The 70,976-nt window shown below is 49.7% G+C and overlaps 2 protein-coding genes across 2 annotated transcripts; one reads left to right on the top strand and one right to left on the bottom strand.

The window, feature by feature from the left end:
* Positions 1-25,135: 25,135 nt before the first annotated feature.
* On the bottom strand, positions 25,136-34,373 carry TNFSF9 (TNF superfamily member 9). Its single transcript, XM_024237556.3, has 3 exons — positions 34,024-34,373; positions 32,472-32,502; positions 25,136-30,685 (listed from the first exon to the last, which is right to left on the bottom strand). The coding sequence occupies exons 1-3, from the start codon at positions 34,285-34,287 to the stop codon at positions 30,219-30,221; spliced, it is 762 nt and encodes a 253-aa protein (XP_024093324.2). The 5' UTR covers positions 34,288-34,373; the 3' UTR covers positions 25,136-30,218.
* A 28,214-nt stretch (positions 34,374-62,587) lies between these two features.
* On the top strand, positions 62,588-70,688 carry TUBB4A (tubulin beta 4A class IVa). The gene is made up of 4 exons (XM_009252673.4): positions 62,588-63,018; positions 63,550-63,658; positions 63,772-63,882; positions 68,782-70,688. Exons 1-4 carry the CDS (start codon positions 62,962-62,964, stop codon positions 69,837-69,839), a joined length of 1,335 nt encoding a protein of 444 aa, XP_009250948.2. The 5' UTR covers positions 62,588-62,961; the 3' UTR covers positions 69,840-70,688.
* Positions 70,689-70,976: the final 288 nt, after the last annotated feature.

Here is a 70,976-nt window from a genome sequence, read left to right as displayed (position 1 = left end):
CAGCATCTTGAAGAGTTCTGTGATCACGACTTCCTGTAAATTAGTTCAAGGCCAGGCGCGGTGGCTCACACCTGTAATCCCAGCCCTTTGGGAGGCCGAGATGGGTGGATCACTTGAGGCCAGGAGTTCAAGACCAGCCTGGCCAAAATGGTCAAACCCCATCTCTACAAAAAAATACAAAAATTAGCTGGATGTGGTGGCGTGCACCTGTGATCCCAGCTACTTGGGAGGCTGAGGCAGGAGGATCACTTGAACCTGGGAGGCAGAGTTTGCAGCGAGCTGAAATCATACTGCTACACTCCAGCCTGGGCAACAGAGAGAGATTATGTTCAAAAATAAATAAATAAATTAGTCCAGAAATTACAGTAAAAATACTGCCACTGAATCTGGAAACCTAAATATTATGAAGATAACTGGGTACCAGGGTATCGGGGTCTAGTGTCCCCACTTAATCACCAACGACAAGGTGGGTATAGTTACCATAATGAACAGAAAGTCAAAGCAGCCATCAGAACAGTCTAACTCACAGAGACTTACAGCACTGGCTGCTTCATGAAGGTGTTCCCAGCAGGGAAATCGATGGGCAGTTGTTTACTAAATTATTATTATTATTATTATTATTATTATTATTATTTGAGTCAGAGTCTTGCACTGTCGCCCAGGCTGGAGTGCAGTGGCACGATCTCGGCTCACTGCAACCTCCACCTCCCAGGTTCAATCGATTCTCCTGCCTCAGCCTCCCAAAGTGCTGGGATTACAGGCATGAGCCACCATGCCCGGCCTAAATTCTTAATTAATTCATATAAGCAGAAACATTCTAAGTCAAGTGAACAAAAATCTAACTGGAATCATAAAAACAGAGTCACAGGCCAGGTATAGTAGTTCCTGCCTGTAATCCCAGCATTTTGGAAGGCCGAGGCTGCAGGATCACTTGAGCCCAGGAGTTCAAGACCAGCCTGGACAACATAGTGAGACCCCGTCTCTACAAAAAAAAAATAATTTTTTTAAAAAAATTAGCCATGTGTGGTGGTACACATCTGTACTGTCAGCTACTCAGGAGGCTGAGGCAGGTGGATCACGTGAGCCTAGGAGGTGGAGGCTGCAGTGATCTATGGTCACGCCACTGCACTCTAGCGTGGGGGACAGAGCGAGACTCCGTCTCGAAAAACACAGAGTCGCAGCCTCTCAATCAGTTCCCAAGATTTGAGCTAATTTATAGACCCAGAACACCTTGAATAAAGGGGAGGCCAAGTCCTCTTGGGAACGGACCCCAGCACGCTGTCAAAATATTGTCTTGTTCATCTTTCTTTCAGTTGTGCCCTAAGGGACTTAAAACCTTTACCGGGTTGACTGTGCACTGTGCAAAAGGAAATCAAGTGGACTTTTCAGGGGCTACTGTACACTGGTTCTAAACACTAGTTTCAGGAGACCTGAAATGCCACTGTGGTCTAATGGTCAAAGAGTCAAGGTTTATGGAGGTCCGATGTCGGTGTATAATTTTAAGCTTAATGAAGCATTGACTGACTGCAGGTGCTGTACCAGTTGTGGTTCATTATCTGAATAATCAACACATCCCCTGGTGCCCACTGTGCAGCTATTGACCTGTTCAATACCTTTTTGTCTTTTTTTTTTTTTTAATGGGGTCTCACTCTGTCACCCAGGCCGGAGTGCAGTGATGCAATTTCAGCTCACTGCAACCTCTGCCCCCCAAGCTCAATTGATCCTCCCACCTCAGCCTCCCAAGTAGCTGGGACTACAGGCACACATCACCATGCCCAGCTAATTTTTTTTTTTTTTTTTTTGAGATGGAGTCTCACTCTGTTGCCCAGGCTGGAGTGCAGTGGTGTGATCTCGGCTCACTGCAACTTCCGCCTCCATGGTTCAAGAGATTTTTCTGCCTCAGCCTCCCGAGTAGCTGGGACTACAGGTGCACACCACCACACTCAGCTAATTTTTGTATTTTTAGTAGAGACGGAGTTTCACCGTATTAGCCAGGCTGGTCTTGAACTCCTGACCTCATGATCCACTCGCCTCGGCCTCCCAAAGTGCTGGGATTACAGGTATGAGCCACCGCACCCCGTCACGCAGGCTGATTTTTATATTTTTTGTAGAGACGAGGTTTCATCATGTTGTCCAGGCTGTTCTCAAACTCCTCAGCTCAAGCAGTCCTCCCGCCTTGGCCTCCCAAAGGGCTGGGATTACAGGCATGAGCCACTGCATCCAGTCCGGTCCATGGTTTTTTGCTCCATACGTTAGTAAAGACCACCAGAAGCAGTTGGCATTCATCCAGCAAGGCCAAAAATACACCTTCACGGTCTTGCCATAAGAGAATATCAACACTCCAGCCTTACGTCATAATTTACTTTGCAGTTTTTTTTTTATCATTTCAACTTTTATTTATTTATTTATTTAGAGGCAGAGTCTCCCTCTGTCACCCAGGCTGGAGCGCAGTGGTGCGATCTCAGCTCACTGCAACCTCCGCCTCCTGGGTTCAAAAGATTCTCCTGCCTCCGCCTCCTGAGTAGCTGGGATTACAGGCATGCGCCACTGCACCCAGCTAATTTTTGTGTTTTTAGTAGAGATGGGGTTTCACCATGTTGCCCAGGCTGGTCTAGAACTCCTGACCTCAGGGGATCCACCTGCCTCGGCCTCCCAAAGTGCTGGGATTACAGCCACAGCGCCTGGCTTAGGGACTAACATTTAAATCAGTAGACTTTGAGTAAAGTCCCTGGGAGACCCTCCATAATGTGGGTGGGCCTCAACCAATCAGTTAATGGCTTTAAGAGAAAAAGACTGAAATCCACCACAGAGAGAAGGAGTCCTGCCTCTAGTCTCTGACTTCAGATTCAACAACTCTCCTGGGGTCTGCAGCCTGCCCTGCAGATTTCAGACTTGCCAGCCCCATCAATCATGTGAGACAATTTTTTTTCTTTTTTCTTTTTTCTTTTTTTTTGTATTTTTAGTACAGATGGGGTTTCACTGTGTTAGCCAGGATGGTCTCGATCTCCTGACCTCATGATCTGCCTGTCTCAGCCTCCTAAAGTGCTGGGATTACAGGTGTGAGCCACCGGGCGCGGCCATGTGAGACAATTTCTTAAAATCTCCCTCTCTCTTCCCTTCTCTAACTCCCTATATGTGCATATCCAAAGGGGTTACATAGTCTCTGTTGCAGCTACTGAACTCTGCTATTGTAGCATGAAGGCAATTATAGACATTACATAAAGAAATGATCATGGCTGCATTCCAATCAAACTTCACCTACAAAAACAGGCAAGGAGGCTGGGCACAGTGGCCCATGCCTGTAATCCCAGCACCTTGGGAAACCAAGGCAGGTGGATCGCTTGAGCTCAGGAGTTTGAGACCAGCCTGGGCAACACGGCAAGATCCCATCTCCAAAAAAAAAAAAAAAATCAAAAACTAGCCGGGCGTGGTGACACATGACTGTAGTCCCAGCTACTTGGGGAGATCAGGCAGGAGGATCGCTTGAGTCTGGGAGGTCTAGGCTGCAGTGAGCCATGATGGTGCCACTGCACTCCAGCCTGGGTGACACAGTGAGAGCATGTCTCAGAAAAAAAACAGGCCGTGAACTAGATTTCACCTGCTAGATCTGACTCTAAAATATAAACTGCTTGAGAGCAGAAACTAGTCTCTCTTTCTTTTTATTCCATATCATTGCACCTAGAAAAATGTGGGCACGGCTGGCGCAGTGGCTCACACCTGTAATCCCAACATTTTGGGAGGCCGAGTGGGAGGATTGCTTGACCCCAGGAGTTTGAGACCAGGCTGGGCAACATGGAGAGACTCCTGTCTCTACCAAAAAGTTAAAAAACAAAATAATTAGCTGGGCATGGTGGTGTGTGCTTTTAGTCCCGCTATTTGGGAGGCTGAGGTGGGAGGATTGCTTGAGCCTAGGAAGGAGGTCGAGGCTGCAGTGAGCCATGATCACGCCACTGCACTCCAGCCTGAGTGACACAGTGAGACTCTGTGTTAAAAATAATAATAAAAATGTGGCTGGGCGCAGTGGCTCACGCTTGTAATCCCAGCACTTTGGGAGGCCGAGGCGGGCGGATCACAAGTTCAGGAGATCGAGACCACGGTGAAACCCCGTCTCTACTAAAAATACAAAAAATTAGCCGGGCACAGTGGCAGGCACCTACAATCCCAGCTACTCAGGAGGCTGAGGCAGGAGAATGGCATGAACCCAGGTGGCGGAGCCTGCAGTGAGCCGAGATTGCACCACTGCACTCCAGCCTGGGCGACAGAGCGAGACTCCATCTCAAAAAATAAATAAACAAATAAATAATAATAATAACAATAATGTTAAAAAAAAAAAGAGGACTGCTGATTAGTTGATATTTTATACCCCCAAGGGCTAATGATATCATCCGATCTGCTTAAAACATGGGCCAAAGGACGGAGCAAAGCTCACCCGACCAGTCGTGTGTTTCTTTCTAAGAAATAGCCTTCACAAATGCCCCAAGACTGTCTCCTGTTTCTCAAATCCTCTCACACTGCATGGGGAATTTCCCAGAACTTCCCTGGCCTCTGAGGCTGTGGTTTCCTCTGGCTTTGTTTCTTAACCCCGATCTTGTCAGATTCATCATAAATGAAACTTCCAAATCATACCTACAAGGGAGACGAGAGGGGAAATCGGGAGACAGAGGAAGAGATAGGGAGCGATTGAGAGACAGAGAGCTAGAGATAGAGAGGTAGAGAGAGAAAGAGAAATAGGGGATACAGAGATATAGAGAGATGAAGAGATAGATTGAGATAAAGAGACAGAGATAGAGACATAGAGAAAAAGGTAGATAGAGATGGAGATATAGAGATAGAGATACAGATGGACAGATAGACATAGAGAGAGAGAGAGACAGATAGATAGAGATGGTGATACAGAAATAGAGAGATAGAGACAGAGATTAAGATAGATTGAGATACAAAGGCAGAGAGATAGAAAGAGATAGAGATGGAGGGATAGAGATAGAAAGATAGGTAGAGATACAGAGAAAGAAATAGAGAGATAAGTAGAGATAGAGAGATAGGTTGAGAAAGAGATAGAGATAGAGAGAGACAGAGACAGAGATGAAGAGATCGAGAGACTGAAATAGAGAAATACATAGAGATAAAGAGATAGATAGAAAAAAGAAGAAAAAATAACAAAAATAGAGAAAATAAAAAACAAAATTTAAACATATTTTAAAGAGATAGAGATAGAAAGGTAGAGAGATACAGAAAGACAGAGAGAGATACAGAAAGACAGAGAGAGAGACAGAAAGGGAAAGAGACAGAGAAAGAGAGAGAGAGAGATGAGGAGAGCAAATGATAACACAAGCAGGCCCAAATATTAACTGGGGAATCTGGGTGAAAGACACAATGGGTATTCCTTGTACACTTTTCATTCATGTAACTTTCCTTTTTGTTTTGTTTTGTTTTGAGACAGAGTCTGTCTCTGTCGCCAGGCTGCAGTGCAGAGTCTCTATCCTGGGCTCACACGGTCCTCCCACCTCAGCCTTCCAAAGTGCTAGGACTACAGGAAAGCACCACTGTGTGTGGCTAATTTCTTCTAATTTTTGTAGAGGCAGAGTCTCACCATGTTGCCCAGGCTGATCTCAAACTCCCAGGCTCAAGCAATCATCCCACCTCAGCCTCCCAAAGTGCTGACATGACAGACATGCGCCGCCATGCCCGGCCTACTTTGCTTTACATTTGAAGTCATTTCCCAAAAACAGTCTTCTAAAAGGAGCTCATTCTATAGGCTATCTTAAATTCTTCCCTTGTCACTAATTTCTCCAGCCACTCACGCAGCTAGATTCATTCCCATTATTAAAAATAGCCCTTGTAAAATCACCTTGTGACTCCCGTGGTTCAAACTCCAGTAAATGTTTTCAGTTATCTTTTAATCTTTTTTTTTAAATGTGTAGGAATGTGTGGTTTCCACATAAGACCAAATTTTAAAGTAGAACAAAAACTGAGCCACAGAGTCAGCCCGGATTTACTGCGCTGGGTTTACTTTTGTTTTGTTTTGTTTAGTTTGGTTTTGTTTTGTTTGAGACAGAGTCTCACTCTGTCTCACTCACCCAGGCTGGAGTGGAGTGATGCAATCTCAGCTCACTGCAACCTCCACCTCCCAGGTTCAAGTGATTCTCGTGCCCCAGCCTCCCGAGTAGCTAGGATTACAGGCACCCGCCACCAAGCCTGGCTAATTTTTTGTATTTTTAGTAGAAATGAGGTTTCAGCATATTGGACAGGCTGGTCTCGAACTCCTGACCTCAAGTGATCTGCCCGCCTCAGCCTCCCAAAGTGCTGGGATTACAGGCACGAGCCACCTCGCCCAGGCTGGGTTTACTTTTAACTCGTAGCTAAGGTAGAAATGGCTGAGCAAAAGCAACTGAAGAGAGAATGAGCTTCTCCATGATTCTTTTTTACAAAAGTTTATTCTTGAGGGGGAGAATGAAGAGAAGCTGATTAATGGGTACAAATACACAGTTTGATAAAAGAAGTAAGACCTAGTGTTTGTTAGCTCAATTGGGTGTCTATAGTTTACAAGAATCTATTGTCTCGTTGGGTGTAGTGGCTCACACCTGTAATCCCAGCCCTTTGGGAGGCCCAGGTGGGCAGATTACTTGAGGCCAGGAGTTCAAGACCAACCTGGCCAACATGGTGAAACCCCATCTCTACTAAAAATACAAAAGTTAGCCAGGCATGATGGTGGACACCTGTAGACCCAGCTACTCGGGAGACTGAGGCAGGAGAATCACTTGAACCTGGGAGGCAGAGGTTGCAGTGAACTGAGATCATGTCACTGCACTCCAGCCTGGGCAACAGAGTGAGACTGCCTAAAAAAAAAAAATTGTTCAAGATAAAAAAAATAAATAAATAAACTGGGTCTGTGACCACAATATATTGCTGCAATCAGGACCATTGCAATAAAATAAAACACTCAACTACTATGAAGCCGTCATCTGGCCCAAGTCTCATAGAACTGGCAGCTGTCATTGCCTCCTCCGCATCTCACTCATGTTGATGATCTGTTTCTGCCACAACCGCACTGTCACTCACCATCAAGTGTCAAATAAAGAGGACCCTTCATTAGATTATCCTTTTATTTCAGAGGGCACTACGTTAAAAGATTTAATTTATGATATGACAATATCAGGCTCTGGATCAGGTCTACCATTGCTTGTTCAGAGAACAATTGTGAAAACTATTGTTGTTACAGGAAAGCACTGGCAAAGGTGGATGTGAAGAATTTTGGCGAGGAAAGTGGCGGGGAGAAGTTGCCATTAAGATATTCCCTTCTTGCCTGGGCACGGTGGCTCACGCCTGTAATCTCAACACTTTGGGAGGCTGAGGTGGGTGGATCGCTTGAGGTCAGGAGTTCGAGACCAGCGTGGCCAACATGGTGAAACCCCGTTTCTACTAAAAATACAAAAATTAGCTGGGCGCGGTGACACAAGCCTGTAATCCCAGCTGCTTGGGAGGCTGAGACAAGAGAATTGCTTGAACCCAGGAGATGGAGGTTACAGTGAGCTGGGATGACACCACTGCACTCCAGCCTGGGCAACAGAGGGAGACTCCGTCTCAAAAAAAAAAAAAAAAGATATTGTCTTCTAAGAAAAGGAACGCTTTTACACTGTTGGTGGGAATGTAAATTAGCTCCACTATTGTGGAAAACAGTGTGAGGATTCCTCAAAGACCTAAACACAGAACTACCATTCAGTCCAGCAATCCCACTGCTAGGTATATACCCAAAGGAATATAAATCATTCTATTATAAAGACACATGCACGTGTATATTCATTGGAGCATGTTCACAATAGCAAAGACGTGGAACCAACCTAAATGGCCATCAGTGGTAAAATGGATAAAGAAAATATGGTACATATACACCATGGAATACTATGCACCATAAAAAAGAATGAGATCATGTCATTTGCAGGAACATGGATGGAGCTAGAGGCCATTATCCCTAGAAAACGAACGCAAGATCAGAAAAACAAATACTGCATGTTCTCACTTATAAGTGGGAGCTAAATGATAAGAACACATGGACACATAGAGGAGAACAACACACACTGGGGCCTATCAGACAGTGGAGGGTTGGGGAAGGAAGAGGATCAGCAAAAATAGCTAATGGGTACTAGGCTTAGCACCTGGGTGAAATAACCTGTAAAACAAACCCCCATGACACAGGTTTACTCATATAACAAACCTGCACATGTACCCCTGAACTTAAAGTTAGTTTTTGTTTTTTGGTTTTTTCTTTTGAGACAGAGTCTTGCTCTGTCACCCAGACTGGAGTGCAGTGGCGCGATCTCGGCTCACTGCAACCTCCGCATCCCAGGTTCAAGCAATTCTCCTGCCTCAGCCTCCTGGGTAGCTGGAATTACAGGCACACATCACCACGCCCAGCTAATTTTTGTATTCTTAGTAGAGACAAGGGTTTCACCATGTTGGCCAGGCTGGTCTTGAACTCCTGACCTCAGGTGATCCACCCGCCTCCGCCTCCCAAAGTGCTGGGATTACAGGCGTGAGCCACCGTGCCCGGCCCCAGGTTAAATTTTTTTAAATTTATATTTATGGAATCATGGAGAACTTCTCCTCTAGAGAAGAACGTTTGTGACTATGAGGCAGTGATTTATCAAATTGGCAGGTTACATCATTAAAACCTCCTGGTGGGGGCCAGGCCGGGCCACACCCGGCCACAGACTAATTTTTTCCACCAGGGAAAGTTTGTCCAGTTTATTGTGAAAATTCGTGTGGTATTGATGGCTGTGGTGGGCTGTCTGGCTGCTGGCATCACATCAGCTGCTGCAGGGAGGGCCCGGAGAGGAGGCTGACTGCTGCCCCACCACGCAGCCCACAGCCCTCGGCACAGCCACAGCGCTGGAGCAGCGCGGTTGGGCAGAGAGGGGCCCCGATGTGGAGCTGGGGCCGTGCTTTGGGGGCGGCAGCAGGAAGAGGGAGCAGCGCCTTCTTTGGGGACTAGCCAGCAGCGCAGTCACTGCACCCACCCCGCAGAGGGTTCAGGGTTCCTAGGCATCAGGAGGAGGCTCTGTGCAGGGCTTGCCAGCCGTGTTCTTGGGGTCCACCCTGCATCAGAGCGACCACCAAGACTGCCACTCCCCGTGGCCAAGCTGGGGCCAGGATCAGCTCCCCACAGGCTGCCCCTGAGTGCCGGGCAACAGGGGCAGTTCCTGGTGATATTGCCCCTTCCCTGGACGCCAGCCCAGGCCCAGCAAGGATCAGGAATCCCTGCCCCAGCTTGCAAGGGGGCGCACCTGAAGCTGCATCCTGGACCTCTGCAGCCACCCAAGTTGTGGCCGCAGATTGTGCTCTTGGGGGACCTCCCTGTCCCCCAAGACCAGGGAGGCCCCCCTGCCCTTGCAGGCTCCAAAGCACCTGCTCCCGCTGCCTGGTTTCTCCCTGCTCTCAGCGCCTGCTCTGATCTTGGAGCAAAGTCAGGGCCCAACCTGGGGCCATGAACGGCAGCAGGAAGCAGACTGATTCCTGGCAGAAGGGAGCAAGTCCTCGCTAAGACCCCACCTTCAGGCCAGGGAGGGCGTGAAGGCTGAGGGCCGCCAGACCTGTGGACCAGAGTGGGGACTTGTGATGCCTTTCCAGGCCCATGCATGGCTGTTAATGGACCAATCGGCACACACTGCATCCCCTCTGAGGTCCATAAAAGCCCCAGGCTCAGCCAGAGAAGGGCAGAGAAAAAGAGAGACATCAAGGTGACCAGCTGCAGAGAGAAGCTACCCTCTGTGCTAATAGCTGGAGATGACCTGACGACCAGCTGCAGAAAGGAACTACACTCTCTGCTGAAAGCTGCAGTGAGGATGGGATGACCTGCTGGGCAGAGAGAAGCCACCCTCTCCAAGGCCTCCTCTCTGCTGAGACCTGCAGCCATCAGGAGGACCAGAGAGGAACTACCCTCTCTGGGGTCTCCTCTCTGCTGAGAGCTGAGCACTCAATGGTATGACCTGTCTACAGAGAGGAGCTGCCCACTTTGGTCTTCTCTGAGCTGTTCTAACACTCAATAAAGCTCCTCTTCATCTTGTTCACCCTCCACTTCCCTGTGTAACTCATTCTTCCTGGACACAGGACAAGAACTCTGGCAAAGGTGCCAGGGGACACAGATATTTCCGACCAGAAATGTGACACCCTAAAGATTCTGTAACAGTATTACGTAAGCCTTTTTTTTTTCTTTTTGAGAGGGAGTCTTGCTCTGTCGCCTGGGCTGGAGTGCAGTGGCACAATCTTGGCTCACTGCAACCTCCACCTCCCAGATTCAAGCGATTCTCCTGTCTCAGCCTTCCGAGTAGCTGAGATTACAGGCACATGCAGCCATGCCTGGCTTTTTGCATTTTAGTAGAGATGAGGTTTCACTGTGTTGCCCAGGCTGGTCTCGAACTCCTGAGCTCAGGCAATCCACCCACCTCGGCCTCCCAAAGTGCTGGGATTACAGGTGTGAGCCACTGCACCTGGCCTATGTAAGCCATTTTTATCTGTTCAAAGACAGTGGTTTTTTTTAAGAAATGAATTACATTTAAAATTAGAATATGGTTAATGTTCAATAATAGGCCTTTTTCTAGAAAGGCAAAGAAAGTTAATGATTTGGATAGATAACAGGTGTGCCAGAGCCACATTTGTTATGCAGAGATAAATGTTCAGTGTGTCCTCTGTCTTGGTGACTGAGGTTACAGTTAGAGTGGTTTTGAGGCCTCACTACACTTTGAGGAAGGCAGCTTTTAATTTAGTGTTTCCATGTATTTGTATAGCATTGGAACTAATTCACACGTGATTTATGCCATGAACTCAGTGCACCCTTGATATTTGAGAGAGAGGTAACGAAGGAACATTCCGAGTATAGCTTCTCTATTTACAGAGGTTTTCTATCAAATTAAATGCTTTGGGATTTTTTTTTTTTTTTTTTTTTTTTTTTTTTTTTTTTTTTTGAGACAGGGTCTCACTCTGTTGACCAGGCTGGAGTGCAGTGGCACGATCTTGGCTCACTGTAACCTCCGCCTCCTGGATTCAAGCAATTCTCCTGCCTCAGCCTCTGAGTAGCTGGGATTACATGTGTGCACCACCAATGCCTGGCTAATTTTTTTATTTTTTGTAGAGACAGGGTTTCACCATGGTGCCCAGGCTGGTCTCAAACTCCTGACCTCAGGTAATCCACCCACTTCAGCCTCCCAAAGTGTTGGGATAACAGGCATGAGCCACTGCACCCAGACTTGTACAATTATTTTGGCTTTATCAGTGTAATCTCTGCCCTTCAAGATATGTACAGAAAATGTCCATATAAATTTTCACTTAAATGGCATGATATTGAGAAGCTATAAAGAGGAAAAAAATATACAAAGCTTCATTTCCCCACTAGTTTGTTTTTTGGGGTTTTTTTTGTTTGGTTTTTTGTTTGTTTGTTTTTGGTTTTTGGTTTGTTTGTTTTGAGACAGGGTCTCGCTCTGTCACCCAGGCTGGAGTGCAGTGGCTCAATTTCAGCTCACTCCAACCTCTGCCTCTCAGGTTCAAGCAATTCTTGTGCCTTAGCTTCCCAAGTAGCTGGGACTACAGGTGCACACCACCATGCCCAGCTAAGTTTTGTACTTTTAGAGAAGAAGTTTCACCATGTTGGCCAGGCTAGTCTCCAACTCCTGACCTCAGGTGATCGCCCACCTCAGCCTCCAGAAGTGCTGGGATTACAGGTGTGAGCCACCACGCTGGGCCCCCCATTAGTTTTTTTCAATTGCATACTGTATTTGTAACAATAACCTACATGAATGTAAGTAGGAAATGGAAGAGTAGTGCCTATATGAAGTGCTAATACTGCAGTAGAAGAATGCTAGCAATGCAAATAAATTTTTTCCCAAGTGCCAGTGGCATATTTTTAAAAAGTGTATATATTGGAAAAATAAAAGTTAAAAATAAAATAAAATATATATAATAAAAATATAAATAATATGTTTATTTATAAATGTATATAATGTTAAATATTCTTTTTTATGCATTTATTCTTTCTTTTTGGAGACAGAATCTGGCTCCGTCACCCAGGCTGGAGTGCAGTGGTGCCATCTTGGCTCACTGCAATCTCCACCTCCTGGGTTCAAGCAATTCTCATGCCTCAACCTCCTGAGTAGCTGGGACTACAAGCACGTGCCACCATGCCCAGCTGACTTTTCATATTTTTTATAGAGACAAGATTTCACCATGTTGGCCAGGCTAGTCTCAAACTTCTGGCCTCAAGTGATCCACCACCTTGGCCTCCCAAAGTGCTGGATTACAGGCATGAGCCACCATGCCCCACCTTTATTATTTAAAATTATTTACTTTGCTTGTATTTCTATTCATCATATTCAACCTCAAATATTAAATAGAAATATAAAACAAAAATAAATTTAGGCTGGGTGCAGTGTCTCACAACTGTAATTCCAACACTTTGGGAGGCCAAAGTGGGCAGATCGCCTGAGCTCAGGAGTTCTAAACCAGCCTGGGCAGCATAGCAAGACCCTGTCTCTACAAAAAATATATACATAAATATAAATATATATAATATATAATTATATATAAATTATATTATATATATTATATTATATATAATATAATATTATATTATATATAATTATATATGTAATTATATATATTTATATATATAAATATATATAAATATATATTTTTTTATATATATATAAATATATATAAATATATATATTTTTTATATATATATAAATATATAAATATATATATTTATATATAGTAATTATATATATAATTTATATATATATTTATATATATTTTTATATATATAAATATAATAATATATATTATATTATTATATATTATAATATAATTATATAATATAATATAATTATATAAATATATTATAATATTATATAATTATATAATTATATAATATATGTTATAATATTATATAATTATATAATTATATAATATATTTATAATATAATATATTATGTTATATATTATATATTATACGTATTATATTATATATAATTATATAATAATATATTATAATATATATAATATAATATATAATATAATACGTATAATATATAATATATAATATAATATAATATATAATATATAGTATAATATATAATATATAATATAATATATAATATATAGTATAATATATAATATATAATATAATATATAATATAATATAATATATAATATATAATATAATATATAATATATAATATATAATATAATATAATATAATATAATATATAATATAATATATAATATAATATAATATATAATATATATAATATTATATATAATATATAATATAATATATAATATATATTATATTATATATAATATATAATATATATTATATTATATATAATATATAATATATATAATGTTATATATTATATATAATATATATAATGTTATATATTATATATAATATATATTATATAAGATTATATATATTATATTATAATATATATTATATAATATAATATATAATATATAATATAATATAATATATAATATATAATATATATAATATAATATATAATATATAATATAATATATAATCTATATTATATTATATAATATATAATCTATATAATATAATATAATATATAATATAATATAATATATAATATAATATAATAAAATATATAATATAATATAATATAATTATACATATATATACACACACACAAAAATTAGCTAGGCATGGTGGTGCACCCCTGTAGTACCAGCCACCTAGAAGGCTGAGGTGGGAGGATTCCTTGAGCCTAGAAGATTGAGGCTGCAGGGAGCTGTGATCACACCTCTGCACTCCAGCATGGGCAACACAGCAAGTTAAGTAATTAATTAATTTTAAAAATTAGCCAGCCCCAGTGGCTCGCTCCTGTAGCCCTAGCTACATAGGAGGCTGAGGCAGGAGGATCACTTGAGCCCAGGAGTTTGAGGCTGCAGTGAGCTATTACCACATCACTGCACTCCAGCCTGGGCAACAAAATGAGACTCTGTCTCAAAAAAAAAAAAAAAAAAGAAATTATGTCTTTTGCAGGAACATGGGTGAAGCTGGAGACCATTATCTTTTTTTTTTTTTTTTTGAGATGGAGTCTCGCTCTGTCGCCCAGGCTGGAGTGCAGTGGTGCAATCTCGGCTCACTGCAAGCTCCGCCTCCCGGGTTCACGGCATTCTCCCGCCTCAGCCTCCCAAGTAGCTGGGACCACAGGCGCCCACCACCACGCCCAGCTAATTTTTTTTTTTTTGTATTTTTAGTAGAGACGGGGTTTCACCATTCACAGGATGGTCTCAACCTCCTGACCTTGTGATCCGCCCGCCTCAGCCTCCCAAAGTGCTGGGATTACAGGCTGAGCCACCACGCCCAGCCACCATTATCTTTAAGTGAAGCAACTCATAAACAGAAAGTCAAATACTGCATGTTCTCACTTATAAATGTGTTGGGAACAGGCCCCTCCAAAATCTGGCCATAAACTGGCCCCAAAACTAGCCACAAACAGAATTTCTGCAGCACTGTGACATATTCATGATGCCCACGCTGGAAGGTTGTGGTTTTCCTGGAATGAGGGCAAGGAACGCCTGGCCCACCAGGGGTTCTTTAAGGGCAGAAAACTGCTTAAAGACGTTCTTAAACCACAAACAATAGCATGAGCGATCTGTGCCTTAAGGACATGCTCCTGCTGCAGATAACTAGCCAGATCCACCCCTTTATTTCAGCCCATCCCTTTGTTTCCCATAAGGAATACTTTAGTTAATCTATAATCTATAGAAACAATGCTTATCACTGGCTTGTTGTTAATAAATACGTGGATAAATCTCTGTTCAGGGCTCTCAGCTCTGAAGGCTGTCAGACCCCTGATTTCCCATGACACACCTCTATATTTCTGTGTGTGTGTCTTTAATTCCTCTAGTGCCGCTGGGTTAGGGTCTCCCCGACCAAGCTGGTCTTGGCATAAATGGGAGCTAAATACTGTGTAGATGTGGATATCGTTTTTGCCTCAAAGCCCTATCTTCTTCATTCATCTCCCTGGCCTGTTTCAGGGGATTCTTGTCAACCTCATGGCCAGACATGGTGTCTACCTCCCTTCCTGCCTCAGCTTCTCATCCTGACAGACTCTCAGAAGTTGAATCAGACACCACTGACCACCACTTCCTTCTTCAAACACAGTTCTCGAAACTTAATTTTTTTCTTTCCTGTCTGGTCACCCCTCCAAATCTCCAAATATGCTGAACACCTGACTTCCAGACACTGCACATATATATATATATATATATATATATATGTATATATACGTATATATGTATATATACGTATATATGTATATGTATATATGTATATATACATATATGTATATGTATATGTACATATATGTATATGTATGTGTATATGTATATATACACACGTGTGTATATGTATATATACATATACGTATATGTGTATATGTATATATACATATACGTATATGTGTATATGTATATATACATATACGTATATGTGTATATGTATATATACACATATACGTATATGTGTATATGTATATATGTATATATATACATATATATACATACACACACACACACACACACACACACTGAAACCCAACCTCATATACATATACATATACATATACATATATAGGCTTTCTGTTATATATCAGAGTTTCTTGGCACATGGTGAAACCCCATCTCTAATATATGTATATACATATATGCTTTCTGGTATGTATCAGAGTTTCTTGGCACTTGAGCTTAGACCCTCCTCTCTTCTACACCTTTATTTGTCTGCGTAAGAGATTCATCCTGCCCCCAAAACTTGCATTATATAAAATATACCAACAACTCTCAAATGTGCATTCCAGGCAAAGAGCTTGCATAGCTACAGAAAGGATTCGACACTCCCCCTTGGCCATCCCAGTCAAAGTCCCTCAGAGACACCTGGAAATCCCACACAATTCAAAGTGACCTATGATCCTCCAGGTTCCCCAAGTCCATAAATGCCTCCACCGTCTACCCTGTTTGCGGCATTATTATACATACAGGCTTTCGTCCACTGTTCTGGCTCAGAGCTACTAAAATCCTTGGGATCTTCAAAGTGCTGTCTTTTGTATCTTTTGTTGGATGGGTTCAAGGTGAGGCTGCTCACCAGAAAGACCAAGGCAGGATTAGAGGGTTGAGACTTTCAGCCCCAGCCCCCAACCTTCGAGAGGAGGAGAGAGGGGCTGAAGGTCAAGTTGATCACCAATGGCCAATGGTTTAATCAATCTTGCCTATGTAATGAAGTCTCCATGGAAACGCCAAAAGTTTGGGTTCAGGGAGCTTCCAGTTAACTGAACACAGGAGGATCCCAGAGGATGGTGCATCCAGGGAGGGCATGAAAGATCCACCCCACGTCCCCCATACCTCACCCTATGCATCTCTTCGTCTGTATCCCTAGTAACATCACTTATAATAAATCAGTGAACATAAATATTTCCCTGAGTTCTGTGAGCCGCTCCAATAAATTGATCCAACTCAAACAAGGGGTCATGGGAGCCCCAACTTGAAGCCAATCAGTCGAAGCTCCAGGCTGGGCGCGGTGGCTCAAGCCTGTCATCCCAGCACTTCAGGGGGCCAGGGCGGGTGGATCACGAGGTCAGAAGTTCAAGATCAGCCTGACTAATGTGATGAAACCCCATCTGTACTAAAAAATACAAAAATTAGCCGGGCGTGGTGGTGCACACCTGTAATCCCAGCACTTTGGGAGGCTGAGGCAGGTGGATCATGAGGTCAAGAGATCAAGATCATCCTGGCCAACATGGTGAAACCCCATCTGTACTAAAAATACAAAAATTAGCCGGGCGTGGTGGTGTGCACCTGTAATCCCAGCTACTCAGGAGGCTGAGGCAGGAGAATTGTTTGAACCTGGGAGGCAGAGGTTGCAGTGAGCTGAGATCGTGCCACTGCTCACCAGCCTGGTGACAGAGCAAGACTCCATCTAAAATATAAATAAATAAATAAATAAATAAATAAATAAATAAATAAATAACCTTCCAAAGGCCCAGACTTGCAACTGGTATCTAGGGGCGTGGGGGTCACTCCTGGGGACTAAGCCTCCAGCCTGTGCAATCTGACACCAACTCCAGGTAGATGATGTCGGGATTGAATTGGAAGACACCCCGAAACACCCAGCTGGTGCCCGCTGCTAGGTGTGCGGGGAAAAAAAACCCACACATTTGGTCACAGAAGTCTTCTGTATTGATGATTGCGGTGGTGGTGGTGGTGTTAGAGCAGAGGAAAAACAAAGTTTGAGGTGGGCTCAGTGACTCATGCCTGTCATCCCAGCACTTTGGGAGGCCCGGGAGGGTGGATCACTTGAGGTCAGGAGTTCAAAACCAACCTGGCCAACATGGTGAAATCCCATGTCTACTAAAAATACAAAAATTAGCCATGCGTGGTGGCAGGTGCCTGTAATCCCAGCTACTTGGGAGGCTGAGGCAGGAGAATTGCTTGAACCCGGGAGGCAGAGGTTGCAGTGAGCCGAGATGACACCACTGTACTACAACCTGGGCAACAGAGCGAGACTCCATCTCAAAATAAAAAAAATTAAAAAAAAAAAAAAACAGGCCGAGTACAGTGGCTCACGCCTGTTAATCCCAAAACTTTGGGAGGCCAAGATGGGCAGGTCACCTGAGGTCAGGAGTTCGAGACGAGCCTGGCCAACAGGGTGAAACCTGTCACTGCTAAAAATACAAAAATGAGCCAGGTGTGGTGGCTCACACCTGTAATCCCAGCTACCTGGGAGGGTGAGGCAGGAGAATTGCTTGAACCCGGGAGGCAGAGGTTGCAGTAAGCCAAGATCGCACCACCGCACTCTAGCCTGAGCAACAGCACAAGACTCTGTTTCAAAAAATAATAATAATAATAATAATGTTAATAACAGCAGATTTCACATATGAAATCCGATGTCAGCCACTGTGCAATTGAAACTGTTAGCTCATTTAAAACTCCCAAGAGCACCGGACGCGGTGGCTCATGCCTGTAATCCCAGCACTTTGGGAGGCCAAGGCAGGCAGATCACCTGAGGTCAGGAGTTCGAGACCAGCCTGGCCAACGTGGTGAAACACCACCTTTACTACAAACACAAAAATTAGCCAGCCGTGGTAGCAGGAGCCTGTAATCCCAGCTACTCGGGAGGCTGAGGCAAGAGAATCGCTTGAACCCAGGAGGCGGAAGTGGCAGTGAGCTGAGATCGCACCACTGCACTCCAGCCTCGGGGATAAGAGCGAGAATTCATCTCTAAATAAATAAATCTCCCAAGAGCCCATGAGAATTATTTTCCAGTTTTATAATTGAAGACACGAGCCCAGAGAGGTGAAGACCCTTGCCCAGGGGTGCACAGCCTAGCCAGCACTGGCAGAACCAGGGCTCAAACTCAGCTCTGTCAGCTCCAAAATGCATCCTCTGCAGACCACACTATCCATCTCCACTCCTGGCTAGCCACATAACCCCAACACGCACATATTCACAAGAGTTGCTGGTGGAAGGCGTCGGGTTTTCCACTCTGCCTTCCCCACCGAGGCATCTCACCCCCCTGAGATACCGCGACAGGCCGAACTAAGTCCCTCATCTTCATCTGGATCTCTGGCACCAGGGGTTTCCCGAGCAGACCAAGCCAGAGATTACAGGCAGCAAGACAAAGGTGAGATGCAACCTGCGACAAGATGCAACCGTCAGGAAGGTGGGCTGGAAAACTGTCCCCTTCTGGGAAACCTCAGAATGGGGATCCCCAGAATGGAAAGTCCCCCCTGAAAGGGGCACACCTACCTCAGTGGTGTAAGCATATGGCTGCTTCCTGACATCTTACCTCTTGTAAACAAACGGTCTTTGTTCCCACCCCATGCCCTCGGACAAATCCTCATTCCCTGATCCCAAACCCTAGACGCCAGATTTGGAGATCTAGAATTTAGAGGCCAGGCGCAGTGGCTCATGCCTGTAATCCCAGCACTTTGGGAGGCCGAGGCGGGCGGATCACGAGGTCAGGAGTTCGAGACCAGCCTGGCCAACATGGTGAAACTCTCTCTCTACTAAAGATTAAAAAAAAAAAAAATTAGCCAGGCGTGGTGGTGGACACCTATAATCCCAGCTACTCAGGAGGCTGAGGCAGGAGAATCTCTTGAACCCGGGAGGCAGAGGTTGCAGTGAGCTGAGATCAATCGCACCATTGCACTCCAGCCTGGGCAACAGAGCAAGACTCTGTCTCAAAACAAAAAAAAAAAATTAGAATTTAGAAAGGTAGTATGATGTGTGTAGCATGGATTACCCCTCTGGGGGCTCCTGGGACACCCCCTCATAATCAAGCACACTTGACTCATGTAAACATCCCTGTTTCATTGCAGGTTATGCAATGAATAAAGACCATCAATACAATTACCTGGGCACAGTCAAGTTCAGCTGCCAAAGGAGTTATGACAAAGTCAATTTTCTGCTTGCGAGATTAACATTTTTTCCAGCTTTAGATATATGAATATACTATGTATGTGAATTATATACAGATATAATTTTAAATTATATATGTAAAATGTGCATATATGATTTACCATTTTTTCCATTATTAAGGGTTCAGTTCAATGATAATAAATACATTTGTATTCTTTATTTGTCCTCATCCCTTCTCCCCTCTTCCTAGCCTCTGATATATATATCTGATGAGAAAAAGAGAGAGAGAGAAAGAGAGAGTCTCGTTCTGTCACCTAGAATGGAGTGCAGTCGTGCAATCATGGCTCACTGCAGCCTTGAACTCCTGGCCTCAAGCGATCCTCCCGCCTCAGCCTCCAAAGTAGCTGGGACTACAGGTGCACACCATTGCACCCAGCTAATTTTTTGCAGAGACAGGGTCTCCCTATGTAGCACAGGCCAGTCCTGAACTCCTGCGCTCAAGTGATCCTCCTGCCTTGGCCTCCCAACGTGCTGGAATTGCAGGCATGAGCCACCACACCCAATCATATTCATATATAAACATATATTTAGTCCCTGGACTAAAGATGTGAGTGAAGGCTCAAATCTAGCCCATAATCTGCTCCCAAGTCAGTGCACCTTGGCTTTTGTCTGGTAGAAGAAGGGGGTTCTTGGCTAGGCATGGTGGCTCATACCTGTAATCCCAGCACTATGGGAGGCCAAGGCGAGTGGATCACTTGAGGTCAGGAGTTCCAAACCAGCATGGCCAACATGGTGAAACCCCATCTCTACCAAAAACTACAAAAATTAGCCTGGCATGGTGGTGTGCACCTGTAGTCCCAGCTACTAGAGAGGCTGAGGTAAGAGAATCACTTGAACTCAGGAGGCAGCAGTGGGCCAAGATCACCCCACTGCACTCCAGCCTGAGTGACAGAGAGAGACCCTATCTCAAAATTTAAAAAAAAAAAAGAGGAAGAAGAAGAGGGTTCCTTATTAATCCAATAAAAACACCTTTTTTTTTTTTTTTGAGACAGAGTCACGTTCTGTCTCCCAGGCTGGAGTGCAGTGGTATAATCTCGACCCACTGCAACCTCCACCTCCAAGGTTCAAGCGACTCTCCTACCTCAGCCTCCTGGGTAGCTGGGATTACAGGCGCTCGCCACCATGCCTGGCTGATTTTTGTATTTTTAGTAGAGATGGGGTCTCACCACGTTAGCCAAGCTGGTCTCCAACTCCTAACCTCAAATGATCCACCCGCCTCGGCCTCCCGAAGTGCTGGGATTACAGGTGTGAGCCACCATGCCCGGCCCATCTTTCTTTCTTTCTTTCTTTCTTTCTTTCTTTTTTCAGACGGAGTTTTGCTCTCAGTGCCCAGGCTGGTGTGCAATGATGTGATATCCGCTCACTGCAACCTCCGCCTCCTGAGTTCAAGTGATTCTCCTGCCTCAGCCTCCCGAGTGGGTAGGATTACAGGCATGCAGCACCATGCCTGGCTAATTTTCTATTTTTAGTAGAGATGGGGTTTCTCCATGTCGGTCAGGCTGGTCTCAAACTCCCGATCTCAGATGATCCATCCGCCTCAGCCTCCCAAAGTGCTGGGATTACAGGCATGAGCCACCGCGCTCGGCCTCATCTTTCTTAACTGAATGTTTGTATCCTTTGACCAACACCTTTCATTTTCCCCACCCACAGCCCCTGGCAACCACCACTCTATTCTCTGCTTCTATGCGTTTGACTATTTTAGATTCCACATATAAGTGAGATCATGCAGTATTTGTCTTTCTGTTTGCCACGTTAGAGTCGTGGCTATGATATTATAAAGCTGTGGTTGGTTTACAATATCCCATCCTTGCATAATTGCTTTTATAACATTATGACTTTGTAACTCCTTTCTTGGCAAGAGTGTTCTTTTTTTTAAGACAGGGTGTCTCTCTGTCGCCCAGGCTAGAGTGCAATGGTGTGATCACAGCTCACTGCAGCCTCGACCTCCTGGGCTCCAGAGATCCTCCCGCCTCAGCCTCCCAAGTAGCTGGAGCCACGGGTATGTACCACCATGCCTAGCTTGGCGATATCTCTATAACATCACAGCTGTGTCATGGTAACCACTCTTCTGTGAGCTGTTGCTTCTTTCTAATACCCACGTCTGTTATTATATGATGTCATCTGTAAATCTGTGTGTCACTGCTTGAGAAACGCAACTTTGTGTTGTCTTGTCTTAGTCATATCTCTCAACATATCCTGTTCAATGTATACTATTTTCACTATCTCTTATTTCACTATCTCTCATAGTATTTTTACTCTCTCTATTATTAACCTTGCTTGCCAGCTTTGAATCAGCCCTTTTTTTTTTTTTTTTTTTTGAGACGGAGTCTCGCTGTGTCACCCAGGCTGGGGTGCAATGGCAAAGTCTCAGCTCACTGCAACCTCCACCTCCTAGGTTCAAGCAATTCTCCTGCCTCCGCCTCCCGAGTAGCTGGGATTACAGTCGCCCGTCACCATGCCCAGCTAATTTTTGTATTTTTAGTAGAGGCGGGGTTTCACCATGTTGGCCAGGCTGGTCTCGAACTCCTGACCTCGTGATCCGCCCGCCTCAGCCTCCCAGAGTGCTGGGATTACAGGCATGAGTCACTGTGCCTGGCCGCAACCCCTCTATTGTACCATTGTGTTTCTGTAACATCGTTTCTGTCCATTTGAGTGTCCTTAATAATTGCTATCATTTAATGAACGCTAACCAGGAGCCAGACACTGTGCATTGAAAGTGTATTAAATTATCAACTCCTGGCTGGGTGCAGTGGCTCATGCCTGTAATCCCTGCACTTTGGGAGACCGAGGCGGGTGGATCACTTGAAGTCAGGAGTTCGAGACCAGCCTGGCCAACATGGCGAAACCCTGTCTCTACCAAAAATACAAAAATCAGCCAGATATGGTGGCATGCGCCTGTAGCGCCAGCTACTTACTTGGGAGGCTAAGGTGGGAGAATCGCTTGAGCCCGGGAGGCAGAGGTTGCAGTGAGCTGAGATCGTGCCATTGCAGTCCGCTTGGGTGACAGAGCGAAACTCCATCTCAAAAAACAAACAAACAAACAAACAAAAAATTTATCAACTCCTTTAATTCTCTTTTTTAATTGATATGGCTGTTATAACAAAGTAGCTCATATTGGGGGCTTCAACAACAGAAATTTATTGTCTAACAGTTCTGGAGGCTGGAAGTCCAAAATCAAGGCATTGGCAGATATGGTTCTGTCTGAGGGCTGTAAGGGAAGGTTCTGTTCCAGGCCTCTCTCCTTGGCTTGTAGATGACATTTTCTTTTTCCTTTTTTTTTTTTTTTCCTTTGAGACGGAGTAGCTGGGATGCTGGGATGACAAGTGAACGCCTCCACTCCCGGCTAACTTTTGTATTTTTAGTAGAGACGAGGTTTCACTCTGTTGGCCAGGCTGATCTCAAACTTCTGACCTCGAGTGATCCACCAAAGTGCTGGGATTACAGGCATGAGCTACCAAGCCTGACCATAGATTCCATTTTCTTCTCCACATGGTGCTCTCCGTGGGTGTGTCTGTGTCCAAATTCCACCCCCAACTCTCACTTTTTTTGGAGACAGGATCTTGCTGTGTCACACAGAGTGGATCGCAGTGGTAATCACAGCTCACTGCAGCCTTGACCTCAAGGTTCGAGTGATCTCCCACCTCAGCCTCTCTAGCAGCTGGGACTACAGGTTTGCGCCACCACACCCAGCAAATTTTTGTATTTTTTGTAGAGACGGGGTCTTGCTATGTTGCCCATGACTGGTCTCAAGCCTCTGGGCTCAAGCAATCCACCTGGCTTGGCCTCCCAAAGTGCTGGAATTACAGGCATGAGCCACCCCATCACATCTAGCCAAAGCCCCCCTTTTATAAGAACATCAGTCATATTGGATCAGGGGTTACCCTAATGACCTCATTTTAATGTGATCACCCCTGTAAGACCCTATCTCTAAATAGATGCAAAGTCAGGCTGAAAAGGCTGGAACTCAGGTACTTTCCCCATTTGGAACTAAACTTTCTCATCAGAGAATGGGCCTCAGAAGCAAGGTTCCCACACTTATGGTTGGGTCATTGTAGATTCACAGTATGGAAAAGAAACCTCAAACAAGAAAAATAGTTCCAATAAGAAATACTGGGGGGGCGGACATGGTGGCTAATGCCTGTAATCCCAGCACTTTGGGAGGCTGAAATGGGTGGATCACTTGAGCCCAGAAGTTGGAGACCAGCCTGGCTAACATAGTGAAATCCTGTCTCTACTAAAAATGCAAAAATTAGCTGAGCATGATGGTGCATGTCTGTAACCCCAGCCACTCAAGAGGCTGAGGCAGGAGAATCACTTGTGAACCAGGGAGGTGAAGGTCGCAGTGAGCTGAGATCGTGCCATTGCGCTCCAACCTGGGTGACAGAGCGAGACTCCATCTCAAAACAAACAAACAAACAAAAAAACCCAGAAATATAATTTTCCTTTTTTCCCTTAACAATTATACAATACAATCAACAGACTGTAATAGAAAACTGTCCCTGCTTCCAAATCAACAGAGGACCATTGTATGCACTGTCAGGTCTTTACATAAGAAGAGTGAAAGCTTTATTTATAATTCTTTGTGGGCCAGGCGTGGTGGCTCACGCCTATTATCCCAGCACTTTGGGAGGTCAAGGCAGGCAGATCACAAGGTTAGGAGATCGAGACCATCCTGGCTAACATAGTGAAACTCCGTCACTACTAAAAATACAAAATAAATTAGCCGAGCGTGGTGGCAGGCGCCTGTAGTCCCAGCTACTCCAGAGGCTGAGGCAGCAGAATGGCATGAACCCGGGAGGCGGAGCTTGCAGTGAGCCGAGATCACGCCACTACACTCCAGCCTGTGTGACAGAGTGAGACTCCGTCTCAGAAAAAAAAAAAAAACACAAAAATTAGTTGGGCGTGGCGGCACATGCCTGTAGTCCCAGCTACTCTGTAGGCTGAGGCAGGAGAATGCTTGAACCAGGGAGGCAGAGGTTCCAGTGATCTGAGATTGTGCCACCACACTCCAGCCTGGGCAACAGAGTGAGACTTCAACTAAGAAAAAAAAAAAAAAGAAAGAAAGAAACACAGAAGCAGTCCAAGCCTCTGATAAACTCTCCCTGACTAAATGCTTAAAAACCCCTAGTCTGTAAGAGAGTGTGCCTCTGACCTAACTCGGCCAGAAGCCCCTCTCAGGTTTATTTTCTCTAAAATAAACCTATCCTTGACTGTTAAGCCACCTTTCATGTTTCTTTCCTCTTTCTTTAATTCTTACAGATGGTGGAGGATTGCTCAAGCCCGGGAGTTTGAGACCAGCCTAGGCAACATATCAAGACCTCGTCTCTGGCCAGGCGTGGTGGCTCATGCCTGTAATCCCAGCACTTTTGGAGGCCGAGGAGGGTGGATCACGAGGTCAGGAGATTGAGACCATCCTGGCTAACACAGTGAAACCCCGTCTCTACTAAAAATACAAAAAATTAGCCGGGCGAGGTAGCGGGCGCCTGTAGTCCCAGCTACTCGGGAGGCTGAGGCAGGAGAATGGTGTGAACCCTGGGGGGCGGAGCCTGCAGTAAGCCAAAATCGCACCACTGCACTCCAGCCTGGGCAACAGTGAGACTCTGTCTCAAAAAAAAAAAAAAAAAAAAAAAAAAAAGACCTCGTCTCTACAAAAAAATAAATAAAATTGCCAGGTGCAGTGGCTCACGCCTGTAATCCCAACACTTTGGGAGGCCAAGGTGGGCAGATCATGAGGTCAAGAGTTGGAGACCATTCTGCCAACATCGTAAAACCCTGTCTCTACTAAAAATACAAAAATTAGCCGGGCTTGGTGGTATGCACCTGTAGTCCGAGCTACTCGGGAGGCTGAGGCAGGAGAATTGCTTGAACCCGGGAGGCAGAGGTTGCAGTGAGCCGAGATCACGCCACTGCACTCCAGCCTGGTGACAGAGCAAGACTCCCTCTCAAAAAAAAAATAATAATAATAAATTTTTAAAACTAAAAATAAAAATAAACAAAATTAGCCAGGCTTGGTGGTGCAAACTGGTAGTGCCAGCTGCTCAGAGGCTGAGGTGGGAGGATCACTTGAGCCTGGGAGGTTGAGGCTGCAGTGAACTGTGATCATACCACTGCTCTCCAGCCTGGGTGAATGAGCAAGACCCTGTCTCAAAAACAAAACAAAACAAAACAAAAAACAGATCATGTTAGAACAAAAAATAAATAAATAAATAATATCACATTCTGCAGTTCTGGGAGTTAAGACTTCAACATGTGGATTTGAGGGTGGAAGGAACAGAATTCAAACACGCTACCCTCTTGTATATTCCATGGGGTTACTTGGAACAGATCCAGGGTTCCAAGAAGTCCAGCTCTAGAATTCACATTGTCAGCCACTCTGCCTGTTACTGGGGCTGTGTGGTATTAGACTAACTTCCCTGGGCCTCAGTTTCCTTGTCTATAAAATGGAAATAATTATAGAATAGCAGCTTCTCACAGGAGTCATCAAAAGGCAATTAGTGCCTGGGACTAATAAACATTAATAAATGCATCTGGGCTGGGCACAGTGGCTCACACCTGTAATCCCAGCACTTTGGGAGGCCAAGGCGGGAGGACCACTTGAGGTCAGGAGTTCAAGACCAGCCTGGCCAACACGGCGAAACCCCGTCTCTACTTAATATACAAAAATATACAAAAATTAGCCAGGCGTGGTGGTGGGCACCTGTAATCCCAGCTACTAAGGAGGCTAAGGCAGAAGAATCACTTGAACCCAGGAGGCAGAGGTTGCAGTGAGCCAAGATGGTTCCACTGCACTCCAGCCTGGGTGACAGAGGGAAACTCTGTCTCAAAAACAAAAAAGTAAAATAAATGCACCTGGGTTGAATAGTGAGTTGAAGAGTGTCCCCACAAAATTCATATCCTTCCTAAAATTTCAGAATATGACCTTATTTGGAAATAGCATCTTTGCAAATGTAATAATAGATGCATGATGACTGGGACTAGTAACATCAATAAATGTATATATGGTTATTGTTGCTATTATTGTAGAATTTCAGCTGCACGCATAGTCTTGGGTCTTGGGAACATCCTAGAACGTTATGGAGTCGAAGCATCCTTGCTGTGAGGCACACCCAGGCCCCACATAACCCCAAAAGCAGGGCAATCACTTGAAAGCCAAAGCCACCCGAGGGAACACTGAGGGACTTGAAGGCCTGCATGCTTAGGGGTTCTTGTCTTAGAGGTTATTTGGCTACAAATTTGGAACAAAATCCACCCCAGAAGAAAATTCATGGGAACACACTCAGACGTTTCATGGCCCCCAACACGATACTAGGCTAAGTTGAACAGTGGCTTGTCACTATTTTTGCCCTTTTTGAAATTTCAGAATATGACTGTATTAGTCTGTTTTCACACTGCTATAAAGAACTACCTGAGATTGGGTAATTTACAAAGAAAAGAAGTTTGGCCGGGCACAGTGACTCACGCCTGTAATCCCAGCACTTTGGGAGGCCAAGGTGGGCAGATCACAAAGTCAGGAGATCGAGACCATCCTGGCTAACACAGTGAAACCCCATCTCTACTAAAAATACAAAAATTAGCCAGGCATGGTGGCGGGCGCCTGTAGTTCCAGCTACTCAGAGGCTGAGGCAGGAGAATGGCATGAACCTGGGAGGCGGAGCTTGCAGTGAGCCAAGATCGTGCCACTGCACTCCAGCCTGGGTGACAGAGTGAGACTCAAAAAAAAAAAAAAGAAGAAAAGAAAAGAGGTTTAATGGACTCACAGTTCCGTATGGCTGGGGAGGCCTCAGGAAACTTACAATCATGGCAGAAAATGAAGGGGAAGAAAGGCACATCTTACAAGGCAACAAGAAGGAAAGAGCAAAGGGGGAAGTGCCACACTTTAAATCCATCAGCTGTGAGGTGCGGTGGCTTATGCCTGTAATCCCAGCACTTTGGGAGGCCAAGACAGGAGGACTCATTGAGGTCAGGAGTTCAAGACCAGCCTGGGCAACATGAGGAGACCCCATCTTTACAAAATTAAATTAAATTAAATTAAAAACAAAGCCTCTAGAAGTTGGAAAAACAAGGAAAGCAATTCTCCTCTAGAGCCTCCAGAAGGAAAGCAATCCGTCTGTCACCTTGACTTTAGCTTAGGGGAGCTCAGAACCTCAAGGGGGCCAGGCATGGTGGCTCATGTCTGTAATCCCAGCACTTTGGGAGGCCAAGGTGAGCAGATCACTTGAGGTCAGGAGTTCAAGGCCAGCCTGGCCAACATGGCAAAACCCCAGATCCACTAAAAATACAAAAAAAATAGCCAAGAGCGGTGGCCTGTACCTGTAATCCCAGCTACTCAGGGGGCTGAGGCAGGAGAATCACTTAAACCCAAGAGGCAGAGGTTGCAGTGAGCCAAGACTGCACCACTACACACCAGCCTGGGCAACAGATGAGAGTCTATCTCAAAAAAAAAAAAAAAAAAAGTAGGTGTGGACACAGAGCCAAACTATATTAATGACCTTCTTTGGAAATAGGGTCTTTGCAGATGTAATTATTTAAATTAAGATGAGGTCATACTGGAAGCGGATGGGCCCTGAATCCAGCATGACTGGTGTCCTTATAAAAAGGGGAGAGTTTGGGCCTGGTGCCTTGCACCTGTAATCCTGGCACTTTGGGAGTCTGAGGCAGGAGGGTTGCTCAGAGTTCAAGACCAGCCTAGGCAACATAGCAAGACCCTGTCTCTACAAAAAAAAAATACATAAAAATGAAGAAGAAGCCAGGCATAGAGGCTCATGCTTGTAATCCCAGCACTTCGGTAGGCCAAGGCGGGCGGATCGCTTGAGGTCAGGAGAAGTTCAAGACCAGCCTGGCCAACATGGTGAAACCCTGTCTCTACTAAAAATAGAAAAATTAGCTGGGTGTGGTGGCACGCGCCTGTAATCTCAGCTATTCGGGAGACAGGCAGGAGAACTGATTGAACCCGGGAGGTGGAGGTTGCAGTGAGCCGAGATGGCGCCACGGCACTCCAGCCTGGGTGACAGAGTGAGACTCCTTCCATCTCAAAGAAAAAAAGAGGAAGAAGAGACAGAGAAATGGAGTCACACAGAAAGAACACAGCCATGTGACCAACAGAGGCAGAGATTGGAGGATTGCTGGCAACCACCAGAACTTAGGAGGCGGCAACGAAGGCCTTTTCCTTGGAGCCTTTAGAATGAGCATGGCCCTGTCAACACCCTAACTTTGGACTCCGGCCTCCAGAACCGAGCAAGAACAAATCTCGTTTGCTTTAAGCCAGCCACTTTACGGTACTTTCTTATGGCAGCCCTAGAAAACTATTAGGTTGAGGCAAAAGTTATTGCAATTCTGCCATTAAAATGGCAACCCATGTCACCAGCAAGAGGCAAGAAGGAAATCATAGTAGCTCTGGTGTCTCTCTGGAACTCTGTGGTCACACCTGAGTCTGTGCACAACTTCCTCTTCCCCACTCTCTAGCCTCTGTGGTCCAGCCCACCCACATTTCTGGGGACACCTGATTGGCCCAGCTCAAGTCACGTGTCCAACTTGACCCAATCAGCTGGGACGAAGGAATTGAATCACCTGTTGCCAGGGGTCTTACTCAAAACAGGCAAACAACCCGGTACCAGACAGGCGGTGACCAATGAGATTTGACAGTGGCTCCCGGACCAGAGTTGGGGGGACCATCTTCCTCTCCCCACAAATCCCATGTTAAGGCCTGGGTTGCAGAATCACAGGGCTATCTTAGCTGGCCAGAGGATGTGTCTAGTTATAGGGGTGGCCGTGAAAGATCTGTATGGCGGGGAAACTATGGGGCTGAAGAAACTGGCCAGCTCTGTAGAGCAGAGAGGGACAGTGTGTGCTGGTAATTTAACAACCAACTCTCCAGAGGGAGGAAAAATGAGTGCTTATTATAAACTGTACTGGCACGTAAACAACCTTGGCAACATAGCAATACCGTCTCCGCCAAAAAATTAAAAAGTTAGCCAAGTGTGGTGGCACACACCTGTGGTCCCAGCTACTTGAGAGGCTGAGATGGGAGGATCACCTGAGCCTCGGGAGGTCGAGGCTGGAGGCTGCATTGACTCATGATTGCACCACTGCATTCTAGCCTGGTCGACAGAACAAGACTATCTCAAAAAAAAGAAAGAAAGAAAAAAGCTAGCCCCCAAGTATCACACAGGAGGTGGAGGCTGGGGATGTCTTTAAATTCCTCACGTATTACCATAACTCAGATTTTCTTTCAGTCTATTTCCGGATGTTTCTATAGCCCCCTAGCCTGGGCACAATGCTGGCACATTACAGATGCTCAATACACACAAATAAGCAAATAAGTACAATGAATTAATAGAAAGGATGAATCCCAGTTGCTTGGGAGGCTGAGGCAGGAGGATCGTCTAAGTCCAGGAGTTCAACACCAGCCTCAGCAATGTCGAAGACACCCCCCCACAACAACACCCCTAAAAAAGTCCATTCACAAACTCAGGAACCTCTTTAAATAGAAATATATATATATATAATATATATATAATATATTATCTGAGCTCAGGCTCAGAATAAATATCAAGGTCCAACTTGGGGAAGGAGTGGGTGAGGAGGGTCCTCAAGGGGAGGTCAGCAGCAGGGACCCCTGCCAAGCCCCTTGAGGTAGAGAAAGCAGCAGGGACCCAGCACCAGGGGTCTCCATGAAGGATGGAGTAGGATTCGGACTCTGTCCAGGTGGGCTGCACCCAGGCTGGGCGTTATTCCGACCTCGGTGAGGGGAGTCCGGCTGGGATTTCGGGGGTCACCCGGAAGAGCCCCAAGACTGTGGCACCCTGGGTAAGCTGCCAGGCATGGCGTGCCCTGGCCTCAGTGTGCAGATGGACGCCCAGGTGCTGGCCGGCACTCAGGTGCAGCAGGCGACCCTGGAAACCGAAGGCCGAGTTCCGAGCCTCGGAGGAGGCGGGTGGCAGGTCCACGGTCAAAGCCAGGGCGGCGGCCCCAGCAGCAGAGCGCAGTGGCTGCAGGTGCAGCGCAAGCGAAACGGAGCCTGAGCCCTCGCCGGCCACCACGCGCTGCAGCTCCAGTTGAAAGAAGACATAGTAGACTCCAGCCTTGGCCACCACCAGCTCTTTCGTGTCCTCTTTGTAGCTCAGGCCCCCCGCCAGGGACACACCTGCCAGGCCTGGGTCACTGTACCAGCTCAGGGGCCCATCGATCAGCAGAACTGTGGGAGGAAAGCATGCACTTAGCTTAGGTGAGCATGTCCCAGCACAGCTGAGCGTGGCTGAGCACCGAGCATGTCAGCGCAGCCCTGGGAGAAAAGAACGGGTTAGGGGCCGGGGGGCGGGGAATGGCGGGGCGGGGAGAGGGACAGGGGAGCGGAGGGAGGAGCCTGGGCGGGGAGGCGTCAGGGGCGCTGATTGAAGAGGACTGAGGTTGTGGGGGGCGGGACTCTGAGCAGGGGTAGAGCTGGGGGAGGGAAAGACGGGGATAGAACAGAGGAAGGGAATCTAGGGAGAAGGACAAGAGTCAGGACAGGGCAGAACTCCAAGAGGTTGGGTGGGGAAGGAGTGATGCGGGTGCGGGGAAAGACGTGCAGAAAAGGAAGAGGGGGTGAAAAGCAAAAGGCCAGGCGAGACTGGCTGGAAGAGGCCTGGGGAGGGGTAAGGGGAGTCCTGGAGAGAGCAGTGAGGGGGTTGGAGGGAGCAGCAGATCCCGGACAGAATGGAGATGGGGGGAGGAGAAGGGAGAGAAGGAAGGAAAGGGGAGAGGAGAGGTGGAGAGGGAGCTGGGAGGGAGAGGGAAGGCTGTTAGGAAAGGAGGATGTTCTAAAGGAAGGATCCATCAGGGAATCAAGGGAACTTTGAGAGGGGTGGACAGGGGACCTGGTAAGACAGGACTTCAAAGAAAGGAAAAGGGAGCAGGAAGGGGTGGGGGAGGGGTTAGGGAGAAAGAAGCACCAGGGAGAGAAGATGGCAGGGAGGGGAGTCTGAGGCAGGGGGAGGGAAGGGGGCAGGGGTCTCTGGAGGGGGAGGGGGAGGGGATCTCTGGAGTGGGAGAAGGGAGAATGGGGTCTCTGGAGGGGGAGGGAAGGGGGAAGGGGCCTCTGGAGGGGAAGGGGTCTCTGGAGGGGGCAGGGAAGCGGGGAGTGGTCTCTGGAGGGAGAGGGAAGAGGGAAGGAGTCTCTGGAGAGGGAGGGGAAGGAGGAAGGGGTCTTTGGAGGGGGAGGGGGAAGGGGTCTCTGGAAGGGGAGGGAAGGGGAAAGCGGTCTCTGGAGGGGGAAGGAAGGGGGAAGGGGTCTTTGGAGGGGGAAGAGGTCTCTGGAGGGGAGAGGGAAGGGATAAGGGGTCTCTGGAGGGGGAGGGGAAAGGGGGAAGTGATCTCTAGATGGAGAGGGGAAGGGGGAAGGGGGTCTCTGGGAGGGGAAGGGGGAAGAGGTCTCGAGCGGGAGGGAGTCTCTGGACGGGGAGGGAAGGTGCTAGGAGGAGTGTCTTGGAAACGGGGAGAGCATGGGGCTGGGGAGGAGGGTTTGGGGGAAGGGAAGGGGACAGGAGGAGGGCCTGGGGATGGGGAAGAGAATGGGAGTAAGGAGGCGGCTCTGGGCGAGGGGAAGAGGTAGGGAAGAGAGGCTGGGGGAGTGGGGAAGGCAGGAAAGAGGAAAGAAGAGCAGCGGGGAAGAGGGTTTCGAAAAGAAGGAGGCCAGAGACACAAAACCAGGCTGGGGGTTGGGGGTGTCAAGTCCCAGCTCTGAGAGGGCAGGGGTCCCAGGTGAGCCCAGATGGGGGTCTGATGGGGAGGCCATGGCATCCAGAGAGTCAGGGCAAGTCAGAAAGAGGGATCGGTGGCGTTCAAAGAGGTGAAGTAGCAGCTTTCAGAGAGAGCAGCGGTCAAAGGTCAAAGCCCAAAGCCGGTGGGCGCCAGAGCCTCACTCTCCAGGCGTTCCCCCTTCTTCCCCCTTCTTCGTATCCCGGGGTGGGGGCCAGGGACGGGAAGTGGAGGAGGACACTCACCATTTTGGGCCACCAGCTGCGCAAACATGCCCTGTTAAAAGTGGAAAGGAGGAAAGTGGATGGGGGTTCCCCTAGAAAATGGAGGTTCTGTCCCCACTCACTTCAGCTGTCAGGGTCCCCAGAGTCTGTGCAGACCTGAAGCCTATGCTTCCCTTCCCTCCCAACTAAAGAACAGAGAACGCACACACACACACACAAACACACACACAAACACACGAACACAAACACACACAAACACACGAACACACACACACGAACACTCACACTAACACACAAACACACGAACAAACACGAACACACACACGAACACACAAACACACACAAACACCCACACGAACACACACAAACACACAGACACACACGAACACAAACATCCAAACACACCCACATGAACACACACAAACACCCACACGAACGCACAAACACAAACACCCACACAAACACAAACACACCCCCACACGAACACACACACACGAAACACACATACACCCACACGAACACACACAAACACCCACACACAAACACGAACACACACACACACACGAACACATACAAACAGACACACCCACACACACACACACACACGAAGCTGGTGGCTCAACCTGCCCCAAGGACAGATCTCCGAGAATTCAGGAGGGAAAAGAGATCCCTCTTCTTTCCTGCTCCCTTGGGAGTATTCCCCTGGGGGTCTTGAAAGGGAGAGGGGTACCTCAGATGCTGGGGATAAGGCTCTTTGGGAGTTAGCAGAGGAACTGGGGGTCTCCTTGGCGGTCCCAGATAAAGAGGAAGTGCCCCCCTCGGATGGGGGATGGAAAAAAAGTTCCCCCCAGGGGGTGCGGGGTAAAAAGAGGTGCCCTCAATGTCCTAAGTCCTACATAGAGAAAGGAAGCCGTCGAGGGTTGGAGAACCGCGGAGGGTCCCCCGTCCAGGGGTCCAGGGTGCAGATGGGGTGCCCCATGCCACTGCCCACCCACCCACTGCCCACCCCACCCACTGCCACATGGAGGGAAGCCAGCCTTTCTCCGACCCGGGGTGCAGAAGACGTATCCCTGGGGGGTTGAGGACTGTGAATGTCTCCTCCTCCTGGCCTGGGGTGCTGATGGGGTCTCGTGAGGATGCGGAATGAAAGGGGTGCCCTCCCGTGCAAGACGGAGAAGGAGAGTCCTTGGAGGTCCAAAAAGAACTTGTGGGGGGGTCTCCTCTCCCCCACCCGGGATACAGTTAGGGTCTCGTAGCGGGCGCAGGATGAAAGGGGTGCCCCCCGGACTAGAAGAAGGAGACCCTTGGGGGGGTCCAAAAAGAACTGTTGGGCGGTCTCCTCCCCGCCCCCGGCCTGGGGTACAGATGAGTGAGGTGTCGTAGGGGTGAGGGATGAAAGGTGTGCCCCCCGGCCTCGGCGCTAGATGGAGAATGGGAGCCCCCGTGGGTCTCCTCTCCTCGGCAGGGAGTGTAGAACAGGTGTCCCTGGGGGTGCGGGAGGGAGAAGGGAGCCCCAGAGGGGCCGTAGGGGTCTCCCGCGAGACCAGCTACCGAGGGTCGGGGCACGTCTCACCTGCCGCAGGTCCAAGAGGCCGGCGAGATCGTCGGGCGAAAGCTTGGGACCCTCGCGGAGTCTCGGGCTGGCCGCGGAGCCCGGCAAGGCGCGAGCCCCGGACACGACCCAGGGGGAGGCGAGGAAGACGGCGCAGGCGGCAGCGAGTAGCAGCAGCAGCAGCCCGGCGACCAGGGCCCAAGGCAGCAGGCGACAGGCGCGGGCGCGGGGCGCGGGAGGCCACGGGGCTTCGGGGTCCAGTGCAGCGTCAGAGGCGTATTCCATGACGAGAGACTGCGGGAAGACACAGCGCGCCGCTTTTTATAGGCTGCTTGGCTCTAAAAGGCGGCCACGCCCCTCCGCCCGCGGCCACGCCCCTCCACCCGCGGCCACGCCCCTTCCCAGCCCAGAGCCTTTCCCCCTTGTCCCCGTGACTCTGCGGAATTTTCTCCACTCGGATCTCTCTCCGCTTTTCGCTGTCCTTTCCGTTTCCGGCCTTCCAAGCTCGGCTCCAGGTTCCTTTCTCCCTGCTGTCTCTCTCCATCGCCCTGGTTCTCCCTCTCTGCCGCTCCTTCCCGGTATCTCTGTGGGTCTCTTGCTGACTCAGTCTCCTTTGCTCTGTGTGTCTCTCCGTTAACGTCTTTCTCTGTCTCTGTTGATTGTCTCTGCAGTGGGTGGGAAGAGATCTTTCTCTCTCTCTGCCAATTTATGTCTATGCGTGCCTCTGTGCTTGTATTATCTCTGTCTGTGTCTCTCTCTATCTCTGTCTCTAGTTCTCTCTCCCTATCTCTGGCTCTGTTATCTCTGTCTCTATCTCTCTGTCTCTCTATCTCTCTGTCTAGCTCTGTCTCTGGCTGTTATCTCTGTCTGTCATTGTATCTCTCTCTGACTCTCTCTCCCTGTCACTGGCCCTGTTATCACTGGCTCTGTCTCTCTATCTCTCTTCTCTGTCTCTCTGCCTCTGACTCTCTCTCCCCATGTCTGGCTCTGTTATCTCTGTCTATATATCTCTCTCTGTCTCTGACTCTCTCTCCCTGTCTCTGACTGTGTTATCTCTGTCTCTGTATCTGTCTCTGGCTCTGTTATCTCTGTCTCTGTATCTCTCTCCGTCTCTGGCTCTGTTATCTCTATCTTTATCTCTCTGTCTCTGGCTCTGTTATCTTTCTCCGTCTGTCTGGCTCTGTTATCTCTGTCGCTGTCTCTGGCTGTGACTCTCTCTGTCTCTGGCTGTGACTCTCTCTGTCTCTGGCTGTGACTCTCTGGCTCTCTGTCTCTGGCTCTGTTATCTCTGTCGCTGTCTCTGGCTGTGACTCTCTGTCTCTCTGTCTCTGTCTCTGGCTCTCTCTGTCTCTCTGTCTCTGTCTCTGACTCTGTCTCTGGCTCTGTTATCTCTGTCTCTATGTCTCTGTCTCTGTGTCTCTCTGTCTCTGGCTCTGTTATCTCTGTCTCTGTATCTCTCTTTGTCTCTGCCTCTCCCTGTCTCTGGCTCTTTTATCTATGTCTGTGTGTCTCTTTCTCTCTGCGTCTGACTCTCCCTATCTCTGGCTCTGTTATCTCTGTCTCTGTCTCTCTGACTCTGTTATCTCTGTCTCTGACTCCCTGTCTCTGGCTCTGTTATCTCTGTCTCTCTCTGTCTCTGATTCCCTCTCTTTATGCATCTCTGTGTCTCTCCCTGTCTCTGTATGTCTCTGGCTCTCACTCTTTCTCTCTGCCTGTTTCTCTCTGTCTCTGATTCCCTCTGTCTCTCTCTGACTCTCTGTCTCTCCCTGTCTCTCTCCTTTTCCTTCTTAGTCTCTCTTTGTCTCCTTCCCCTCCTCTCTGCAACCCCCTAGCCCCCCATCACTAGGACACCCCCAGGTTCCCCCACATCCAGCACTTCCTAAGAAGGGTCAGGCTTCAGCCAAGCCTCAACCACCTTCACTCCTGGAGCACCTGCCCCCCCATCCCCGACCCCCCAGTGGAACCTTGAGTGTCATGCTCAGCCCTCCTGGCCACCTTCTCGGGGACCCCTGGGCCTTCCCTGGCCTGCCCCCACCCACCCACTGGATGCTTCCCGGCAGGAGCCCCTCGGGACCCTACAAGCAGAAGCTCGGAGAGTCCAGGTGGAGAAATTCCCCTTGCAAGAAAGGGACAGTGTTGAGCGAGTTGGAGGAAACACATTTCCCATCTGCTCTGGCCTGCTGGAGGCGGCCAATCCGGGGCTGGGAGGATGGGCTAAGAAGCGGTGAAAACTTGGCCCCAAAAGAGGAAGCACTCCCAGATGGAGAGGGACGTGACCTGGGGAAAGCCCTTGGCTGGTGTTGAAGTCCTGGTCTGCCCAGACCAGTGTGGGTCCACAATGGCCAACTCCCTTCCCATCTCCCAGCCCCACGGAAGATGGGAGGGTAGACCACACCTTTCATCTCTCTGCTAGCGGGAGTCAACAGCCCATAAAATAAAGGGATTTCTGTTTTGCTTTCAGATACAAGGTCTTGCTCTGTTGCCCAGGCTGGAGTGCAGTGGCACGATCATAGCCCACTGCAGCCTCTAATCCTGGGTTCAAGCCATCCTCCTGTCTTAGCCTCCTGAATAGCTGGAACTGCAGGCACATACCACCATGCCAACCAATTATTTTTTTAATTTTTTACTTTTTATAGAGACAGGGTCTTGCTATGTTGCTCAGCTGGTCTCAAACTCCTGGACTCAAGCAATGCTCCTATCTTGGCCTGTCAGCACTGTGATGACAGTCATGCGTTACTGCGCCCAGTCATAAGGGAGACTTCTCATTCAACAGAACAAGTATCTTCCGGGTCAGTGCTGTGTCTGATCTTGTATTGTTACTAGCTAGTGTTGAAGGAGCATTACCAAATGCTAAACACTTCCTATATACGATTTGGGTTCTCCACGTGTGAGGCCCGACCCAGCAACAGGGCCACTATTAATTAGCTATGCAAATTCTAGCACCCCGGCCTAAACCTCCGGAAACTCTCAGAGGGGGTGTCCTCCAGAAGATTCCGATGGCCCCGCAAGTTTGAGAATGCCACTTGTGCCCACGTTTTTCCTTCGCATCTGCTATTCCTCGGCCTGGAACATTCTTTCCCCAGAACTGCAACTGCCAGACACCTTCTCACCACTCATGTCTCCCTTTACACCATCCCTTCTGGGTCAAGATGACAAACTGAACCAGCCTCTGTTTTCACTGTCTCCTGAAACTTCACTGTAGTGACACTTGAGCAATTGTTCGTAAACCAAAAAAAAATTATAAGCCAGCAGAATGGAAAGGTGAGTTTCCTTAGATTTCCACCACCCCTAAGACCTACTCGTTGGTGAATCCCCTCAACCATGAATAATGTGGTGGATGGCGGCTAAAATACAGAAGTTTGCCATAGATAAATTTGCGGAAGAAGGCCGGGAGCAGTGGCTCACGCCTGTAATCCCAGCACTTTGGGAGGCTGAGGCAGGTGGATCACTTGAGGTCAGGAGTTCAAGACCAGCCTGACTAACATGGTGAACCCCATCTCTACTAAAAGTACTAAAATTAGCCGGGCGTGACGGCAGACGCCTGTAATCCCAGTTACTCGGGAGGTTGAGGCAAGAGAATCCTTGAACCCGGGAGGCGGAGGTTGCAGTGAGCCGAGATCGTGCCACTGCACTCCAGCCTGGCTGACAAAGTGAGACTCTATCTCAAAAAAAAAAAAAAAAATTGCGGATGGGACACCAGCTCCTCTCCACTTTCCATAAGAGAGAATCAGAGAAGGAATTTTTTGTTTTAAGATAGGTTCTCAGCCCAGCATGGTGGCTCACGTCTGTAATCCCAGCACTTTGGGAGGCTGAGGCGGGTGGATCACTTAAGTTCAGGAGTTCAAAACCAGCCTGGGCAACATGGTGAAGCCCTGTCTCTACAAAAAAATAAATAAATAAATAACTACAAAAATTAGCTGGGCATGGTGGCGCACGCTTGTAGTTCCAGCTACTTGGGAGGCTGAGGCGGGAGGATCACTTGAATCTGGGAGGTGGAGGTCACAGTGAGCCAAGATTGCACCACTGCACTCCAGCCTGGGTGACAGAGCAAGACTCCGTCTCAAAAAAAAAATAGACAGCATCTCACTCTGTTGCCCAGGCTGAAGTGCAGTGGTGTCATCATGGTTCATTGCAACCTCGAACTCCTGGCTTAAGTGACCCTCCCACCTCAGACTCCCAAAATGCTGGGACTACAGGTATGAGCCACCTCACCTGGCCCTTTCTAAGTAATTTTTATTTTTTTGAGGCAGGGTTTCACACTGTCACCCAGGCTGGAGTGCAGTGGGTAATCACAGCTTACAGCAACCTCAACCGCCGGGCTCAAGCAATCCTCCCTCCTCAGCTTCCCGAGTAGCTAGGACTATAGGCACGCACCACGATGCTCAGCTAATTTAGTATTATTTGAAGAGATGGGGTTTCACCGTATTGCCCAGTCCACCTCCTTGCCTCAAGTGATCCGCTCATCTCGACCTCACAAAGTGCTGGGATTATAGGCGTGAGCTACCTCGGTGGGCTGCTGGGCCGCCAGGCCCTTTTTTATTCTTTTTTATCTTTTACTTTATTTTATTGTATTTTTTCCTAAGTGAATGCACACAGGATATTTTATTTTATATTTTAATTGAGACGGAGTCTCTCCATGTTGCCCTGGCTGGTCTCTAACTCCTGGGCTGAATGGATCCTCCTGCCCTGGCCTCCCAATGTACTGGGATTACAGGTGTAAGCCACCGCTTGCAGCCTTTTTTTTTTTTTTTTTTTTTTCCCTTAAGAGAAAGGAATGGCCAGGGGCGGTGTGGCTCATGCCTGTAATCCCAGCACTTTGGGAGGCCAAGGCGGGTGGATCATAAGGTCAAGAGATCGAGACCATCCTGGCCAACATGGTGAAACCTGTCTCTACTAAAAATACAAAAAATTACCTGGGCATGGTGGTGTGCACTGTAGTCCCAGCTACTCGGGAGGCTGAAGCAGGAGAATCGCTGGAACCCCGGAGGCGGAGATTGCAGTAAGCCGAGATCACCCCACTGCACTCAGCCTGGCGACAGAGCAAGACTCCATTTCAAAAATAAATAAATAACAGAAAGGAAAATGGGCTGGGCGCGGTGGCTCACACCTGCAATCCCAGCACTTTGGGAGGCCGAGGTGAGTGAATCACCTGAGGTTAGGAGTTCAAGACCAGCCTGGCCAACGTGGTGAAACCCCACCTGTACTAAAAATACAAAAAAAATTAGCCAGCGTGGTGGCACATACCTGTAATCCCAGCTACTCAGGAGGCTGAGGCAGGAGAATTGCTTGAACCCGGGAGGCGGAGGTTGCAGTGAGCCAAGATCACACCTTTGCACTCTAGCCTGGGCAACAAGAGTGTAACTCCATCTCAAAACAAAGCAAAAAAAAAAAAAGAGAGAGAGAGAGAAAGGAAAATGGCAGAGTTTCTGGAAAGAGAAAAAAAATGGCAGGTAGTGGGAAACAGAAGTGTTCATTGAACCTGGAATGTGAATGTTGAAATTAAGACACACACATGCCCTCAGTGCTTGCCTCTACTCCCTCCACATCCAGGATCCAGAAGATGCATAGATAGAAGGTCCCTCTCCAAGGAAGCTGACCAACCAGGAAGAAAGATTTTTTTTTTTTTAGACAGTTTTGCTCTGTCATCCAGGCCAGAGTGCAGTGGCACCATCTCGGCTCACTGCAACCTCTGCCTCCTTTTAGTAGAGACAAGGTTTCTCCATGTTGGCCAGGCTGGTCTTGAACTCCTAACCTCAAGTGATCCACCCGCCTCAGCCTCCCAAAATGCTGGGATTACACACATGAGCCACCGCGCCAGGCCAGGAATAAAGATTTAAAGATACTGATGCCGCTGAGCATGGTGCCCCATGCCTGTATTCCCAGCTACTCAAGAGGCTGAGGTGGGAGGACTGCTTGAGCCCGGGAGGTCAAGGCTGCAGTGAGGTATGATTGCACCACTGCACTCCAGCCTGGGCAACAGAGCAAGATCCTATCTTTAAAAAATAAATTAAATAAATAAATAAAGGAAAAGAGAAAGAAATATAGCATAAAGGTTAAGAGCACTCTAGGCCGGGCATGATGGCTCACACCTGTAATCCCTACACATTGGGAGGCCGAGGCAGGTGGATCACTTAAGGCCAGGAGTTCGAGACCAGCCTGGCCAACATGGTGAAACCCCATCTCTACTAAAGATACAAAAATTAGATGGGAGTGGTGGTGCGAGCCTGTAATCCCAGCTACTTGGGAGGCTGAGGCAGGAGAATCGCTTGAACCTGGGAGGCGGAGGTTGCAGTGAGACAAGATCATGCCACTGCTCTCCAGCCTGGGCAACAGAGCAAGACTCTGTCTCAAAAAAAAAAAAAACTTAATTAACTTTAAAAAGATTTAAAGATCCTGATGCCACTGGGCATGGTTGCTCATGCCTGTAGTCCCAGCTACTCAGGAGGCTGAGTTGGAAGATCACTTGAAACCAGAAGTTTGAGGCTGCAGTGAGCTAGGATCGCACCACTGCACTCCAGCCTGGGTGACAGAGTGAGACCCTATCTCAAAAAAAAAAAAAAAAAAAAAAAGGAAAAGATAAATAATTGTAGCATAAAGGTTAAGAACGCTCTAGAGCCAGGATCAGCAAACTCCAGCCAAAAGCTAAATATGGCCCACTGCCAGTTTTTGTACAGCCTTGCAAATGAAGATCCTTTCACTTAATTGTTTTTGTTTTTGAATGTCTGGAAAAATGTCAAAAGAAAAATAACATTTCCTGACGTGCAAAAGATATGAATTTCCCATTTACTGTCCATAAATAAAGTGTGCTTGGCACACAGCCACACTCATTCATTCCATATTGTCTTTTCTGGTTTTGTTTTGGTTTTTTTTTTTTTTTGAGATGGAGTCTCGCCCTGTCGCCCAGGCTGGAGTGCAGTGGCATGATCTCGGCTCACTGAAAACTCTGCCTCCCAGGTTCAAGCAATTCTCTGCCTTAGCCTCCTGAGTAACTGGGATTACAGGCACCCGCATCCATGCCTGACTAATTTTTATATTTTTAGTAGAGACAGGGTTTCACCATCTTGGCCAGGCCGGTTTTGAACTCCTGACCTCCTGATCCACCCTCTTTGGCCTCCCAAAGTGCTGGGATTACAGGCCTGAGCCACCACACCCAGACTTCATTCATTTGAACTCCCGGGCTCAAGTGATCCTCCCTTCATTCCGTATTGTCTATGTTGGCTTTCCTGACACTATGGTTTAGTTGAAGAGTGGTGACAAGGGACTGGCTAGCTCACAAAGCCCAAAGTATTTACTGTCTGGTCCTTTTCAGAAAAATGTTTGCTGCCTCTGGAGTCTTCAATTCCGGCTCTTCAGAGTTCTGGCTGTGTGGGATGGGCGCGGTGGCTCATGCCTGTAATCCGAACACTTTGGGAATCCAAGGTGGGAGGATCGCTTGAACCCAGGAGTTCAAGACCAGCCTGGGCAATATAGCAAGACCCCATCTCTACAAGAAAAAAAAAAAAAAACAAGGCCGGGCCAACATACTGAAACCCCGTCTCTACTAAAAATACAAAAATCAGCCAGGCATGGTGGCACACACCTGTAGTCCCAGCTACTTGGAGGACTGAGGCAGGAGAATCTCCTGAACCCAGGAGGCGGAAGTTGTGGTGAGCCAAGATCACGCCACTGCACTCCAGCCTGGGCAGCAGAGCGAGACTCCATCTCAAAAAAAAAAAAAAAAAAGTAATTAGCCAGGTGTCATGGCACACGCCTGTGGTCCCAGCTACTCAGAGAGGCTGAGGTGGGAGGATCGCCTGACCTGGGGAGGCAGAGGTTGCAGTGAGCTATGGTCTATGGTCACACCACTGCACTCCAGCCTGGGCAAAAAAGAGCAAAACCTTGTCTTTAAAATAAAAACAAAAATAAAAAAAGAAAGACAGGCTGGGCATGGTGGCTCATGCCTGTAATCCCAGCACTTTCGGAGGCCGAGGCAGGTGGATAACCTGAGGTTGGGAGTTAGAAACCAGCCTGATTAACACGGTGAAATCCCATCTCTACTAAAAATACAAAAAATTAGTTGGGCGTGGTGGCACATGCCTATAATCCCAGTTACTCGGGGGGCTGAGGCAGGAGAATCGGTTGAATACGGGAGGCAGAGGTTGCAGTGAGCGGAGATTGTGCCGCTGCACTCCAGCCTGGACAACAGAGCAAGACTCTGTCTCAAAAAAAAAAAAAAAAAAAGAAAAAAAGAGAGAGAGAGAGTGGGAGTTTTTGCTGTGTGATCTTGGGCAAGCTGCTTCAACTTCTCTGTTTCAGCTCATTGTTCAGATGTGTTAAATGGGAATCATAGTGGATCTCAAAGAATGGTGGAAAGCTTGCTCTGAGCACCATGCCGAGCACATAGTAAATGTTGAATAAAGGCAACCTGTCATTGTGATGGTCACTGACGTTTCTCTACAGCTCTGTGGTACAACATCATCCCTAAAACGTGGGCACAGAAATTAAAACTCCAGAAAGTGAGGTCTCTTGGCCAAGGTCTCACTGTGACTGGTCTGAGCTCCTATCTGTGCTGGGGGGCTTGGCGGAGCTCTGAACATGCCCCCAGGGAAGGGAAACAAGACCTCAACGCCTGGGGAAGGTTCAGGCCGCAGTCAGGGAGCGCCGTGACGCGCTGTGGTCGGGACATCTGAGCCAGGCGGCCCCGCCCACCGTGGAGCACTCAACGTCACCCTCTTAGCACCTCACGTTTGCTGGAGTCACACCTCTGTGCTCAGCTGTCTCCTCGAAGTAAGCGTGGGCCCTGGTTTTCCTCACCCACTGGGGAAGGGCCCCACTCTCCACCCTCACCATCACAGGCCTTGAGGGAGGGATTGCACAGGAAGTAGTTGGAAGGGACAGCACCCCAGGCTCTGCCAGGGGGGGCCCTCCTTCTTCTGCCTCTGAGGTTGAGTGAACAGACTCCTCCCCCAGGAAGTCCACCTTGATTGTTTCCTAGCAAAAATCTTCTCCTCTCAGGGTCCTTGTAGTGTGTCTCCCATCATGTAGCCAGTGATCTCTTCGGGTGTTAACTTTTACCTGGCCTGGGTCCTCTACCCCAGAGTGAAGCCTAACAGAGCATTAGTGGTGTGAGCGGAGTAATTTGCATGAGTCAGACAGCTACAGAGTGAGCTGGGGGTCAGATGGAACTGAAGAAAAGAAGGAAGGAAAGTATGGAGTGAAGTGGATCTCACTGTTTGTTTGAGACGGGGTCTCGCTCTGTTGGCCAGGCTGGAGTGCAGTGGCATAATCATGGCTCACTGCAGCCTTGAACTGCCAGGATCAAGTGATCCTCCCACCTCAGCCTCCTGAGTAGTTGGGACTACAGGCACATGCCGCCACACTCAGCTATTTTATTATTATTATTATTATTACTATTATTATTTCTTGTAGAGATGGGGTCTCACTAAGTTGCCCAGGCTGGTCTGGAACTTCTGGGCTCAAGCGATCCTCCTGCCCCAGCCACCCATGTATTAATAGCTGGGACTACAGGTGCACACTACCATACCCTGCTATTTTTTTTTTTTTTTTTGAGATGGAGTCTCGCACTGTCGCCAGGGCTGGAGTGCAGTGACGTGATCTCAACTCACTGCAACCTCCACCTCCCAGCTTCAAACGATTGTCCTGCCTCAGCCTCCCAAGCAGCTGGGATTATAGGCGCCCGCCACCGCGCCCAGCTAATTTTTTGTATTTTTAGTAGAGACAGGGATCCACTATGTTGGCCAGGCTGGTCTCAAACTCCTAACCTCGTGATCTTCCCGCCTCGGCCTCCCAAAGTGCTGGGATTACAGGAATGAGCCACAGCGCCCGGCATTTTTTTTTTTTTTTTTTTTTAGAGACGGGGTCTCACTATATTCCCCAGGCTGGTCTCCAACTCCTGAACTCAAGTGATCCTCTTGCCTTGGCCTCCCAAAATGCTGGGATTACAGGCATGAGCACCCAGCCTGAGATAGATCTTGAGTCATGAAGGGGTGTTTACACATGTTGAAGGACAAAAGAGACACAGAGAGGGGAATTACATCATCCAAATGAGTCGAGTAGCTGGAAAAGCTACATCCAGGTCTCTGGAAAACACAGACTGGCACCCGAGTGTGTGCACCTGGGGTTTTGTGTAAGAGTTGCAAGGTACAGGCCAGGCATGGTGGCTTATGCCTGTAATCCCAGCACTTTGGGAGGCCTAGGCAGGCGGATCACCTGAGGTCAGGAGTTTGAGACCAGCCCGGCCAACATGGTGAAACCCCCGTCTCTACTAAAAATACAAAAAAATTAGCTGGGCGCGGTGGCAGGCGCCTGTCATCCCAGCTACTTGGGAGGCTGAGGCAGGAGAATCACTTGAACCCGCGAGGCAGAGGTTGCAGTGAGCCGAGATTGTGCCACTGCACTCCAGCCTGGGCATCAGAGCAAGACTCCGTCTCAAAAAAAAAAAAAAAAAAAGAGCTGCAAGGTACATTCTTACTATGTCGCTTAGACTGGTCTGGAACTCCTGAAGTTGAGGAAATGACCACAACATTTCCTTAAGAGATCCTCCCGTCTCAGCCTCCCAGAGTGCTGGGATTAGAGGCAGGAACCACCACTCCCAGCTTGCAAGGTATGATTGCGCAAAGCAGTTGAGCTTTGTGAAGTTGAGGCACACATCCTGCTATCCTGGGACTGAGTGTCTCTGATGTGACACTGTGTACTCAGGAGGATGCATGCGGGCATGGATGTGCTTCCAGTTGAGCAGCAGCATAGCATAAGGTTTGACTCGCTTGGCTTCAAATCCCAGCTCTGCCTCTGCTGGCTACATGAACTTGAAATCTCTCCATCTCTCTGTGCCTCAGTTTCCCCGTATATGAAATGAGACTAACACCAGTGACCACCTTGTGGGACTGTTGTCCAGAATCAGGGAGCCAGAATAGTGCCTGGCATACAGCAGGTGCTCAATAGGACCAGCCATCATTGCTGCCAGTGGGCTGAGAGTGCGGTGCCTCCACGTGACTGTGTACATGGGTTGATCTTGTTTAGGCAAAAAGGCAGGCAGGGCCGGGCGCGCTGGCTCACGCCTGTAATCCCAGCACTTTGGGAGGCTGAGGGGGGCGAATCACTTGAGCTCAGGAGTTCAAAACTAGCATGGACAATATAGTGAGACCCCGTCTCTACCAAAAATACAAAAATTAGCCAGGCGTGGTGGTCCACACCTGTAATGCCAGCTACTCGGGAGTCTGAGGCAGGAGAATCGCTTAAACCCGGAAGTTGGAAGTTGCAGTGAGCCGAGATCATGCCATTGCACTTGAGCTCAGGAGTTCAAAACTAGCCTGGGCAATATAGTGAGACCCCGTCTCTACTAAAAATGCAAAAATTAGCCAGGCGTGGTGGTCCACACCTGTAATGCCAGCTACTCGGGAGTCTGAGGCAGGAGAATCGCTTAAACCCGGAAGGTGGAAGTTGCAGTGAGCCGAGATCATGCCATTGCACTCCAGCCTGGGTGATGGGGCAAGACTTGTCTAAAAAAGAAAAAGGCCAGGCGCAGTGGGTCATGCCAGCCTGGCCAACATGGTGAAACCTTGTCTCTACTAAAAATACAAAAAAAATTAGCCAGGCGTGGCGGCGGGCGCCTGTAGTCCCAGCTACTCGGGAGGCTGAGGCATGAGAATCGCTTGAACCCGGAAGGCGGAGGTTGCAGTGAGCTGAGATCGTGCCACTGCACTCCAGCCTGGGCGACAGAGAAAGACTCAGTCTCAAAACAAAACAAAACAAAACAAACAAAAAAACAAAAAATAAAAATAAAAACAAAGGGCAGGCAGGAATATGTGGTGCAAAATTGTTGAAGATGAAAATAACTGCAATGGTCATCAGAAGGAAAACTGCCAGGTTATTACTCACAGAATCAGTTTAAAAATTAAAAACATGTCTGAGTCATCTCTTGATAGAGATCTGCAAGGGCTAAGAGAACAAGGCACTCAGACTTTGCCTCCTCTACTCTTTCAAAGATTAAGGTTTTTAGTGTGGAATGGGCCTTACCCATTAGGTTGAGTCTCTGTCCTGTTTGAACTTTAGGTTGAAAATTTGGCGTGATTATTTTAGGTAATTGCTTTTTTGGGCAGATCGCTTACAAAACCTTTAAAGGAGGCTAGGCGGTCGGGCGCAGTGGCTCACACCTGTAATCCCAGCACTTTGGGAGGCCAAGGCGGGCAGATACGAAGTCAAGAGATTGAGACCATCCTGGCCAACATAATGAAACCCCGTCTCCACTAAAAATACAAAAATTAGCTGGGCATGGTGTCAGGCCCCTGTAGTCCCAGCTACTTGGGAGGCTGCGGCAGGAGAATCGCTTGAACCCAGGAGGTGGAGGTTGCAGTAAGCCGAGATCACACCACTGCCCTCCAGCCTGACGACAGAGTGAGACTCCGTCTCAAAAAAAAAAAAAGGGGGGGGGCTGGGCGTGGTGGCTCATGCCTGTAATCCCTGCACTTTGGGAGGTCGAGGCAGGTGGATCACGAGGTCAGGAGTTCGAGACCAGCCTGGCCAACATGGGGAAACCTCGTCTCTACTAAAAATACAAAAATTAGCCAGGTGTGGTGGCACATGCCTGTAATCTCAGCTACTCAGGAGGCTGAGGCAGGAGAATCACTTGAACCCAGGAGGCAGAGGTTGCAGTGAGCCGAGATCATCGTGCCACTGCACTCCAGCCTAGGTAACAGTGACATTCTGTCTGGGGAAAAAAAAAAAAAAAAAAAAAAAACTTTAAAAGAATAACTAAGTGAGTAAGTGAGGAAAAAAAGAAACGAAAGCAAGGTGCAGGCTGCTATGTGCAGAATGGCCGCTTTGGGTTTCAGAGCAGAAATAGGTTGGTATAAAACATTTCAGAAAGATGTGCAAAAATTGAGGGTATTGGGGTGAGAAGATGTGGATGTTTCATGATATATGATTTTGCATGCTTGCATTTTCCATGGGTTAGTTTTGTTTGCTTTGTTTTATTCTTTTTGTTGTAACATTAAGCACAGAATCGTGGCCAGCTTTCACACACGCAGAAAGAAACCAGTGGCCAGAGCCACCTGGAGGAAGGAAACTTTTCGCACCCAGTGACATCAAAGGCAGGAAATGGTGTTTCCCTGTTGAGGGCAGTGGAAGGAGGAGTCAGGGTTGGGGAAGACCCAGGCAGACTTGGGCAGACCCAGGGACCCCTTCAAAGAGGATGAAGAGGCAGCTCACGGTGCTGGGAAGTCAACCCGCTTTGGAAAGGGAATCCCAGCAGGGTAACTACCTGGAAAGGACTTTCCAACTCCCCTGGGGGAGGGACACAATTAGACACACACAGACACCAGAACACAAAGGGCACACCCATTCTGGACATATACAATCACGAAAACAAGACAGACATACAGACACACCATGCAGATATACACACAATCACACACACACACACACCTGGACACACAATCATAGATACACAACGACCATCAAAGCTAGCCACAGACCAGATGCAGTGGCTCACGCCTGTAATCCCAGCACCTTGGGATGCCAAGGCAGGCGTATCACTTGAGGTCAGGAGTCCCAGACCAACCTGGCCAACATGGTGAAACCCTGTCTCTACCAAAAATACAAAAAAAAAAAATAGCTGGGCGTGGTGGTGAGTGCCTGTAGTCCCAGCTACTAAGGAGGCTGAGATGGGAGACTCGCTTGAACCCGGGAGGCAGAGGTTGCAGTGAGCCAAGATGGTGCCGCTGCACTCCAGCCTGGATGACAGAGTAAGTTTCTGCCTCAAAAAGAACAAAAAAAAAGCTAGCAACAGACACACACAAGGACACAAGAGACATATATTCAGGGCATATAACCAAACACACTGAGACTAGAACACACCAACACAGACACACCATCACACACATACCAAAACAGACATGGAGGTACACAACACACACATGTACACGGTTACACACTGAGACAGACACCCAAAGACACAATCATAAATATACATGCAGGCACCATGGCTAGCCATAGACATAACGCAAGAACACACGTTATGGGCATGTACAATCACATACACAGAGGTCCAGGTCCAATCCTACGACCATCCAAGGTCTGCCCCTCTCCCAGAGGAGTCCCCAGGGACTACCCTTCAGAACACCCAAGCTCCATCCTCTACCCACAGAGGACCACCCAAGGTCCATTCCCGCCAGAGAACCCAGGACTCACCCCTCAGACCACCTAAGATCCATCCCCCAAGAGGAAACCCAGGCCCTTCCCTCTGGGGACCTCCCCCTCCCTCCACTGAGGAACCACTCTGGGCCCCTTTTCTCCGCAGCGATACCCAGCTTGGGCAGCGGGCGCCCCCTGGTGGACCTGGAGCCCCAGTCCAGGGCTGCACGGAGCTGGGGCCCAAGAGCCAAGGCGCGCGGAGGGTTCCGGTGCTCTAGGACTTGGGAGCATTCACCGCAGAGCCGGGGAAAGAAAGAGCGTGGAGACGCGGGAAGGGGAGATGGGAGGCCGGAACTGGATCCGGCAGGGCACTGAGCGCGGGAACAGAACGTCGGAAGCAGGAATGGGTTGGAGGCAGTGGGACCGAAGACCTCCCACTCCCGCACCCCAGCCAGCCCCGCGTCTCCGCCAGGCAGGTGCGGCTCCTGGACCGCGGAAGACCCCGGAAGCGGATTCCCAACGAGGCACAGCGAGGGCAGGGTCAGGGAGGTTAGAGTGCTGAGGGTGGGAGGTCTTCGGTCCCACGGCCGAAGCTTGCCTAGTCATGGCTCTCAGCCTGGAAGTAACCGCCAAGAAATCGCCCGAGACCGGGAAAGCCCAGCGCTCAGCCTGGATGATCACCAGCACCAACGTGGCTTTGGCTCGCGGGTTCAAGAGAAAGATGGGCCCGCCCCTTCCACAACTGATCCCTGTCAGTCTCCCAAAGCCCCACTCCGCTGTCATCCGCCTCCCACCTCCCTAGCTTCTCCCCAGGCCCCGCCCTCGTACCCATCCGTTTGCCTCTCAGGCTCTGCCCACTCCTCAGTCCTTCCCACTCTCCTGTCATTCTCTCGAGGACCGGCCACTTCCCCAGCAGACTCCCAGGCCCAACCCACTCCTCAGTTCCCCTACCCCACTGTCATTCTCCCTAGACTCCGCCCACTTCATTGTCATTTGTCTCCCAGCCCTTGCTAACTCCTTAGTCCCTCCCACTTCCCTAACATTCTCCCCAGGCCCCGCCCACTTCTCCTGCAGTCCGCTCCAGGCCCTTCCCACGCCACAGTTCCCCCCAACATTATCTCCAGGCCCCGCCCACTTCCCCTGTCATCAGCCTCCCAGGCCCTGCCCACTCCTCAGTCCCTCACACCTCCCTGTCATTCTCCCAGGCCCCGCCCATTTCCCAATCATTAGTGACCCGGGAATAGGGCCTGGAGACTCTTCCTGCCCCACTCTCTTTTTTTTTTTTTTTTTTGGAGACGGAGTTTCGCTCTGGTCGTCCAGGCTGCAGTGCAATGGCGCGATCTCGGCTCACTGCAACCTGTGACTCCCGGGTTCAAGTAATCCTCCTGCCTGAGTCTCCCGAGTAGCTGGGATTACAGGCATGCATCACCACGCCCGTCTAATTTTTTTTTTTTTTTTTTTTTGTATTATTAGTAAGGACAGGGTTTCACCATGTTGGTCAGGCTGGTCTCGAACTCCTGACCTCAGCTGATTCACTCACCTCGGCCTCCCAAAGTTGTGGGATTACAGGTGTGAGCCACCTCACCTGGCACTTTTCTGCTTTTCTTAGTCCATAACACCCTCTCCTCAGGCTCGGCACCTCTATCCCTTTGAGGGTTTGTCCTGTCTCAAACCCTCGCCCTTTTTCTGGGTTCTGCCTTTCCGGAGTCCTGCACCCTCTTCCCACTCCAGGTTCTCAAGCCATGCTCATCCCTCACCAATTTCGCTGGGACTTGCAGCCGCCCTTTGATTCCTTTAGGCCTTGCCCCATTCGTTCTGCCCTCCAGACATGCAGGCTCTGCCCTCACCCATAATCCGCATGTACATCCACCAAGACCCCACCCCAGACCTGCCACGCCCCTGGTGTGGGGTGGGGGCTGTGTCTTAAATCACTAACAGGAGCTACGGAGGCCTTGGTTTCTCCCCCGTACCCTTCCTCCATGAGGCCTGGTCTGAGTGGGTGAACCCATCCCAAAGCCCTCTGCTCCCACCACGTGGGGTGATGGCCCCACCACAGCAGGAATCCTTTCTCAGCGCCAGTGGCCTGGGGACTCACACAGGATGCCCCCCAGCCACTCCACTGTCACCAGAACTCCGACACCACCAAGATGTTGGATGCGGCTGGACACAGTAGCTCATGCCTGTAATACCAGCACTTTGGGAGGCCGAGGCGGGTGGATCACCTGAGGTCAGGAGTTCCAGACCAGCCTGGCTAACGTGATGAAACCTGTCTCTACTAGAACTACAAAAAAGTTAGCGGGGTGTGGTGGCACATGCCTGTAATCCCAGCTACTCAGGAGGCTGAGGCAGAAGAATGGCTTGAACCCGGGAGGCAGAGGTTGCAGTGAGCCAAGGTCACGCCATTGTACTCCAGCCTGGGCAACAAAAACGAAAATCCATCTCAAAAAAAAAAGAAAAAAGGCCGGGCGCAGTGGCTCACACCTGTAATCCCAGCATCCTGGGAGGCTGAGGCAGGCGGATCGCCTGAGGTCAGGAGTTCAAGACCAGCCTGGCCAACATGGTAAAACCTAATCTGTACTAAAAATGTGAAAAAATTAGTCAGGCGTGGTGGCCAGAACCTGTAATCCCAGCTACTCTGGAGGCAGGAAAATTGCTTGAACCCAGGAGGTGGAGGTTGCAGTGAGCCGAGATGGTGCCACTGCATTCCAGCCTGGCTAACAGAGTGAGACTCTGTCTCAAAAAAAAAATGTTGGATGCTTCTGACTTTTTCTATCTGATGCTGGGTAAGCCCCTCCATACCAGCCTTGAGCACCCCCAGCCTGAAATCCAAGGGCCCATGTTGGGGTCTGTCTGCTTGTCTGTCTTTATCTGAGGGTCGCTAGACTTGGGGGATGGCAGTCTGCCCTGGCTTGTGGACTGCGGTCGTGTGTATGTCCATCCGTGTGTGTCCCTGTGTGTGGGGCGTCTGGGTCAATGTGTGTTTGAGTGAATGAGAGAAAAAACTCCCTACGGTGTGGCTTTTGTGTCCAAAGCAAGCACCCAGCGTGTATGCCTGTGTGTTGTCAGCTCCCTGGGTCTGTGCGCTGGCTCTTTTTTTTTTTTTTTTTTGAGTTGTGTATCCAGGTCCGTCTGTAGGGCTGTGCAGGTACATCGCACATCTCTGTGTATGTTTGGTTGCCTGTATGTAGTATGTGTGTACCCAAGTCTGTATTGTGTTTTTTGTTTTTTGGGGTTTCTTATTGAGACAGAGTCTTGCTCTGTCACCCAGGCTGGAGTGCAATGGCACAATCTTGGCTCACTGCAACCTCCGCTTCCTGGATTCAAGTGATTCTCCTGCCTCAGCCTCCCGAGTAGCTGGGATTACAGGCGCACACCACCACCCCCAGCTAATTTTTTTATTTTTAGTAGAGACGGGGTTTCACTATGTTGGCCAGGCTGGTCTCGAACTCCTGACCTCAGGTGATCCACTCACCTCGACCTCCTAAAGTGCTGGGATTACAGTCGTGAGCCACCCCGCCCAACGTGTGTTGTGTTTATAACCATGTATAATAGTCTGGCTATGTCTGTCCTGGGGTCTGATTCTAGGGCTATATATCTGTGTGTATCTCATTGTGTGTGTGTGTGGGTGTGTCTTTTTTTTTTTTTTTTTTTTTTGAGACGGAGTCTCGCTCTATCACCCAGGCTGGAGTGAAGTGGCGCCATCTCGGCTCACTGCAAGCTCCACCTCCCGGGTTCACGCCATTCTTCTGCCTCACCCTCCCCAGCAGCTGGGACTACAGGCGCATGCCGCCATGCCCGGCTAATTTTTTTTTTTTTTTTTTTTTTTGTATTTTTAGTTTTAGTAGAGACAGGGTTTCACCGTGTTAGCCAGGATGGTCTCGATCTCTTGAGCTTGTGAACCGCCCGCCTCAGCCTCCCAAAGTGCTGGGATTACAGGCTTGAGCCAACGCACCTGGCCCTCTTTTTCTTTTCTTTTTTTTTTTTTTTGAGACATAGTTTCATTCTGTTGTCCAGGCTGGAGTGCAGTGGTGCAATCTCAGTTCACTGCAACCTCTGCCTCCTGGGTTCGAGCAATTCTCGTGCCTCAGCCTCCCAAGTAGCTGGGATTACAGGCACTCACCACCACGCCTGGCTAATTGTTTTGTGTTATTAGTAGAGACGGAGTTTCACCTTGTTGGCCAGGCTGGTCTTGAACTCCTAAGTTCAAGTGATCCACCTGCCTTGGCCTCCCAAAGTGCTGGGATTACAGGCGTGAGCCACTGCACCCATCCGCTCTCTCTCTCTCTCTTTTTTTTATTTTAAAAAAAAAGGAGTCTCACTCAGGCTGGAGTGCAGTGGCACAATCTCAGCTCGCTGCAACCTCCGCCTCCTGGGTTCAAGTGATTCTCATGCCTCAGCCTCCAGAGTAGTGGGACCACAGACATAAGCCACACACGCTACCTAGGAGGCTGAGGTGGGAGAATCACTTGATCCAGGGAGTTGGAGTCTGCAGTAACCTATGATCCTGCCACTGCACTCCAGCCTGGGCAACAGAGCAAGAACTTAACTCAAGATAGATAGGTAAATACATTAATTAATTAATGAAAATAAAACTCCAGTCTCCCGCTCATCCAGCTCTGCATGAATTAAACTCTTTGTTGCAATTCTCCTGTCTTGATACATCCATTCTATCTGGGCAGGGGACAAAGTGAACCCAGATACATCCATTCTATCTGGGCAGGGGACAAAGTTACAGAGCCCTGAAGATCAGCCTGGGAGAGATGATTCATGTCCACGTAAACCCCAAATATCAGAGGCGGGTCTCAGTTAATTTAGTTTTTTATTTTTTACTTTTTTTTTTTTTTTTGAGACAGAGTCTCACTCTATTGCCCAGGCTGAAGTGCAGTGGCACAATCTCAGCTCACTGCAACCTCCGCCTCTTGAATTCAAGCGATTCTCCTGCCTCAGCCTCCTGAGTAGATGGGATTACAGGCATGTGCCACCACGCCTGGCTAATTTTTGTATTTTTAGTAGAGATGAGGTTTCGCCATGTTGGCCAGGCTGGTCTCTAACCCCTGACCTCAGGTGATCCACCCGCCTCGGCCTCCCAAAGTGCTGGGATTACAGGCGTGAGCCACTGTGCCCAGCCATCAGTTAATTTAGAAAGTTTATTTTGCCAAGGTTGAGAACACGTATATGTGACACAGTCTCAGGAGATCCTGATGACATGTGCCCGAGGTGGTCAGAGCACAGCTTGGTTTTATACATTTTAGGGAGCCATGAGACATCGATCAACATATGCAAGATGAACATTGGTTCTGTCTGGAAAGGCAGGACAACTCGAAATGGGGAGGAGACTTCCAGGTCATAGGTAGATAAGAGACAAATGGTTGAATTCTTTTGAGTTTCTGATTAGCCTCTCCAAAGGAGCCAGTCAGATATGCAGGTATCTCAGTGAGCAGGTGGGGACTTTGTTCTTGTTGTTTTTTGTTTTTTGTGGGTTTTTTTTTTTTTTTTTTTTTTTTTGAGACGGAGTCTTACTCTGTCGCCCAGGCTGGAGTGCAGTGGCGTGATCTCTGCTCACTGCAAGCTCCGCCTCCTGGGTTCACACAATTCTCCTGCCTCAGCCTCCCAAGTAGCTGGGACTACAGGCGCCTGCCACCACGCCTGGCTAATTTTTTTGTATTTTTAGTAGAGACGGGGTTTCACCATGTTGGCCAAGATGGTCTCAATCTCCTGACCTCATGATCCGCCCGTCTTGGCCTCCCAAAGTGCTGGGATTACAGGCATGAGCCACCGTGCCCAGCCCTTGTTTTTTGTTTTTTGAGAGGGACTTTCCCTCTTGTCGCCCAGGCTGGAGTGTAATGGCGTGATCTTGGCTCACTGCAACCTCCATCTCCCGGGTTCAAGTGATTCTCCTGCCTCAGCCTCCCAAGTAGCTGAGATTACAGGCATGCGCCACCAGGCCCAGCTAACCACCAGCCTCAGCCCCCCAAAATGCTGGGATTACAGGCATGAGCCACCACACTGCCCAGCCAGAGGGGTAACTTTGAATAGAATGGGAGGCAGGTTTGCCCTAAGCAGTTCCCAGCTTGACTTTTTCCTTTAGTTTAGTGATTTAGGAGCCCCAAGATTGATTTTTCTTTCACAATCAGAACCTGCAGGCGAGCTTGCCGGCTTTCAAGGGCAAAACCTACAGGGTCATAGTTTACGAGCAGCTGGGCACCTTCATCTCTGGTGACATGGCCAGCTCCTCCCTGACCAGAATCTCCAAGATGACCATGGATAGCCTGCAGCCCCACTTTCTGACCATGTACCTGCCAGATCCGGCCTCCTTAAACTCTGAGAGCAGCTGCACACCAGCTACACCTGCACCGGGTGCCCAGGCGAGGTCCTCACTGCCAGGCAACGGGGTGGGTAGGGAGGAGGAGTCCAGGAAGTGTCCCCTCCCCATTCCAGCCCCAGCCCTAGCTGATCTCAACACTCCTCCCTCCCCATCTCCCAGGAAATCCTTCTATTATTATTTCCTTTTTTTCTTTTTCTTTTGAGATGGAGTCTTGCTCTGTCTCCCAAGCTGGAGTGCAGTGGCGCAATCTTGGCTCACTACAACTTCCCCTGCCCGGGTCCAAGTGATTCTCAAGCCTCAGCCTCCCAAGTATCTGGGATTACAGATGCCTGCCACCATGACCAGCTAATTTTTTGCATTTTTAATAGAGACGGGGTTTCACCGTGTTGGCCAAGCTGGTCTCGAACTCCTGACCTCAGGTGATCCGCCCACCTCGCCCTCCCAAAGTGCTGGGATTACAGGTGTGAGCCACGGCACCTGGCCCTATTTTTTTATGGTTTTTTTTGTTGTTGTTGTTCGTTTGTTTGTTTTAATAGAGATGGTATCTGGCTTTGTTGCCCAGGCTGGTCTTGAACGCCTGGCCTCAAGTGATCCTCCTGCCTCGGCCTCCCAGAGTGCTGGGATGACAGACGTGAGCCACCACACCTGGCTCAGGAAATCCTTCTAGTTTATTTATTTAATTATTTTAGATTAGAGACAGAGTCTCACCTTGTTGCCCAGGCTGGTCTTGAACTCCTGGCCTCAAGCGATCTTCCCTGCTTGGCCTCTTAAAGTGATTACCCGCGTGAACCACTAGGAAATCCTTCTATTCTGAACACGCCTTCTTCGGGATGTACTGCTTGGGGTATCTGGTGGCGGTAGGCCCAGCAAGGCCAGAGAATGCTCCATTGTCCCCCTCTCCACCCCTTCCAGCACCCCCCACCCCATAATTGGTCCCAACAGTGCCAGGCACGGCTTCCACAGAGCTTGTGTGTGTCCCTGGAGTTGGGAGGGCTTCTCTTAAGACTCATTCAGCATCCCTGTCTCAGAACAGTAACCGTTCCAACCCTCTGTCTCCCACTGCCTCTAGCTGGAGAGGGCCCATGCTGGCTGTGTCTATGCCCAGGGCTGGGCTCCACCCTGGCAGAGGAAAAGGAAATCAGACTCTACCGTCTGGGTGGGGAGGTGGAAGGAGGGGCCGGGGAGAAGGGGCGGCAAGGACCTTGGGAAAAGGGCCAGTGACCCACAGGCCAAGTACACAAAGACAGCATAGATTCCGATGCTGGAAGCTGACAGCACACATCGGAGCCAGCCGGGAACACCGGGCACCGTGGTGGGCAGACACATGACACGGAGAGGCCCAGGCCACGGAGCACGTGACAGTCACACGGCTGCCTCAACACCAGCAACATTTTCCTCCTGAAAGACAACTCACTGGATTGCCAGCCTTTTTTTTTTTTTTTTGACACAGAGTCCAGCTCTGACACCCAGACTGGAGTGCAGTGGTGCAATCTCAGCTCACTGCAACCTCCGCCTCACGCGTTCAGGCAATTCTCCTGCCTCAGCCTCCCTAGTAGCTAGGATTACAGGCACCTGCCATCACGCCCAGCTAATTCTTGTATTTTTAGTACAGATGGGGTTTCACCATGTTGGGCAGGCTGGTCTCAAACTCCTGGGCTAAAGCAATCCGAGTACCTTGGCCTCCTGAAGTGCTTGGATTACAGGCATGAGCCACTGTGCCCGGCCTCTTTTTTTTTTAAGATCAAATAACTGGACGGGCACGGTGGCTCACGACTGTAATCCCAGTAATTTGGGAGGCCGAGGTGGGCAGATCACCTGAGGTCAGGAGTTTGAGACTAGCCTGGCCAACATGGTGAAACCCCGTCTCTACTAAAAATACAAAAATGAGCCAGGTGTGGTAGTGTGCGTCTGTAATCCCAAGTACTCAGGAGGCTGAGGCAGGAGAATCACTTGAACCCAGAGGCAGAGGTTGCAGTGAGCCGAGATCATGCCACTGCACTCCAGCCTGGGCGACAGAGCAAGACTCTGCCTCAAAAAAAAAAAAAAAAAACAAAGAAAAAAGGTCAAATAACAAAGTAACTCTAACATCCTGTGGCGATAAAGAGCAGGGTCTTTGGACTTGGAATGTGTGGCTCTTTTGACTCTATTCCCAGCCTCAACAGTATGGGACAGTCGGGTGGGATACTCAACTTCCTTAGGCCTCCATTTTCTCATTTGTAGAATAGGCATAGAACAGCAACTATCTCCTAGGTTGTGGTTTCATCAGCTAAAAATATAAACAAGCTGGCCAGGTGCCATGGCTCACGCTTGTAATCCCAGCACATTGGGAGACCAGCCTGGCCAACATGGCGAAGCCCTATCTCTACTAAAAATACAAAAATTAGCCAGGCATGGTGGTGGGCGCCTGTAGTTCCAGCTACTCAGGAGGCTGAGGCAGGAGAACCACTTGAACCTGGGAGGTGGAGGTTGTGATGAGCCAAGATCAGGCCACTGCACTCCAGCCTGGGCGACACAGTGAGACTCTGTCTCAAAAGTAAATAAATAAGTAAAATATAAACAAGGCCAGGTGCAGTGGCTCATGCCTGTAATCCCAGCACTGGGAGGCCGAGGTGGAGGTTGCAATGAGCTGAGATCGGGCCACTGCACTGCAGCCTGGGAGACAGAGTGAGACTCCACCTAAAAAAATAATTTTTTATATATATATATATATACGTATATATATACACACACACAAGCTGATACACAGCAAGCACTTGAAAACAAGATCTGGCCGTAGATCTGGTCTACACAGCACTATTATTATTAATAATAGGCAGAGTGGGCTCTCTCTGTCCCCTCAGGGTGGATGAGGAGCTGGGGTGTATGTCAACAATTTCTCGAGGCTCACAGAGAGGGTGGAAACGTTCCCCCAGCCCCAGATGACAGGCAGATCACACCAACAAGAAGGCAGGACTTTTCCTGGTTTTATGGACCTCAGAAAGAGAGATCAATTTTTTTTTTCTTTTTAGAGAGAGGGTCTCTCTGTCACCCAGGCTGGAGTGCAGTGGTACAATCTCAGCTCACTGTAACCTCTGCCTTCTGGGTTCAAGTGATTCTCGTGCCTCAGCCTCCTGAGTAGCTGGGACTACAAGTGTGCACACCATCACACCCAGCTACTTTTTGTATTTTTAGTAAAGACAGGGGTTTCGCCATGTTGGCCAGGGCAGCCTTCAACACCTGGTCTTCAGTGATCTACCTGCCTCAACCTCCCAAAGTGCTGGGATTACAATCATGAGCCACCACGCCCAGTCCACATCACTGCTTTTAAAGCTGGAAGAATCTTCAAACTTTCAGATATTCATGAGCAAGATAACAAGCACAGGGGCCGTGGCCGGGCGCGGTGGCTCATGCCTGAAATCCCAGCACTCTGGGAAGCTGAGGCTAGTGGATCACCTGAGGTTGGGAGTTCGAGACCACCCTGACCAACATGGAGAAACTCCCTCTCTACTAAAAATACAAAATTAGCCAGGTGTGGTGGCACATGCCTGTAATCCCAGCTACTCAGGAGGCTGAGGCAGGAGAATCGCTTGAACCTGGGAGGCAGAGGTTGCGGTGAGCCGGAGATCGCACCATTGCACTCCAGCCTGGGCAACAAGAGCGAAACTCCGTCTCAAAAAAATAAAAAATAAATAAGAAGCATAGGGGCCGGGCGCGGTGGCTCACGCCTGTAATCCCAACACTTTGGGAGGCTGAGGCGAGTGGATCACCTGAGGTCAGGAGCTTGAGATCAGCCTGGCCAATATGGTGAAACCCTGTCCCTACTAATAATACAAAAATTTGCTGAGGGTGGTGGTGCACACCTGTAATCTCAGCTACTCGGGAGGCTGAGGCAGGAGAATCGCTTGAACCCGGGAGGCAGAGGTTGCAGTCAGCTGAGATCGTGCCACTGCACTCCAGCCTGGACAAGAGCAAAACTCCGTCTCCAAAAAAAAGAAGTATAGGTGGGGAGGGGTTTTGGAGGGTTTTTGTTTTTTTTTTTTGAGATGGTGTCTCACTCTGTCGCCCAGGCTGGAGTGCAGTGGCGCAATCTCGGCTCACTGCAAGCTCCGCCTCCTGGGTTCACGCCGTTCTCCTGCCTCCTGAGTAGCTAGAACTACAGGAGCCCACCACCACGCCCAGCTAATTTTTTTTTTTTTTTTTTTTTTGTATTTTTAGTAGAGACGGGGTTTCACCGTGTTAGCCAGGGTGGTCTCGATCTCCTAACCTCGTGATCTGCCTGTCTCGGCCTCCCAAAGTGCTGGGATTACAGGCGTGAGCCACCGCACCCGGCCTGGAGGGTTTTTTAAAGGCACTGTTAGGTGTGGGTCAGCGAAACCTTAGGATTCCTTCAAGATTGTGCTGGAGCTGTAAAGAGTGCTAAGCCAAATTACTTTCCTATTGGAGCTATACTATGCAAGTAAATAAAAAATCATTTGCTGGCCAGGCGCAGTGGCTCACACCTATAATCCCAGCACCTTGGAAGGCCAAGGCAGTGTCTCGCGTGTCCGTGTGAAGAGACCACCAAACAGGCTTTGTGTGAGCAACAAGGCTGTTTATTTCACCTGGGTGCAGGCGGGCTGAGTCCGAAAAAGGAGTCAGCAAAGGGTGGTGGGATTATCATTGGTTCTTAGAGGTTTTGGGATAGGCGGTGGAGTTAAGAGCAATGTTTTGGGGGCAGGGGGTGGATCTCACAAAGTACCTTCTCGAGGGTAGGGAGAATTACAAAGAACCTTCTTAAGGGTGGGGGAGATTACAAAGTACATTGATCAGTTAGGGTGGGGCAGAAACAAATCACAATGGTGGAATGTCATCAGTTAAGGCTATTTTCACTATTTGTGGATCTTCAGTTGCTTCAGGCCATCTGGATGTATACTGCAGGTCACTGGGGATATGATGGCTTAGCTTGGGCTCAGAGGCCTGACAGGAAGGAGGATCACTTGAGCCCAGGAGTTTGAGACCAGCCTGGGCAACATAGCGAGACCCTGTCTCTACAAAAAATGCAAAAATTAGCCAGGCATGGTGGTGCCCACCTGTAGTCCCAGCTACTCGGGAGGCTGACGTGGGAGGATCACCAGAGCCTGGGAGGTCAAGGCTGCAGTGAGATATGATCAAACCACTGTACTCCAGCCTGGGCAACAGGGTGAAACTGTCTCAAAAAAAAAAAAAAATGGTGGCCGGGTGCGGTGGCTCACGCCTGTAATCTCAGCACTTTCGGAGGCCGAGGCGAGGGGAATCACCTGAGGTCGGGAGTTCAAGACCAGCCTGACCAACATGGAGAAACCCTGTCTCTACTAAAAATACAAAATTAGCCGGGCGTGGCGGTGCATGCCTGTAATCCCAGCTACTCGGGAGGCTGAGGCAGGAGAATCGCTTGAACCGAAGAGGTGGAGGTTGAGATCAGCAGAGATTGCACTACTGCACTCCAGCCTGGGCAACAAGAGCGAAACTCCATCTCAAAAAAAAAAAAATGGCTTGCTAAAAAGATAAAAACATACATACACACACGCTAACTGAGTTAAGGGAGAGAGATTATATAAGTCACAGAAGCTAAGGGATCGCCCCACTGAACCCATATAAGGTCTAGCCCCTCTGGAATTTATTCTGGCATCTAGTGTGAGCGAAGGGGCTAACACAAATTTTTTCCCAAAATAATTAACACAGGATTTCTCAGCCTCAACCCTGTTGACATTGGGCCTGCATCCTTCTCTGGGGTGGGGCCGTCCCGTGCACTGAAGGGCTTTCAGCCGCATCTCTGGCCTCCGCCCACTAGATGCCAGTAGTGCACACATAGTCACACACACACACCCGCCCCATCTGGGTATGACAACCAAAAATGTCTTCAGATATTGCCAAGTGTTCCCTGGGAAGGCAATATCACCCACCCGCCCCCCCCCCCACACACACACACACTCACACACACGCTGTTGAGAACCACTAGTCCAATTTAGTGGTCATTGGGCAGGGCACGATGGCTCACATGTGTAAACCCAGCACTTTGGGAGGCTGAGGTGGGAGGATCGCTTGAGCTCAGGCGTTGGAGACCAGCCTGGGCAACATAGCAAGACCCCTGTCTCCACAAAAAAATACAAAAATTACCCAGGCATGTTGGTGCATGCCTGTAGTCCCAGCTACTCAGGAGGCTGACGTGGAAGAATCACTTGAGCCCAGGAGTTCGAGGCTGCAGTGAGCCATGGCCATGCCACTGCACCCCAGCCTGGATGACAGGGCAAGAAAAAAAAAAAAAAGAATTTTCTGGGCGCGGTGGCTCACGCCTGTAATCCCAGCACTTTAGGAGGCCAAGGTGGGCGGATCACGAGGTCAGGAGTTCGAGACCAGCCTGGCTAACATGGTGAAAGCCCGTCTCTACTAAAAATACAAAAATTAGCTGGGCATGGTGGTGCGCACCTGTAATCCCAGCTACTGGGGCGGCTGAGGCAGGAGAATGGCTTGAACCCAGGAGGCAGAGGTTGCAGTGAGCCAAGATGGTGCCACTGCACTCCAGCCTGGGTGACAGAGCAAGACTCTGTCTAAAAAAAAAAAAAAAAAAATTAGTGTCCATGGCAAATGTGAGGTCCCAACCACATGGCCAAGATGGCTTACCCCACCTCCCACCAGCAATACACCAAAGTCCTTGAGCGGGGAAGTCAAGGACCGGCAGGTGAGGAGGAGACTTCCTGGGAGGGCGGGACTGGAGGCTGTCCAAGGAAGCAGCCCCAGGAGGCCTGACCTTCACATGAGAGGCAGCACAGGAAGTCCAGTCCAGCCTCTGATAATACTTAGACTCGGGAAGATACAATTTATTGTTGACTCTGCAGGAGGGGAGACTAGCGCCACTTTGTTAACTGGGTCATCGCATCATCAGACCCTGGAGGGTGGGCCTTCTTCACCACCCCAACTTGCAAATGTGAAATTCAGACACAGAGAGGAGCACCAGGGCAAGGTCATATACCTAACGCTACAGGAAATTCAGAGGCAGGGGAGATGGTGTGTAATAAATTATAATGTTGAGCTGGGCGCAGCGGCTCCTGTCTGGAATCCCAGCACTTTGGGAGGCTGAGGCAGGAGGATCTCTTGAGCTCAGGAATTGGAGAGCAGCCTGGACAACATAGTGAGACCCCATCTCTACAAAAAATCTTGAAAATTAGCCAGGCGTGATGGCATGCACCTGCAGTCCCAGCTACTTGGGAGGCTGAGGTGAGAGAATTGCTTGAGCCCAGGACATTGAGGCTGCAGTGAGCTATGAGCATGCCACTGCACTACAGCCTGGGGGACAGAGCAAGACCATGTCTCAAAAATATATATATATATATAGGTCAGGCGCGTTGGCTCACGCCTGTAATCCCAGCACTTTGGGAGGCGGAGGTGAACAGATGGCCTGAGGTCAGGAGTCTGAGACCAGCCTGAGCAACATGGAGAAACTTTGTCTCTACTAAAAATACAAAAAAATTAGCCGGGCATAGTGGCACATGCCTGTAATCCCAGCTACTCGGGAGGCTGAGGCAGGAGAATCACTTGAACCTGGGAGGCTGAGGTTGTAGTGAGCTGAGATTGCGCCATTGCACTCCAGCCTGGGCACCAAGAGCGAAGCTCTGTCTCAAAAAAAAAGGATATAGATATAGATAAAGATAAATTACAATACTGGAGAGAAGGGGTGTTATTTTGGGAAAGCGAGGCAGCCCTGGGGACTCACTGTCCCCCTCCCAATATGAACCCAGCTGTCTTACTCCTCCACTCTCTCCTTAGGCCAGGCTGGGGGTGACCCCACCTGTGACCAGCTCAATGCCCAGGAGAGGTGTACCAGGGGAGCCCACCAGCATCTGCACCCAATCATGGGAGGAAAATCGTGGTTTTACTATGCAGCTTCAGGACAAGCCCTCCGGGAACCTACCGCCCCCCACCCGCAAACCAGATCGCCGCTCCGGAGCCCCCAGCCCACTGGGAGGGCTCGTGATTACTGCAAGGATTCTGGCGAATGCGGTCTAACTAGAATGAGAAGGGGGGCTGCGGACCGAGAAACTGAGGCAATGCGTGGGGCGGGAGGGTGGAGGCTAAGGGGGAGGGGCAGGACTTCTCAGATGCCTGTTTACCAGGCGCTCCCCTCCCTTTCTCCGCCCAATTTCTGCGGGTGGCCAAGCCTGGCTGGGGGCTGGGACGGGGGAGACGGCACTGGTGGCTCCCTAAGGGGCCTCACCCCCAAGGCAGGGGTCGGAGCACGTGGGGTTCCGGAAGTCTCTGGGAGGCCCCTGGGGAGGGAGGTCCCTGCACCACCTCCCCCAACCCCAGCCCCCTCCATCATCCCGGGGCGGGACCAAGGGGCGGAGCGGGAGGGTGACCGGCCGTGACGCGTGCCCCGCCCGCTCATATAGCGGCTCCCGGGGGCGCAGGGACCGTGCTCCGCCGTCTCCGCCGCATCTTCCACCCGCGCCGCCGCCGCAGCTCCCCGCGCTCGCGCCACCGCCGCCGCGTCCACCCTCAGCGCCACCGCCATGCGGGAGATCGTGCACCTGCAGGCCGGCCAGTGCGGCAACCAGATCGGGGCCAAGGTGCTCGGGGGACGGGGCCCGGGGAGGCAGCGGCGGCCCCGGGGAGCAGCGCGGGGTCGGTCCCCGGAGCACCCCCCAACCCGGGAGCCTTTGGGGAGGAATGAGGTCCCCAGGAGGCCAGAGCGCCCCAGGGGCCTCGGGGGAAGGGTCGCGGGATGGGGGTGGCAGGGCCAGGCTGGGAACAAAGAGGCTGCGGAGAGTGGGAGCCAGCCTTCTGTCCGCCTGTCACAGCTGGGCCCACAGCTGGGCCACTGTCCCCTCCTCACGCACAAAGAGCCCCGTGCCTCCCCCGGGCTGCAGCCTGGGTGCGCTGGCACCAGCCGGCCCCGCTGGGTGCTGACTCGGCTGCACCCCGCCCCCACCTCTCCTTCTTGCTGCCTCATCCTCGCCCCGACACCATGCCTCTAGGTCCCCCGTTCACCTTGCTGGGGGAGAGGTGGCAGCTAGGGAGCTAGTTGGGGGCTGGGAGGAGTCCTCGGCTTGGGCACCGGCTTCCCCTCTCTCAACTCTTCCGACCACCTCTCTCTCTAGTTTTGGGAGGTTATCAGTGACGAACATGGCATCGACCCCACAGGCACATATCATGGGGACAGTGACCTGCAACTGGAGAGGATCAACGTGTACTACAACGAGGCCACAGGTAGGGCGAAGGAGGCACCCCAGGTGGGGAGGGGCAGCTGGAAGGGAACAGGATGCTACCGGGCGCCTGTGGTTCCTGGCACGCACAGAAGCCCTCCATCTGTTTCCCTGCAGGAGGAAATTATGTCCCCAGAGCGGTGCTGGTGGACCTGGAACCCGGCACCATGGACTCTGTCCGTTCCGGCCCCTTCGGTCAGATCTTTCGGCCAGACAACTTCGTGTTTGGTGAGTCCCCCAGAAGGGAGCCAGAGGCTGGAAAACCTCCTTATTCCTGCTAACACCACAGAGTCAACAGCCACCACCAGGGCCTACAGACCAGAGATGGGGTGGACAGGGCACCAGGCACCAGCCCTGCATCCAGGGCTGTGATGGGGGGATGCTCAGGCCACTGTGAGAGCCCTGAGGAGGGCGGATACAGAGAGGGATTCAGGGAAGTCTTCCTGGAGGAGGTGGCATTTTAATTCAACGGTCTGAACTGGAACCAGACTGCCTGGGTGCACATCCCAATTCTGCCACTTCATGCATTGAACAAACAGTGAGCACTCACTGCATACCAGGCCCTGTTCTAGAAGCTGGAGACGCAGGGAAGAATCAAACAGCTGGGGCTCCCTCTCTGCCCCAGTGCAGCTCACATTCTGGTAGAAGATGATAGGCCACAAAGGAGATAAATGAAGTAAAGCTCGGCCAGGGGTTGATTCAGATGGATAACTTAGGATGGGCTCCTCAGCCTTTCTGGGCCTCAAAATCCTCTTTTTTTTTTTTTTTTTTTCAGACAGGGTCTGTCTGTCCTGCTGTCACCCAGGCTAGAGTGCAGTGGCATGATCACGGCTCACTGCCGCCTCCACCTCCCGGCACACGTGATCCTCTTGCCTTAGTCTCCCAAGTAGCTGGAACTACAGGCATGCACCACCACACCCAGCTAATTTTTTAGTTTTCTTTGTAGAGAGACAGGTCTCTCTATGTTGCCCAGGCTGGTCTCAAACTCCTGGACTCAAACGATCCACCCAACTCACCTCCCAAAGTGCCGGATTACGAGCGTGAACCACCTTGCCCGGCCTCCTTGTCTTTAAAACAGGGATTTCACTGGGCATGGTGGTTCATGCCTGTAAACCCAGGACTTTGGGAGGCTGAGTCAGGAAGAGAGCTTGAGGTCAGGAGTTCGAGACCAGTCTGGGCACCGTGGTGAGACCCTGTCTCTACAAAAAGAAAAAAATTTTAATTAGCTGAGTGAGGTGGTGTGCACCTGTGGTCACAGCTACTCGTGAGGCTAAGGTAGGAGAATCACTTGAGCCTGGGAGGTTGAGGCTGCCGTGAGCTATGATGGTGCCACTGCACTCCAGCCTGAGCGATGGCGTGAGACCCCATCTCTAAAAAAGATCAAATAAAACAGGGATTCTAAAATGCTATTAGAATTGTGAGGCTTAGGGCAGGCACAGTGGCTCACACCTATAATCCCAGCACTTTGGGAGGCCGAGGCGGGTGGATCACCTGAGGTCGGGAGTTTGAGACCAGCCTGACTAACATGGAGAAACCCCATCTCTATTAAAAGTAAAAAATTAGCCAGGCATGGTGGCGCATGCCTGTAATCCCAGCTACTCGGGAGGCTGAGGCAGGAGAATTGCTTGAATGGCGGAGGTTGTGGTGAGCCAAGATCATGACACTGCACTCCAGCCTGGGCAACAAGAGCAAAACTTTGTCTCCAAAAAAAAAAAAAAATTGTGAGGCTTAAAGTCATGAATATGTGTAAAGAGTTTAGAACAATGCCTGACACAGAGAAAGAGGTAAATAAGCATTTGTCGTTGTTTCCATTACTATCTGCAGTCTAGAACGTGAGTAGGATTTGGACTGGCCAAAGGGCATTGAAGGGAGGAAAGATGTTTAAGACGGAGGGAACAACATATGTGAAGATAGTGGGGTGTCCACACCCTGGGACAATCCTTCCGGGAAAGCTTCTCTGGCTCCATCTGGCTGCATGTCCCCACCCTGGCCTCAGGCCCTGGCTCCACCCGCCTCCAATACTCCCAGCATCTAAGATATGCTAAAAGCAGGACCTGTCCTACCTCTCTGAATCTTTTCCGCAACTCGCCTCTTCCATTTTACAGGTGAGAAAACAGAGGCACAGAGACGTTAGGTCACATGCAGAAAGTCACACTGCAAGCCACTGGGGCTGTCAGGAGCCAGAGGGTCTGACTACTAGGTCCACGGTTTTTTGTTTTTTTTTGAGACGGAGTCTCCTTTGCCCAGGCTGGAGTGCAGTGACGCAACCTCCACCTCCCGGATTCAAGATTCTCCTGCCTCACGAGTAGCTGGGACTACAGGCACGCGCCACCACACCTAGCTAATTTTTTGTATTTTTAATAGAGACAGGGTTTCACCATGTTGTCCAGGCTGGTCTCGAACTCCTGACCTCTCAGGTGATCTGCCTGCCTCTGCTTCCCAAAGTGCTGGGATTACAGGCATGAGCAACCACGCCTGGTCTGAGTCCACACTTTTAAAGCTCCTCCCACACCCTGGCCACCCAGAGGCCATAGAATCTCTTGGCCCAACTGCAAGCCCTCTGTGGCCCTCTTGAAATCACTCACACCATTTGGCCAATCTCATTTCATCTTGATTTCACCCAGCCATTTCCCAAGGATCTATGATGGGCCACAGCCACAAAACTGCATCATTATGTTTTGAAATCTTCCAACAGATCAGAAAGGGGAAGTCACTTGTCCAAGGTCACACGGTTTGTCTTGTCAGTCCCGAGAATCTGGAGTCTAAACCACCAGGCTCGGGAGGAGGAGGGAGGGGGTGACCAGAGGTGGCTTCTCTGAGGATGTGGCATTGAGCTGAGACCTGAAGGAAGTGAGGAAAAAGTCAGGTGAATACCTGGGGGGAAGCATTCTAAGCAGCCAAGCCACTAGTGCAAAGGCCCCAGGGCAGGATCACACCTGGAAAGCTGGAGTAACAGCTGTGGCTGAAGCAGAGTGAGGGAGGGGATGGGGCAGGTACGGCAGGGCCTTGTGGACTGCAGGGAGGATTTGGGCTTTGACCCCAAGGCAGGTAGGAGCCATGGAGGGCTGTAGGCAGAGGAGGGATGGGACCTGACTTAGGTGCTCTCAGGTGTCCTCTTGTGGGTACTGTGGAGAAGACAGACTGGATGATGAGGGTAGGAGCCAGGGGACAGGATAGAGGGAACTGAACTTATCCAGGAGGGCAATGTTGGAGCTGAACCAAGGTGCAGACAGACGAGGGGTGAAAGGAAACGTTAGCTGTTCAGAGTAATACCAATATTCTTCTTTTTTTTTTTTTTTTGAGACGGAGTCTTGCTCTGTCGCCCAGGCTAGAGTGCAGTGGCATGATCTCGGCTCACTGCAACCTCCACCTCCTGGGTTCAAACGATTCTCCTGCCTCAGCCTCCCGAGTAGCTGGGATTACAGGCGCCCGCCACCGCGCCCGGCCCCAATATTCTTTTTTTTATTCAATTTTTTTTTTTTTGGAGTTGAAGTCTCACTCTGTCGCCCAGGCTGGAGCACAGTGGCGCGATCTCGGCTCACTGCAAGCTCCACCTCCCGGGTTCATGCCATTCTCCTGCCTCAGCCTCCTGAGTAGCTGGGACTACAGGCGCCCGCCACCATGCCTGGCTAATTTTTTCTATTTTTAATAGAGACGCGGTTTCACTGTGTTAGCCAGGATGGTCTCGATCTCCTAACCTCAAGATCTGCCCGCCTCGGCCTCCCAAAGTGCTGGGATTACAGGCGTGAGCCACCGTGCCCGGCCAATATTCTAATACTGATTCTTTTCCTCCAGGAGCTTGCATTCCACAGTGAGCTTACAGACAATAAACATGATTAACAAGAAAACACAGGCCAAGCATGGTGGCTCACGCCTGTAATCCCAGCACTTTAGGAGGCCAAGGCAGATGGATTGCTCCAGCTCAGGAGTTCAAGACCAGCCTGGGCAACATGATGAAACCCCACCTCTACAAAAAAATACAAAAATTAGCCAGATCTGGTAGCATAAGCCTGTAGTCCCAGCTACTCAAAAGGCTGGGGCAGGAGGATCACTTGAACCTGGGAGGTCAAGGCTGCAGTGACCCATGATTGGATTGCACCTCTGTACTCCAGCCCGGGCAACATACCAAGACTCTGCCTGAAAATGATAATAATAATAATGATGTTAAATATTAATCTTTTTATTGTTATTATTTATTTGTTTTAGAGACAGGGTCTTGCTCTGTCTCCCAAGCTGCAATGGTGTGATCATAGCTCACTGCAGCCTCCAACTCCTGGGCTCAAGCAATCTCCCACCTGAGCCCCCCCTAGTAACTGGTACTACAGGCGTGCCACCACCATGACTGGCATATATATATATATATATAAATTTTTGTAGAGACATGGCCTCATTATGTTGCCCAGGCTAGTCTTGAACTGCTGGGCTCAAGCAATCCTCCCACCTCGGCCTCCCAAAGTGTTAGGATTACAGGCATGAGCCACCGTGCCCAGTCTTGGTTTTTTTTAGGGAGGGGGCGGGGGAGTGTTTTGTGTGTGTGTGTTTTTGAGATGGAGTCTCACTCCGTCGCCCAGGCTGGAGTGCAGTGGCTCAATCTTGGCTCACTGCAGCCTCCTCCTCCCAGGTTCAAGCAATTCTCTTGCCTCAGCCTCCCAATTAGCCAGGGACTACAATCGCCCACCACCACACCTGGCTATAATTTTTTTTTTTTTTATTTATTTTTTTTTTGAGACGGAGTCTCACTCTGTTGCCCAGGCTGGAGTTCAGTGGCGCAATCTCGGCTCACTGCAAGCTCTGCCTCCTGGGTTCACGCCATTCTCCTGCCTCAGCCTCCCGAGTAGCTGGGACTACAGGCGCCCACCACCACACCTGGCTAATTTTTTTTGTATTTTTAGTAGAGACGGGGTCTTACTGTGTTAGCCAGGATGGTCTCGATCTCCTGACCTCGTGATCTGCCCACCTCGGCCTCCCAAAGTGCTGGGATTACAGGCGTGAGCCACCGCACCCGGCTACTATTACTTTTGATAGTTACTAGTATTCAACTATTAGAGGCCCTCCAGGTGGAGAGACAGGGTCGAGGGTTGGGGCTCCCCATAACTGCCTGTGTGTCCCCTCCCCTTCCCTCTCTAGGCCAATCTGGAGCCGGCAACAACTGGGCAAAGGGGCACTACACGGAGGGCGCAGAGCTGGTGGACGCTGTCCTGGACGTAGTCCGGAAGGAGGCCGAGAGCTGCGACTGCCTTCAGGGCTTCCAGCTGACCCACTCGCTGGGGGGTGGCACGGGGTCCGGGATGGGCACGCTGCTCATCAGTAAGATCCGCGAGGAGTTCCCAGACCGCATCATGAACACCTTCAGTGTGGTGCCCTCGCCCAAAGTGTCAGACACGGTGGTGGAGCCCTACAACGCCACGCTGTCTGTGCACCAACTGGTGGAGAATACGGATGAGACCTACTGCATCGACAACGAGGCGCTCTACGACATCTGTTTCCGCACCCTCAAGCTGACCACCCCCACCTACGGGGACCTCAACCACCTGGTGTCGGCCACCATGAGCGGGGTCACCACCTGCCTGCGCTTCCCAGGCCAGCTGAACGCCGACCTGCGCAAGCTGGCCGTCAACATGGTCCCCTTTCCTCGCCTGCACTTCTTCATGCCCGGCTTCGCACCCCTGACCAGCCGGGGCAGCCAGCAGTACCGGGCCCTGACGGTGCCCGAGCTCACCCAGCAGATGTTCGACGCCAAGAACATGATGGCGGCGTGCGACCCGCGCCACGGCCGCTACCTGACCGTGGCTGCCGTGTTCCGGGGCCGCATGTCCATGAAGGAGGTGGACGAGCAGATGCTGAGCGTGCAGAGCAAGAACAGCAGCTACTTCGTGGAGTGGATCCCCAACAATGTGAAGACGGCCGTGTGCGACATCCCGCCCCGCGGCCTGAAGATGGCCGCGACCTTCATCGGCAACAGCACGGCCATCCAGGAGCTGTTCAAGCGCATCTCCGAGCAGTTCACGGCCATGTTCCGGCGCAAGGCCTTCTTGCACTGGTACACGGGCGAGGGCATGGACGAGATGGAGTTCACCGAGGCCGAGAGCAATATGAATGACCTGGTATCTGAGTACCAGCAGTACCAGGACGCCACGGCCGAGGAGGGCGAGTTCGAGGAGGAGGCGGAGGAGGAGGTGGCCTAGGCTGCTCCCATCGCTTCCCATCTGTCCCCTTGAGGCTTCTGACCTTTGACCCGCTAGGCCCCCCATCTCTGGCCCCTAGAGCCCCACTTTCCCTCCAAGGCTGACTCCCCCCTGACCCTAACAATACCTTTGGAGCTCGTTTTACCTCTGGCTACTTCATCTCCGACCCTGGCTCCCCTTTGACCTTTGAGCCCTAATTTATCTTTGACCCCCTTGAGCTCTTCCAACCTTGACATTCCCAGGAGGAGCCCCGCTTCACCCCTTCTGACTCTGGAAACCGCACCTTTAACTTTGCCGGCCCTCCTTCACCCCTGACTTCTGCTTCACCTTTGACCCCTGCCCCCCATGAATCCCATTTTACCTCTCGACCTATAAGTCCTGGTTTATGTTTGACCCCTCCCTCTGAGCTGCACTTCACCTCTGACCTTGCCTCACCTTTAACCCCCACCTGAGCCCCAGCTCCTACCTCTGACCCCAACTTCTCTTTGATCTCTGAACCCCCTCTGACTCCAACTTCTCTTTCACCGTCTATGAGTCCCATTTTACTTCTACACCTGTAAGTCCTGGTTTACATTAGACCCCTCCCTCCAAGCTGCAGTTCACCTTTGACCTTGCCTCACCTTTCACCCCCCCCACCACAGTGTCAGCTCCTACCTCTGACCCCAGCTTCTCTCTGGCTCCCACAGGCCCCATGCATCCTCCCTGCCTCACTCCCCTCAGCCCCCGCCGACCTTAGCTTATCTGGGACAGAAACAAGGCCTGGTGCCTGTGAGGAAGAGCGGTCATCCCTGCTCTCCCTCCCCGCTTCCCTGCCTCACCCTCAATAAATAAAGAAATTGTTGTCATGGATGTTTCTGCCGAATTCCTCTTTCCTCTCTTACAGCAAGTGGGGGCTTTTCTCTACAGGATGGAGGAGGGTACCGATGACATCTCATCTCTGGGTGGGGGGCGTGCTGGGGAGGGATCAGACGGGCCAGGCTAGGCTACCCACTAACCCTGAGGTTTTGACTAAGCCATTTGCCCCTCTCTCAGCCTCAGTCTTCCCACCTGTAAAATGGGATCATATGTTTTCCCCCAGGATCCCCCCACAACTGTTATAGGAATGGGGTCCCAATCCAGACCCCAAGAGAGGGTTCT

The sequence above is a fragment of the Pongo abelii genome, chromosome 20 (assembly GCF_028885655.2).
Source record: "Pongo abelii isolate AG06213 chromosome 20, NHGRI_mPonAbe1-v2.0_pri, whole genome shotgun sequence".
Lineage (NCBI taxonomy): Eukaryota > Metazoa > Chordata > Mammalia > Primates > Hominidae > Pongo > Pongo abelii.
Note: the sequence above shows the minus strand (reverse complement) of the source record. Positions and strands in the feature narration are given on the sequence as shown.

Excerpts from the sequence above, each read along its gene's own strand:
- TUBB4A (XM_009252673.4), top strand. The coding sequence starts at position 62,962 with ATGCGGGAGATCGTGCACCTGCAGGCCGGCCAGTGCGGCAACCAGATC. Across the intron at positions 63,019-63,549 it reads GCAACCAGATCGGGGCCAAG|TTTTGGGAGGTTATCAGTGA; the intron begins GTGCTCGGGGGA and ends CTCTCTCTCTAG. Across the intron at positions 63,659-63,771 it reads GTACTACAACGAGGCCACAG|GAGGAAATTATGTCCCCAGA; the intron begins GTAGGGCGAAGG and ends GTTTCCCTGCAG.
- TNFSF9 (XM_024237556.3), bottom strand. The coding sequence starts at position 34,287 with ATGGAATACGCCTCTGACGCTGCACTGGACCCCGAAGCCCCGTGGCCT. Across the intron at positions 32,503-34,023 it reads GCCTCTTGGACCTGCGGCAG|GGCATGTTTGCGCAGCTGGT; the intron begins GTGAGACGTGCC and ends CACTTTTAACAG. Across the intron at positions 30,686-32,471 it reads GCAGCTGGTGGCCCAAAATG|TTCTGCTGATCGATGGGCCC; the intron begins GTGAGTGTCCTC and ends TTCCTCCCACAG.